General features: G+C 36.8%; 3 protein-coding genes, 2 long non-coding RNA genes and 1 pseudogene across 11 annotated transcripts; 3 read left to right on the top strand and 3 right to left on the bottom strand.

The window, feature by feature from the left end:
• The first annotated feature begins 6085 nt into the window (after positions 1-6085).
• LOC148769124 (uncharacterized) lies at positions 6086-8197 on the top strand. 4 transcript variants are annotated; one of them, XR_016032017.1, is made up of 4 exons: positions 6086-6221; positions 6333-6425; positions 6821-6939; positions 7713-8197. It is a non-coding gene; the product is annotated as an uncharacterized LOC148769124 (long non-coding RNA). The 4 variants fall into 4 exon arrangements; XR_016032018.1 differs by having other exon boundaries at positions 6330-6425; XR_016032015.1 differs by lacking the exon at positions 6086-6221 and having other exon boundaries at positions 6232-6425.
• A 25743-nt stretch (positions 8198-33940) lies between these two features.
• LOC105970235 (uncharacterized) lies at positions 33941-36606 on the bottom strand. Of its 3 annotated transcripts, none has more exons than XR_016032198.1 (5): positions 35879-36606; positions 35197-35265; positions 34988-35120; positions 34203-34287; positions 33941-34054 (listed from the first exon to the last, which is right to left on the bottom strand). It is a non-coding gene; the product is annotated as an uncharacterized LOC105970235 (long non-coding RNA). The 3 variants fall into 3 exon arrangements; XR_016032199.1 differs by having other exon boundaries at positions 35883-36606; XR_016032200.1 differs by lacking the exon at positions 34203-34287.
• A 10296-nt stretch (positions 36607-46902) lies between these two features.
• LOC148769122 (uncharacterized) lies at positions 46903-57520 on the top strand. The gene is made up of 3 exons (XM_088820871.1): positions 46903-47005; positions 56894-56967; positions 57149-57520. Exons 1-3 carry the CDS (start codon positions 46908-46910, stop codon positions 57397-57399), a joined length of 423 nt encoding a protein of 140 aa, XP_088676997.1. The 5' UTR covers positions 46903-46907; the 3' UTR covers positions 57400-57520.
• LOC148769123 (secreted RxLR effector protein 161 pseudogene) lies at positions 53017-53828 on the top strand (annotated as a pseudogene).
• Positions 57521-60660: 3140 nt separating the features above from the next.
• On the bottom strand, positions 60661-62115 carry LOC148769121 (uncharacterized). Of its 2 annotated transcripts, XM_088820405.1 has the most exons (3): positions 62002-62115; positions 61544-61892; positions 60661-61175 (listed from the first exon to the last, which is right to left on the bottom strand). In XM_088820405.1, exons 2-3 carry the CDS (start codon positions 61889-61891, stop codon positions 60786-60788), a joined length of 738 nt encoding a protein of 245 aa, XP_088676531.1. In that variant the 5' UTR covers position 61892; positions 62002-62115; the 3' UTR covers positions 60661-60785. The 2 variants fall into 2 exon arrangements, with proteins under 2 accessions (XP_088676531.1, XP_088676532.1); XM_088820406.1 differs by lacking the exon at positions 62002-62115 and having other exon boundaries at positions 61544-61978.
• A 2168-nt stretch (positions 62116-64283) lies between these two features.
• Positions 64284-66756, bottom strand: LOC105972687 (uncharacterized). The gene is made up of 5 exons (XM_088820242.1): positions 66396-66756; positions 66078-66303; positions 65529-65967; positions 64970-65297; positions 64284-64865 (listed from the first exon to the last, which is right to left on the bottom strand). The coding sequence occupies exons 1-5, from the start codon at positions 66681-66683 to the stop codon at positions 64284-64286; spliced, it is 1863 nt and encodes a 620-aa protein (XP_088676368.1). The 5' UTR covers positions 66684-66756.
• Between the last annotated feature and the right edge of the window lie 5333 nt (positions 66757-72089).

Here is a 72089-nt window from a genome sequence, read left to right as displayed (position 1 = left end):
AACGCCGGAGTCCGGACGAAAAAAAAATTTGAAAAAAAAAATTTGGAAAATGAAGGATTGGTAGGAAAATGATGTTAATTTCACCAAATCCTATTTCCACCTCCATATTTGGTAGGAAAAATAGGATTTTGTGGAAAAAAAATAGGAAAATTGAGGATTGGTGGGAGATGAAAATTCCTTCACCATAAAATTTGGTGGAAAAACAGAATTTGAGTATATGGTGATATGGTAGTTGGCCACAGTGGAAGGTTAAAATCAAATCTCCATAATTTTGGGTGGAAGGCTAAAAACGCCAAAATTAGGTGAAAAAATACCGATAGATTGACCGGTGGGAGATGCCCTTAGAATTTGAATGTTTATAATTTACATATTTTTAAGGAGATTATAAAAGCGACGCCCACATGTTTTTTGTTTCTCTCTTAGTTCTCCAATTTCATAAAAGATTAAGACATCTCTTGTTTAATTTGGGAACTGTAGTTTTTGACTTAAGATTAGAATCCTCTTAAATAATAGCCACTATATTGAGAAGATAATTTGTCCGGGGTATACGGTAGAATATCGTAAGGTGAATTTCGGCGAACACCGTTTACTTGTTTCTAGATCCAACAATCTAGCATCATTCCAGTTGGTGGATAAGTATCTGAATCGTTACTGTAAGTTGTAGATTCAATCGCAATTATCAAGAATTTAAACGCTTTTAAATCTTGTTTGAATTCATAATTGGCTCTTGGAACTCACCTCCTAACACCCTAGCCCTCTCACAAACATATAATCTAATTAGACTGCATATGAATCCATGTCAAGCAAAGAACTGTACCAATGGCCGGAAGCATACCACCAAACGATGAACCAGCTTGAGTGGAAGTTATATGCTCAAAACTATGTACAAACGTGTCTGGAGAAAATCATTGATGTAGTATATGCTCAAAGCTATCTACACCATGTAACGAATGTTTTTGACTCTAAAAGCTTTATCGATGATATTTATCGTCTCATAAAGTGTCTTTTTTTTTTTGCAATTTTCCCAGCACAAGTACATTTACATGAGCAAATTTTTGAGCATTTTAGCGATAATTATTGTGCTCAAATTCAAACTTATTTTAGACATATCATGAATTAGTAAACGAGGCCACTTCTTTTAGTCATTCAAAAAACATATCTCAAATATCCCGAATTATAGTATTTACCAATTATGTGATCTTGAAATTATATATGATACTTTCATAATCCTAAATATTTCAATTTAGAAATATGAAGTATTAAATTTTATTATATGTAATAGCTTAATATCTTTCAGACCCCAACTTTATAAAAATAACATTAAAAACATGTAAACTCTTTCATGGCCTCGTTTGCTTAGTGCTATTAAGCTCTATTAACTAAATAGTAGCGGTTAGTAAAATGTTTGGTTGATGAGATTCGTATTTAGTCAAGCCCGCTACTACACTCAAAACCCGCAATTAAATGTTATTATTTGGTTAAATTAGTAGCACCCACCCCCGTGCGATTAATTTTGTAGGGGGTGAATAAAAGAGGAAAATATAATTTTATCCTTAAATAATATCTTAATTTTGTTAATTAAAATACTTTTTAGACAATTCAGATTAAATACCAGAATTTAACAAATTTAATATAAAGATTTAATTTAACGAATCAAACATCTTACTGACTAAATAATTATTACTCAGTGGGATATTAATCCAATCTCACCTAATCCAATATAATCCGATATAGGTAACCAAACGAGGCCTTACTTTTTTAAACATGAATAAATTAAAACTAACCTATTATCATAGACAAGGGAGTTAATTGTATCTAGTCCTAATAACCATTAAACTTCAAATGTCATATAGAGTGAGGCCATTTAATATAAAAGTCTTTCACTGACAGAAAATGTAAAAGATTAAATTGAATAAATATATAAAATATTCGAAATTGATCTAACGTGACACTCAATCATTGTAACACACAACCATATGCAACTTCCTCTTAATTATTTTAAGAAAATGCTCTTTACGGTTTAACTATTGCTATTTACCGTTCAAAGCAAAAAACAGTTTATCTCTCTAAAACCCCTAAAATTCGAAAATTTCTCCAAAACCACCCATTCCAAAATTTTCAGATTTTTTTTTTTTCGAAAAACATCGAATTCAACCAATTTCAGGGCTTGGGCTTCGATTTTTTCAGGTAATTTCAACACCTACATGTGTTATATGCAATGGGTAACTCGATTTTGCAACCAATTTCATGTTTAAAAGCCCTACAAATCGATTTGTAGGGCTTTTAAAATTTTCGAACATAATGCACGAACGCCCAAGTCGGGCGCCGGCTGCCTGACTTGGGCTCAGGGCTTATCCCTGGGCTTATCCCTACTCACTAAATACCTCAGCCCTCCCCCACCCCACCCCCTACCCCAACACACAGGAGATGCCCTAAATAGCAATTTTCAAACGGTAAAAAGCAAATCCCTTATTTTAATCTTGTCAAAATTAAGTAATCAATCGAGGGACAATTGTTACTTCACTATTAGTCAAACTTCACAAACATCGAGGTGTTAACAATTAACAATTACTGACAATTTGGTTTATTTAATTATATTTTATCATTTTACTTTTGTTTGAAGAATAGTTTTGACGGAAATAATGATAGAAGTCTCCTCCAATTAAAAGCCTCCAATGAAAGCCTCGAATAAGGAATCATGCACCAATAAGAAGATCATTGGACTATTGATGGTTTAATTTAATTTTAAGATATGATGCCTTTTTAGTTTTGAAAGACAGTATTGTCAGATTCTTGTTGTAAAATTTTGGCTTAGTGCTGGACTGGTATGACTAATAAAAGTGAGTGAATTGCAAACACTACGGGACGTTTGTTTCTATTTCCAAAACTCATTTCCAATTTTATACTATTCATAAAACTGAGATCATGTTTGTTTGATAATTTTATCCGGAAAATCTCATTTTTCTTCTCAAATTTCTATTGAAAATACACTATTCATACTTTTTTCAATTTCCAAACCTACTAAAACCTACTAACTAACCTATATATTTTATTCCACCAATTCATTTCTCTCTTCTTATATTCATCACTCCTCATTAATATTTACACTCTTTTTCCTCTCATTTCTCTCTCCTCATTAATATCTACACTCTCTCTCCTCCCAATTTCTCTTTCTAATAATAATAATAATAATAATAATAATAATAATAATAATAATAATAATAATAATAATAATAATAATAATAATCACTATCATCATCCTCAATCATTATATTCTACTTTTGCACGTTCTTTCGTAGAGAAAATTCACCACAGCCAAACATATTCTCATTTCTACACCTACATAAAACTAAAAATACCTCTTCATCCAAACATATTCCCATTTTCTACACAAAAACCAATAAACTACTTTTTCCATCAGAAATTTTGAAAACTAGAAATTCTCATTGGAAACATAACCAAACATCCCCTACCCCTCTGAAACACCTACTAATAACTGCATTCAGGGCGGAACTAGAACATATTAATAGATGTCGACAAATTATTTTTCGGAATGATACACTGGAGGCATCGCCCTTGATTTTCTATAGAGAAATTTACTATAGGGTTAATAGCATTTTGCTACATGTACGTTACCTTTTTTGCGCTTTGCCACTTTAATTAAAAAAATTGCACAGGCACACCCAAACCTGCTCTTTTGACGTACATAACCACCTAAGGGGAATATTCTTGTTAACCTTCTCATTTCTCAGCGCACGCGCGATGCACATGAGTTTTTTTGTCTTTGCATGTCAAAATTAACTCGTGGGCCCTATTTTTACCTTCATTTATTCTAAACACACGAGGTAGTGGATTTTCTTCGTCTTCTTCAATTCTCTGTTCTCTCTCGTTTTCTCCTGCAATTTTCTTTTTGTGTGTTTCCGAGAAAATCATTGAAAAGATCAATCTTGATGAACACAAAATCATGGAATTAATCGTTGCAAAAAATTGCCATATCCATTTTGAAGCCATCGATCGGAGATGGGTCACCATTATAGTCGCCCCTATTCTTCTTATGTTCACGATTCATTCACAGTTACACTGTAAGCATGGCCGTCCTACAATTAGCCATGGATCCCACGCCGCTGCATCTAATTTGATTTTTTTCGCCCAATATCCCTTTTCAAATAAACGTTGAATTACCATCTCAAACAAAAGCTTAAGCTATTAGTGAAATGTATAATTAAATATTAATATCTCCAATACGCCCCTTCAAGGGCATGTGAATTATATTTGAAGTCTTGCACTTAAAATATTTGAAATAGGTGGCGGTGGGATTCGAACTCATGACCTTTCATTTGGCCTGACTTTGATATCATGTTGAATAACCATCTCAACCAAAATTTTAAGCTATTAGTGAAATGTATCATTAAATATTAATATCTCCAACAATAAGAACCCTAAAAACAAAACAATTTTATTTTAATTGTTCGCCATGTTCTCCAAATCGCCGTATTTTTCTTTCTTGAGATGGCGTCCATTGGGATTCTTTCTTGAGATGGCGTGCAACCAATTTTTATTGATTTTCAAAAACACCAACATTCCAAAACGGCTTCTTTCTTCATCCATCAATTCATCAAATTCAGTCGATCTTTCACCTCATCCAGACGAATCTGCAATGGCCGCCAATTCACAAAGCCTCAAACCCAAAGTTTCTTCGAAAAATATTAATTCTTGAGAGAAGCACAAAAAAGAAGAGAAGAATAAGATGATCATGTGGAAAAGTTTATGTGTATGCGTGTGCGAGAGAGACAAGGCAAGAAAGAGAAAAAAATTGGGCTCGCCATTTTTTGAGTTGAAAAGACCAAAAAACCCTTATATTAAGCATGTGCATCGCGTGTGCGCTGAAAAATGAGAAGACTCGCCAGAATATTGCACTTAGGTGGGTATGTGCGTAAAAAAAGCGGGTTTGGGTGTGCCCGTGCAACTTTTTTAATTAAGGTGGCAAAGTGAAAAAACATGCAAAGTACATGTGGCAAAATGCTATTAACCCTATTATATAATGTAATGATAAATATATAAATCAAAGGTGCCAAAATTCATATGCAGCGAACCTTGGGGTAGGGGGCAAAATTCAATATCTACCAAATTTTAATATTAAATTATCTAAAATTTTGTATTTTCTTTTCTTCTTTTTTATTTTTCCATTTTTTTTATCTTTATCTCTTAGGGTGACCACATCCAGCCCCTGCATCTATTACCATCCGCCAATATATTCTTAGTCCCCTCAAACTCAAAATTAATGATAGAGCAATTTAAGGTTGTTAACTAAGTTATAATGATGTTTCTTCGGAAAGGCGCGTAATATGTGAGTGTCACGGCGCTTGAAGGCGTGCTGAATTTCTAAGAACTCCGATGATCGTTTGGTTTTCATGGATTTCATAGATCGGCTAACGACAATTTTGATGATATCTTGATCAGAATGTGATTAAAAAGTCGTACACGACGGCGAATGTAGTATAACAGTGATTAATGGTATTTCTTTTGAGAGATCTAAGCTATAAAGTCGAAGAAACACAAAAAATGAGACTGGTGGAAGAAAAAATACATTCACCGATGAACAATAGTGATTTATGGTGTTTTGCTTCTCAATGGAACCGATCGAAAGATGAAAAATAAAATAAATCATTAAACTGCAAAGAAAAATAAGAGCAATAATTGATGATGTTTTTCTTTGCAAAGAAGCGCAAGAATTCAGAATAATCATAATAAACAAGATTGCAAAGAAAATTAAGAGCAATAATAAATGGTGTTTTTCTTTTTAGTGGAAGCGCGATAAATAAAAAGAAAAACCACAAACAAGATTGCAACGAACAAATCCAAAAGAGCACAGTATGACTATGATACCATTTTAGAATACTTGAAAAAATATCATGATCATAGATTTACTAATTTATAAGAAGGAACATATGGCTAATCATTACTTAACTAGAAATCATAATCTGAACATAAGTCTTTAGGCCCATTTTGGTTGGGCTGATCCGGGTGGATAGTTCCTCTAATCCACTCGGATCTCAGCTTTGGTTCAGCCCAAGCGAGTTCTGGATTGCACGATGGCATTTTTTCGGATAATCGACTGATCTAGGTTGTCTAATACGCCCCTTTCTTCATTTTTAGGCCCCCCTAACCGGAGTAATCACTAATTTCTTCAAACGCATCCAAGTCAAATTGAAGAATTTTAGGTTCATATGTGTTTCAGTTTTTTTATTGTTCTAATCATCCGTTCTTCATCTCGTAATTAAATTAATTTGTTTCCGTTTTGCTTGTGATTTTCGATTTTGGTTTCGAAGTAGTTCGTAGTTTGGCCTGGTCCAACGATTCCGGTGTTGCAGCTGGTTGACGGTTGTTGTCGATTATCTCGCGGTTCTGCTACACGACGATTTAAGGTGAGTTCTCCAATGGGTTTAAGCTCTTTTATATTGCAGATTAAGGATTGAGAAAGGTAGCATTTATTTGGAATATTTTTTTCGGAAAAAGTAGTACATTACCTCATTCTTGGTTGGAAATTAACCATTATTTGGAAAAAATAACCAAATTTTTTTTTTTTTTGGGAAAAGTAGTGCAGTTCTGTATATATTGTTTTTCCATAGTGATATATATTGTTCTTACTGAATCTTGTTATATATTATAGATGTAATAAGAGAGGAATTTTAGGGATTTAAACAAGAATAATGTAATAAGTAAACGTGGATTAGGGTTTTAATTTATTTTTTTTCGTTGGTCAATTTCTTGGAATACCATTTTTGACAAGATCTTATATTTGAATTATTTAATATTTAAGTCAAATATTAAATAAGTCGTGCGGCGGAGTTTTACCGGAGTTATTTACCGGCTGTTCTCGGAAGCGTCGCCCACCCGTAGTCAGAGCACCCCCTTTCCGTCTTCTTTCTTTGGCTTGAGGTAAGTTGTTTATTGGGATATACCAACGGTTATTTACTTTTGGTTTCTTCTACAGTCTGGACTGTAAATGTTATGAATCAAAGTAGTATATTTATTTTTAGATTGACATGAAATCTTATTGCTTTTAAATTGTACATGATTTCATTTTTTAGAATTATGTTTTTAGATTATATTTTTGAATTGTATATGAGTTCACATGAATTGTATCTGTTTTTGGTTTTGCATCCGGTCGTCCTATCCAATACCCTGGTTTGTACAAGTTCAGTGGGTGAATGTTTAGAGAATTAGTGAACATTGATATTGTGTTTTGGCAACTTGCCTTGGGTGCTTGCAGCTTTCTTGTCATTCTTAGTTTTGTATATGATCATTTATTTTTTGTTTGGGCCGAGTTCTTTGTTATTGTTGTAGCTAGTCGGTTCAGGCATCCTTTAATTATGCGTCTTTTGTTCGTTTATAAATGCTTGGTTGTTCTCCAATACATTTTACTATTCATTACAAAACTTAATGGCAAACAACACCGAACAACAAATTGTAGTCTTAGTGGTGTATGAAGTGCTAGAGCAAATGAAATTATTGTTAGCTATGGTTACACAGCTCGTACACCTAATTATACGTCATCATGACATGTATACTAGAGCAAATGAAGTTACTATTAACCATGTTTACAAAGGTCAAATTTACTGCTTTATTTCAATTCATAAATGACGAGATTTGGACACTCAATTTTTTTGTAACAACACCATGACTTTGTTTTATTGCAATTGTAGAGAAAGGTTGAAAACTTGTTGCATAAGTTTTTACGGCCAACCGTTTCCCTTTCCACCATAGTTGTGGGATGGTGTTAGACGAGAATCAAGCGGCGGCAATTTCCTTCAACAGCTCACAAGGGTTCGACGTCAATGATCAAAGTACGGTTGAAAATGTGAATGTGGTGGAACAGGAGGAAGACGATGCAAGCAGATCATAATGCGATGGAAAGATTTCACTTTTTTGACTGAAATAATGACAATGGGATTGAACCGATGTCTCTTGCAATGGAATACCCATCAGATGGTGATAATGCGGAGGAGACGAAAGGTGTATTGGATGTCACTACCTCGTGTGTTCATGTGTTTGTTTATTTTTATGTTATTTATGTTTTTCATGGATGCGTTGTTGTGATTTACTTTTAATTGTCGGTTGGGGTTGATTCTATGTACTTTTGGCATTGCCAAACATGTTTATTTGGATGAATAATAACCAAAAAAACATAAACATTAATCAATGATGCAAATGTGGTAAAAGAAACATAGAAATGTTGCAAACAAACATAACAATCTTAGTGAAATTGAAAACTAAACGAAAAAATAAATTGGTACGAAATTAAACATACAACACTTATTAGCTTATTATCCAAACATTGAAAATTCGCTCGAACTGTTGCTGCTCATTGCAGAGAAAATAAGTTCTGAAGTGGAGGTGAACAAATTATAATCCCAAGTTCAAATCCTATTCCTTAAAATGTTTAAAGGGTATTATCGTTTATTACTACATCAGAACAGGCAATCCAACGAAGCTACGACGAGATTGATACAATCGGATTCAATGCGCAGACACCCAATCCGGTGAACCAAAGATGAGACCCAGGGACCTTTTGGTTCGGTAGTTTGGATAGATATTTGTTGACGGGATATGTAATACTGGGATTAAATTGTTGATTCACAGTGATTAATACTTCTTTTGGTTGGAGTTATACACATGAGACTAATAATCCCAGAACAAAAAAAATCATGTTTTATTTGGTGGATATTACGGATTAATGTGTGTTAATTAGCAAAATTACTGCATTGCCTCTAAAATATAATATTTTATATCATCTTCTTCATCTTCTTTACCAAACAATCTCCCATTTTTAAATACGTTGTGCACCGATAAATATCTCTCCAAACCCTATTTTGTCACTTTTTTTTTCTCCCTCAAAGCTTGTTCATTGTTTGTCGTTGTATTACAATTTCTCCTCATGAGCTATGGGAGTAGTACTTCGCGACGGAGTTCGAGCATCCGTGGAAACAGGGGTCTCGATTGAATTGGGCAGCAACGAGAGCTATGTCAGTGCGGAAACCAACTTCGCATTCACACTTCTCGGACCTCTACCAACCCATGGCGCCGATTCTTGTCTTGCGCAGACCGGGTATGACTGAAAGACCCATGTAATTTGAGTTTTATCACTGTTCGTGGCCTATTCGCACGTTTAACCCTTTTTTGATTTTGTCTGGATTTATGTTTCTCAGTCGCGAGTGCGTATTTACCCATTGATGTGTCGGACCAAGGTTGTTAATTTTGATTGATTTTTTTCCATTTTCATAGTTCTGTGTAATTTTTCGATAGTTCCTCCTGCAGACCAAACTTGAAAAATACCTATTCTTGGTGAAATTTAAATGCAATTCAAAACAATGTAATTGGGTCAATTGTTTTCCACCTATGTGTTGATGCAATCTGTACTTGATCAACTGCTTTGGGTAGTCAAAATTATACAGTGTTCTACAACATGTAAGAACTTTATGTGGGCATTGAAATTCTGAATTTCACTATTTAGGTAAATGGTTGCCAAGCTTTCTATTGGTATGATCTGGCAATGTGCGAGCGATCGAAAAGTATCATTCCTGGGCTGATCAAAAAAATTAATTCCCTCGAGGCGCAAATACCACTGGAGATTCCTGTGTTGGTACAGAGAATAGCAGATTTGGAGAATCAATTGGGTTCAAGTACAGGTGAGGCAAGGCAATTCACACATTCTTACGTGTGTTGTGGATTTTGTTAGAGTAGGTGACCGGCAAGCCAACTTGTGGCTGTGGTCTTTCTCTTTTCTTTGTAATAAAACAATCGTTTTTCGTTCGTAATAATAAAATATCTTATTTGGCATTCTATATCTGTTATCCCATGCAAGCAGCATAGATATAGTCCTAACGAGTTACTCTATTACTGTGAGTTGATCTAGTAGAATCGTGAGATAACTCAGCAATGTAATGTAACAGTTAAACCTTGTTCCTAGTCGATGGGTTACGCCAATAATGAGGATACCGGCCTTTCCCTTTTGAGACTAGCACTTAGTGTATGTGTACTGCGTCTCATCAGTCTTCGGTGTTGTGACATCGGCATACTTGAGTGGGTGCTCATACTGGATGAGTTCACTGAACTCCCTCGCCCTAGAAATCTATAAGTGGTTCTCATTCATCGAGTAATAGGTTTCTAAGATATAGTTGTACACCATTAGTCCTTAAGACCCAGACATCACCGTGACTTCACTAGAGGACCGATTGTATCGTGACCTGTCCCTGAGTCCCACCGCGGACCGCTCCAAGGGCCAACGTTCGTGCAATCCGAAATCTAGTGTGAAGTCTGTGCATTGTAGTAGGGGATTCGAGCGCTTGAGTAGTCATGGATGTCCTGTGTGTTCTGACGGTTTATAATCCATGGAATCTCTGGCCAGAGTTGATAGTGGGGTGATTAGGGAAATGTGTTTCGCTAAGTCGCACACGAACGGATTTATAATACCTAGAACGTGCGCACAGTTATTGAACTTTATAAGAGGTCTCGGTGAACCAATGCCTCTAGTTCGATCGGGACATGTGCTACGAAGGGATCGTACTGTACGCTAACTATATCATAAGGTTCTTGCAGGCACTTCATTTGTATCTAGGGAATCATGATGCGTAGTTGCTAGACGCCAATCTTGATTCGTTGGGCACCGATTTGATCGGGATTAGGTAAAATGAGTTTTACTCTAATCGGGACTCTTGGGAGGAGTTCGTATAAGAACAATGTGTTGTTCGAATCACAAAGAGTTGTGAGCCCACGGCTAGCATACACCTGAACCATTGAGGGTCACACTTCTCGTGTAATATAGATCCTTGATAACAACAAGCATAGATTAATGTGTTAATCTTTGAACGATTGGATGTCAATATGATTGAATCCAAGATTCGTAATTGTGAATTGCGAATTGGAATAAACGTAGAGAAAGAGAGACATGCGGAATTTAGTGAACTTTCTAAATTGGGAAGTTTCCCGATTTAGCAAGTCCACTGAAGTGGAAGTTTCCAATTTTGGAAATTGGAAATTTCGAAGAGGCACTCGTATCGACGAGGACTTTGAGCTCGTCACAAATATAATTTTGTTATAATTTTGTGGACGATCGTTTATTAGAAACGAGGCCGACGAGGGAATGGGCTTAATGCATCAGTGGTCAAGCCCAATGACTTAAGCCCACTAGGGTTGAAAACCCTAGGTATAAATAGACCTCAAAAGGAGTTTTGAGATCAGATTTTTCAGCACAAAAACCCTAGCCGCTCAACACCTCTCGGCCGTTGCATCTCCGCCGCGCCACCGCCGACCACTGCCGGAAACACCGCCGGTTTTCTCCTCTTTCTCCTTCGTTTTATTCGTGTTGTTATCTAACTCGTTTATATCTAGTGCTATAGTTCGAGTGGGTCGAAAATACGAGGTGAAACCTAATTGGAGAGGAGCTGCTGCCCCGACGAATCCGTGCACCACCGCACGCGCCGCACCGCCGCTCACGCGCCGCCGCTGCCGCTGCCACGCGCCGCCGCTGCTGCTGCCGTTCGTCGCCGCTCGTTGCTTGCTGGATCAGCTCGGTCCAGCCGTGAGGTGCAGCCCCGTGGATTGGTAATTTGCAGCTTGTACGTGACTCGTTCTAGGATTTCGATTCGTCGAAATCACACGCTACAAGAGGTAATTAAATCGGAACTTTCGTAATTCGATTCGAACATGTTTGTAAGATTATTAATTTGCAAGCATGAGTAATACGTGATTACATGTTTTGATCTTATTGAATGATGAATAAGCATGTTTCGTGATTTTTCGGTTTTATGTATTTTTCAATTAAATCGAAAATTACCATATGTATGGCGGAAGCGTTAAGGTACGTTGACTATGTGATTAGTATTGCATGTAATCGAAACTAGTTCGATATAAAATTTTTAAATTCCGCTGCGTATACATGCACGATCCCCAACAGTGGTATCAGAGCCACGGGTTAATCGTTTATTTGTCAACGTGTTTATCGTTTTCGAAAGCATGCTTCGATTTGTTGAATTGTTGAATTTTTGGTGTTATCAAATTGGGTGGTTTAATATTAATTAATATTTTGAATATTTCAGAAAATATAAAATTTTTAAAATTCGTTTTTCTGCTGTTTTTCCAGCTGACCGAACCGGTCCGGTCGGACCGGTCCGACCGGTCCGGTCAGCGCAAACAAAAAAAAAAAAAAAAATAAAAAAATTTTTATTTGATTTTCTGAAAATTAATATTAAAATTAATTAATTTTTAATTTTTGAAATTATTTATCAATTAAACCCAATTAGATAATTGATCCATTAATTTAATTTGAATTCAAAGAATAGTGTTGGATTAATTATTTAATTTAATCGTTAAATTAGTTTAATTAATGGAACACAAATTAGATGGCAAACAATTAATGGACTTCATTCTTATTTGAATGATTTATGAATGAAAGAAGTCCGTTAATTATATTTGCAATTAATCGTATTTATTAATTAATTCATGAGATGAATAATTGTGATTAAGTACGATGATGATCGTATGTCTCTCTTAGGATCAATATGCGTTTCCACATACCTAGAGAACATAGTTGTAGGAATCACAAACGATCATAACCTAAAACTTCCGATGAGCTAATAAGATTTAAAAATAAAATCCCTCATTCTTAATCAAGAATAATTATCAAGCTATAAAGGAAAACCAAATTGTTGAATTTTTCTTTCCTTCTACCAACAATTAAATTATGTGTAGCCTCTCATAATAGTGCAGTAAGCCGTGTTAGCGGGGAGTGCTATTGTGGGATAAGCTGTAATTTAATTGACATTAGATGGAGATACGGTCATAGATAAAATTATGTTGGATTAATGTGGTCGGCTAGATTAACTAGGGATTGCATTAGTTTGATATAGTTGGATCCATGACATCTCATATTGGTAGGCTAGACTTGACACACGAAGATTTTGATATTCGCTAGATTAACTTAGGTCATTATCAAGTGTGAGGTAAATCGATCTTTAGGGTCACATAGTGATGTGATTGATAGTACTCTACCTTTAGGCTTATGTAATCGGGATAGATTAACTACGGGTTACATTAGCGCTATTGGACCTAAAGCCCATTAAAGAAAAATAAGTTTTCTCGATTGTCTGCTAGAGGGTGGTGGAATTCGATAAAATTAGTGGGAGAACAATTAAAACATAAAAGTCCAAAATTTTAATTGTAACGATTATTACGAACTAAACTCTAATTATTGTCTTCTTAAAATTTTCTCAGCAACAATGTCCAAACATCCCCTTTCCTCAATCCTCGACCAAAACAAACTCACCGGTCCAAACTATTTGGATTGGCTTCGCAATCTGAAACTTGTGCTCCAAGTCGAGGAGCGTCTCTATGTGCTCAATGAACGTCCCCCCGCTGCTCTTCCTGCGACTGCTACTGCTGACGAGACTGCCACTTTCGAGGCATGGAAGAAGGACGACCTCCATGCGAGGTGCTACATGCTAGCATCCATGGTGCCAGAGCTCGCGAGGAAGTATGAGTCTCACGTGCATGCTTATGATATCAAGCATCATCTTGAAAGCATGTACAGTGAGAATACTAGGGCATCGAGGTACTCAGCTACCAAGGAGTTGATCACCATGAGGCTGCGTGAAGGGGCTTCGGTCCACGAGCACGGTCTCAAGATGATCACTCTCCTTGAGAAGCTGGTGAACCTTGATGTCACCCTCCCGGCCGAGCTCTCGGTGGATTTGATCCTACTGTCCCTTCCTAGTTCTTATGAATCGTTCATAGTGAACTTCAACATGAACAAGCTCGATCCACCATTGGATGAGTTGTTGAACATGTTGGTCAGCTATGAGTCCACAATCAAGAAGGAGAAATCTGTTCTCCTAGTTGCTCCTTCTGTGAAGAAAGGTTCTTTCCAGAAGAAAAGGAAAGAAAGGAGTTTCGGCCCGAGCAAGAAACTTGAGAAGGGCGAGTCGAGCGGAGTGAAGAATGACAAGGTCACCAAGCAAGTTGATGACGCTTGCCATCATTGTGGAAAGAAGGGCCATTGGCGACGCAACTGCAAGGCTTACCTCGATCAGAAACGTTCTGAAAAGGGTACGTATTTAGTTGAAGTTAACTTGTCCGTTAAATCTTCTGCTTGGGTATTGGATACTGGTTGTGGCTCACATCTTTGTAATGATTTGCAGCTCATGACAAGAAGTAGGAAGCTTAATGTGGGTGAGACCTACCTAAGAATGGGCAACGGAGCAAGGGTTGCTGCTGAAGCCATTGGGACAATTTATCTTTCTGTTTTGGATTCTAGTTTTTCCATTGTTTTGAACAATTGTTTATTTGTTCCGTCACTTATTCGAAACCTTATTTCAATTCCTGTTTTGGATAATGAAGGTTTTACTTTTGTTTTTGGAAATTCGATTTGCATTATACAAAAGGAACAAAATATGATTTGTAAGGGACAACTTATAAACAACTTATATGAACTGAATCCAAGTGAAATACCTATTAACATTATATCAGCAAAACGAAAAGATATAAGTCTTAACCCCGCACAACTTTGGCACGCTCGACTAGGTCACATTTCCTTGAGAAGGATGAACAAGTTTGTTAGTGAAGGAATGTTCTCTTTGGAGGACGTTAAATCACTTCAAACTTGTGTATCCTGCCTTAAAGGAAAAATGACCAAGACTCCCTTCAAAGGGAAGATGGAGCGGGCCGAGGGTCTTTTGGATTTGATTCATTCAGACGTGTGTGGTCCACTAAGCGTTAGTGCTAGGGGTGGTTTTAACTACTTCGTTACCTTTACCGATGATTATTCTAGGTATGGTTTCGTGTACTTAATGAAGTATAAGTCTGAAACTTTTGAAAAGTTCAAAGATTTTAGACACCAAGTAGAAAACCAACTCGGTAGACGTATTAAGAAACTACGATCCGATCGTGGTGGCGAATACTTGAGTACTGAGTTTATAGACTATCTTAAAGAGAATGGGATTCTGTCTCAATGGACTCCTCCTGGAACTCCTCAACTTAATGGAGTTTCCGAACGTCGGAATCGAACACTGTTAGACATGGTTCGATCTATGATGGGGTTCACCGAGCTACCGGCATACCTGTGGGGTCATGCACTCCTAACTGCCGTGTATTTGCTGAATAGGGTTAATACCAAAGCAGTTAACTCCACACCTTATGAACTTTGGCACTCCAAGAAACCCACGTTTAAACATATTAGGATATGGGGTTGTCCCGCTTACGTGAAGCGGCTAGTGGGAGATAAGTTGGATACAAAATCCGACCTATGCTATTTTGTGGGGTATCCCGAGGATTCCATGGGATACGAATTCTACTATGTTTCCGAGGCAAAGGTGTTCGTCTCGAGAAATGCCGTGTTCCTTGAGAAGGAATTTCTATCAGATAGAAAGGGCAGTGTAGTTGATCTCGAAGAAGTTCGAGAACCACAATCTGAAGTTCAAGCACAACAATCAGATAATGAACCAATTCAACAAACCACTAACATACCTCCTGAACCGTCGCTGCGTAGATCCGAAAGAGTTCGGAGAGCGCCCGATAGGTTATTCCTCGTTGATGAAGTTGACCAAGGATGTGATCCTAGAACTTTCAACGAAGCTGTATCGGATACAGACAAGGGACATTGGCTAAATGCCATGAAATCCGAAATGGACTCTATGTACTCCAACAAGGTATGGACCTTGGTAGATCCACCCGAGGGAATCGTTCCCATAGGCTGCAAGTGGATCTATAAGAAGAAAATTGGAGTAGATGGAAAGGTATCGACCTACAAGGCTAGATTGGTAGCGAAGGGTTATACTCAAAAGCAAGGAGTTGACTATGAGGAAACCTTCTCTCCAGTTGCTATGCTTAAGTCCATTAGGATTTTGCTGGCCATCTCTGCGTGGTATGACTACGAGATATGGCAAATGGATGTGAAGACCGCTTTCCTTAATGGGGACATTGAGGAAGAAATTTACATGGCGCAGCCGGAAGGCTTCATATCTTCTGGAGATGAGCAAAAGGTTTGCAAACTCCAGCGATCCATTTATGGATTGAAACAAGCATCCCGTAGTTGGAACAAAAGGTTCGACACAACTATCAAAGAGTTTGAATTTGTGAAAAACCCGGAGGAACCTTGTGTCTACAAGAAGGTTAGTGGGAGTGCAGTGACTTTTCTTGTACTTTATGTTGATGACATACTACTCATTGGGAATGATGTAGGGATGTTGCAGTCGACTAAAGTATGGTTATCCACACGTTTCTCGATGAAGGATTTGGGAGAAGCATCCTACGTATTGGGAATACGGATCTATAGAGATAGATCGAGGAGATTGCTTGGCTTGTCCCAATCCATGTACATAGACACCGTTCTTAAACGGTTTAGCATGGAAGAATCCAAGAAGGGATTCTTGCCAATGTCCCATGGGGTTCGTCTCTCGAAATCCATGCGTCCTCAAACGCAAATGGAAATCGAGGAGATGAAAAGGACACCTTATGCATCCGCTATAGGAAGCATAATGTATGGCATGCTGTGTACACGACCTGATATTGCGTATGCTGTGAGCGTCACAAGCAGATATCAGTCTGACCCCGGCCCAGCCCATTGGAAGGCTGTGAAGGACATTCTCAAGTACTTGCGAAGAACTCGAGATTTGTTTTTGGTCTATGGGGATACCGAGTTGAAATTAGAAGGCTTCACGGATTCTAGTTTTCAATCGGACGTGGATGACTCGAAGTCAAACTCGGGGTATATATTCAAAGTCAACGGAGGTGCCGTGTGTTGGAAGAGTTCCAAACAAGGCACGACGGCTGATTCCACCACCGAGGCTGAATATATTGCAGCATCAGATGCTTCAAAGGAAGGGTCATGGATTAGGAAATTCATCCAAGAGTTGGGTGTATTTCCGAACGCTAGCGATCCAGTACGGCTGTACTGCGATAACAACGGAGCCGTAGCGCAAGCTAAGGAACCAAGAGCTCATCAGAAGTCGAAGCACGTGTTAAGAAAATACCATGTGATCCGAGAGATCATAGAGAGAGGTGAAGTCAAGCTAGACAGAGTCACCTCGGAGGACAATATTGCAGATCCCTTCACCAAGCCATTGTCAGGATCAGTCCACGAGAAACATCGAGAGTCGATGGGACTTAGATTTATGAGTAGTTGGCTTTAGGTCAAGTGGGAGATTGTTAGAGTAGGTGACCGGCAAGCCAACTTGTGGCTGTGGTCTTTCTCTTTTCTTTGTAATAAAACAATCGTTTTTCGTTCGTAATAATAAAATATCTTATTTGGCATTCTATATCTGTTATCCCATGCAAGCAGCATAGATATAGTCCTAACGAGTTACTCTATTACTGTGAGTTGATCTAGTAGAATCGTGAGATAACTCAGCAATGTAATGTAACTGTTAAACCTTGTTCCTAGTCGATGGGTTACGCCAATAATAAGGATACCGGCCTTTCCCTTTTGAGACTAGCACTTAGTGTATGTGTACTGCGTCTCATCAGTCCTCGGTGTTGTGACATCGGCATACTTGAGTGGGTGCTCATACTGGATGAGTTCACTGAACTCCCTCGCCCTAGAAATCTATAAGTGGTTCTCATTCATCGAGTAATAGGTTTCTAAGATATAGTTGTACACCATTAGTCCTTAAGACCCAGACATCACCGTGACTTCACTAGAGGACCGATTGTATCGTGACCTGTCCCTGAGTCCCACCGCGGACCGCTCCAAGGGCCAACGTTCGTGCAATCCGAAATCTAGTGTGAAGTCTGTGCATTGTAGTAGGGGATTCGAGCGCTTGAGTAGTCATGGATGTCCTGTGTGTTCTGACGGTTTATAATCCATGGAATCTCTGGCCAGAGTTGATAGTGGGGTGATTAGGGAAATGTGTTTCCCTAAGTCGCACACGAACGGATTTATAATACCTAGAACGTGCGCACAGTTATTGAACTTTATAAGAGGTCTCGGTGAACCAATGCCTCTAGTTCGATCGGGACATGTGCTACGAAGGGATCGTACTGTACGCTAACTATATCATAAGGTTCTTGCAGGCACTTCATTTGTATCTAGGGAATCATGATGCGTAGTTGCTAGACGCCAATCTTGATTCGTTGGGCACCGATTTGATCGGGATTAGGTAAAATGAGTTTTACTCTAATCGGGACTCTTGGGAGGAGTTCGTATAAGAACAATGTGTTGTTCGAATCACAAAGAGTTGTGAGCCCACGGCTAGCATACACCTGAACCATTGAGGGTCACACTTCTCGTGTAATATAGATCCTTGATAACAACAAGCATAGATTAATGTGTTAATCTTTGAACGATTGGATGTCAATATGATTGAATCCAAGATTCGTAATTGTGAATTGCGAATTGGAATAAACGTAGAGAAAGAGAGACATGCGGAATTTAGTGAACTTTCTAAATTGGGAAGTTTCCCGATTTAGCAAGTCCACTGAAGTGGAAGTTTCCAATTTTGGAAATTGGAAATTTCGAAGAGGCACTCGTATCGACGAGGACTTTGAGCTCGTCACAAATATAATTTTGTTATAATTTTGTGGACGATCGTTTATTAGAAACGAGGCCGACGAGGGAATGGGCTTAATGCATCAGTGGTCAAGCCCAATGACTTAAGCCCACTAGGGTTGAAAACCCTAGGTATAAATAGACCTCAAAAGGAGTTTTGAGATCAGATTTTTCAGCACAAAAACCCTAGCCGCTCAACACCTCTCGGCCGTTGCATCTCCGCCGCGCCACCGCCGACCACTGCCGGAAACACCGCCGGTTTTCTCCTCTTTCTCCTTCGTTTTATTCGTGTTGTTATCTAACTCGTTTATATCTAGTGCTATAGTTCGAGTGGGTCGAAAATACGAGGTGAAACCTAATTGGAGAGGAGCTGCTGCCCCGACGAATCCGTGCACCACCGCACGCGCCGCACCGCCGCTCACGCGCCGCCGCTGCCGCTGCCACGCGCCGCCGCTGCTGCTGCCGTTCGTCGCCGCTCGTTGCTTGCTGGATCAGCTCGGTCCAGCCGTGAGGTGCAGCCCCGTGGATTGGTAATTTGCAGCTTGTACGTGACTCGTTCTAGGATTTCGATTCGTCGAAATCACACGCTACAAGAGGTAATTAAATCGGAACTTTCGTAATTCGATTCGAACATGTTTGTAAGATTATTAATTTGCAAGCATGAGTAATACGTGATTACATGTTTTGATCTTATTGAATGATGAATAAGCATGTTTCGTGATTTTTCGGTTTTATGTATTTTTCAATTAAATCGAAAATTACCATATGTATGGCGGAAGCGTTAAGGTACGTTGACTATGTGATTAGTATTGCATGTAATCGAAACTAGTTCGATATAAAATTTTTAAATTCCGCTGCGTATACATGCACGATCCCCAACAGATTTAGTGTTGATTCAATAACTTTTGTTGATGTTGTGTTGTTTCTGTTGTTGTAGACAATGCTGTAATATAAACTACTTTTGTAATGTGTAACGTAAACCAAAGATTGGATCTTTGTGAATCGTAAGGTCGTTGGTCGTTTCTCGATTTTTATTAACGTTGTTTTGGGTTGTAGATATTGTATCTTGCATTATTTACTCGGTTCATTATTTAAATAAACGTTGGTAGTTGATGGATTTAAGGTTCAAATATTTGGACTCATGTAATGTAGTGAAACTTGTGCTTATTACATGTTTATGAGATACACATTTATTGAAACATAAATGTCAAAGTTCAATCAAGTGTAGGATTTTTTTAGTAACACTAAAGTTTCCAAAACTGATAATACAAAGTCACACATAAGCATACGTATAAACATAAATAAACCAAATTGGGAACTTAGATCTTTACAACCCGTCTAACAAATTGTAAATTTAAGAAAATCGGGAAGATCGTCCCTTACAGGTGACAAGCATCTGCAATGGAATAGAAAATTAGGGAACATTGTCCCTTACATTTGTTTGAAACAACACTTCAACATACCAACCAATACGATGTCAAACTAGGTAACAAAACACCACATAATAAAACTTCAAACAACAAAACATTCAACACACGAGTCTTTAAACAATAACACACCGACAAAAGATTCAAACACCATCGGAGTCAACACTTTCTTCAATGTCGTTACTGAAACTGACGACTGGTTCGTCCGCCTCATTCCCCCCGCCTTCATTCCCGTTGTTGTTGTTTGCAACGTTGCCACCACCTTCATCTCGGATTCGATCATAGAGATCGTCCAAGTAGATCGCATAGTGGGGATCCACAACTTGGGGTGGATTTGGCTGAGGAGCAACAACCTTATTAGCGTATATATTATTATTATTATTATTATTATGTATTATAGTTACCTTGTGTAATAGGTTACCTTGTGTAATAGGTTATGATTTCCTACATGTAACTATATATATGATTAATATACGTGAGAGACATAATTCTCTCTTTTCTCCAACTATATTTCTTCTATATGGTATTAGAGCCAGGCCAAATGAAAAGGTCCTGAGTTCGAATCCCACAGCCACCCATTTCAAAATATTTCAAGTCCAAGGCTTCAAATGTAATTCGCCTGCACTTGAGGGGGCGTATTGGAGATATTAATATTAAATGATACATTTCACTAACAGCTTAAGCTTTTGGTTGAGATGGTCATTCAACAAGCCACACAATTCTTCCTACCACTCCTTTCCGCCTCACAAATGTCTATGTCACACTCAATATCATCAAACACCTTATCTCTGTTCGAAAGTTCACCCGCGATAACTCATATTCGGTTGAATTTGACCCTTTTGGTTTTTGTGTGAGGGATCTTCGGAGTCGAGTCGAGTTTTTCAGGTGCAATAGCTCCGGTGACCTATATCCATTTGGTGTCCCTCCTCACACCCCACCTCCCGCTGCGTTCCTCACTGTCTCAACACCTTCGTCTCAAACTCTTTGGCATCGGCGTCTAGGCCATCCCGGCAAACACCTCATGTCCCGTTTATTTTCTAGCACTTTTCTTTCTCATAATAAAGACCCTAGGGAGTCTCTTTGTAATGCCTGTCAATTCGGCAAACATTTTCGTCTACCATTTTATTCTGAAAAATCTACTACTGTTGCTCCATTTCAAGTTATTCATGCTGATTTATGGACTTCTCCTGTCTCTAGTCTTACGGGTTTCAAATACTATCTTGTGTTAGTTGATGATTTTACCCATTATTTATGGACTTTTCCTCTTCGCAATAAATCTGACGTTTTTACAACCTTTGTCAATTTTCATACACTTCTAAAAACTCAATTCCAACATCCCCTCAAAGCCTTACAAAGTGATAATGGCCGTGAATTAAAAAATGCGGATTTTCAAAACTACTTCACTAAACACGGCATCCTAAATCGTTTTTCGTGTCCCCACAGCTCCCCTCAAAACGGACACACAAAACGAATGATCCGCACTATAACCAATATGATTCGATCCCTCATCTTTCAAGCTCATATTCCTCCTACTTATTGGGTCGAAGCCCTTCATATGGCTACGCACCTAGACCTGATCAACGGTGCGGTTAGAACCGGAACCAGAACCGGAACCTAACCGGGGTCAACAGTTTTAGAACCGAACCGGAACCGGTTTGACCGGAACCGAAAAAACCGGTTCGGTTCCGGTTCCTCATTTTTGGAACCGGGAACCGACGGTTAGAACCGGTTACTCTCTCTCTCTCTCTCTATATATATATATATATATATATATATATATATTTAAGTATTAAGAAAAAAAATTACGTATTTAAAAAAAATTAAGTTTTTTAAATATACTATCCACTTAAAAAAAACTATTTTTAAAAGTGTTTTTTAAGGTTTTTAAAGAATATATATATATATATATAAAATAAAAAATAAAAATTTATTATTAAGAACCGGCGGTTCTACCGGTTCTAACCCGGAACCGGTTAGGAAACGAACCGCAATGAACCGGATTTTTTCAGTTTGGTTCCGGTTCCTCCAAAATCGGAACCAGAACCGGCGGTTCGGAACCGGAACCGGAACCGAACCGAACCGTGGTCAGGTCTACACCCACCTACTCAATATCTTACCTACCAAAACTACACAAATTGGACCCTTTACGAAGCTTTTTAACTCACCAAACCTACATACTCTCATCTTCGAGTATTCGGCTGTCTCTGTTATCCCAACCTCACCGCCACCACACCATATAAACTCGCCCCCGTTCTACTCCTTGTGTCTATCTCGGTCACCCTTCCTCTCACACCGGCTATCGTTGTTTTGATAGATGCACTGGCCGAATCATAATTTCTCGTCATGTTACTTTCAACGAAACTCACTTTCCTTTTGCTGGGTCAACTCCCCCCACAAACACACTCCCTACCTCTGCTTTGGACGACAAAACACCCTCCCTGTTCCTCTTCCCTCAGACTTCGTCTAACTGTTGCAACAGTTCATTCAACTCTTTCAACAGTGGACCACCATGTTCCAACAGTTCGTCCAACAATCCTACAATACAGCCGACACCTGTTTCACATGCGACATCACCTCTCGACCACGACCAGCTCACAACCCCTTCTCCTATTCCCACATCTCCTTCTACTCTCACACCTCCCTCACCTCCCTTGCTCATCCTATGGTGACTCGCAGTAAAGCGGGCATCCACAAACCCAAAGTCCCTTTCTCTCTAGTTGCTTCCTCTACCTCTTCCATTCCCACCAACTATTGCCAAGCTCTTCTTGACCGAAATTGGCGAAACGCCATGATTGAGGAATATACTGCTTTAATTAAAAACAATACTTGGAATGTTGTGCCCCGCCCCCCGTTCACTAATGTTATTTCTGGTAAGTGGATATACAAACATAAACTCAAGTTTTATGGCTCCCTTGAGCAATACAAAGCACGGTGGGTTGTTCGCGATTTTCACCAGCAGGTTGGCTTCGACTTTGACGAGACATTTAGCCCAGTTGTTAAACCAGCCACTGTTTGAACATTTCTCAGTATTGCTCTCTCACGATCATGGCCAATCCATCAACTTGATGTGAAAAATGCCTTCTTACATGGCAATCTCTGAAACTGTCTACTGCGAGCAATCTCCCGGATTCGTCGATCCATCTCGCCCCACTCACGTGTGTCATCTCAACAAAGCACTCTATGGTCTCAAGTAGGAACCCCGTGCTTGGTATAAGCATTTGCCTCTCACATTACTACCATGGGGTTCAGAGAATGCAAGTCCGACACTTCACTCTTTGTGTACTGTCGCAACAGTTCACGCGACTCCCGCAACAGTTCACGCGACTGTCGCAACAGTTCATGCACCTACCTTCTACTGTATGCCGATGACATTGTACTTATAGCCTCCACACCTGAATTGCTCAGCTCTATCATCGCTTCCCTTAATCAAGAGTTCGCAATGAAGGATCTTGGCGATCTTCACTACTTTCTCGGTATCTCAGTAACTCGCTCGTCGAATGGGCGATTTCTCTCTCAACGCAAGTACGCCAACGAGATACTATCGCGTGCACACATGGATTCCTGCAACCCTTGTCTTACGCCGGCTGACACAAAGAGCAAGTTGTCTTTGACCACTGGACCCCCCGTTGCTGACCCTACTCACTATCGCAGCCTTATCGGTGCACTGCAATACCTCACATTTACTCGTCCCGACATTTGCTATGCTGTGCAACAAATATGTTTATTCATGCATGATCCGAGGGAACCTCATATGGCTGCTCTCAAGCGTATCCTTCGCTACATTCGTGGCACTCTCGACCACGGCCTTCACCTCTCCCCCAATCCGGACCTCTCTCTTATCGCTTATTCCGACGCCGATTGGGGTGGCTGTCCTGACACTCGTCGTTCGACATCGGGCTATTGCGTTTTCCTCAGCAACAACCTCATTTCTTGGTCCTCCAAACAACAGGTCACTACTTCTCGATCTAGTGCGGAGGCTGAATATCGAGCTGTCGCAAACGCCGTCGCCGAAATGACTTGGTTACACAACCTACTTTCTGAGTTGCTCTGCCCACTTTAGAAAGGCACCATTTTCTACTGTGACAACGTCAGTGCCGTCTACCTATCCAACAATCCTATTCAACACTCTCGTACGAAACATGTGGAGATTGATATCCACTTTGTCCGAGACAAAGTTGCTTTGCGACACGTTCGAGTTCATCACGTCCCATCCGCCTACCAGTTTGCCGATATCTTCACGAAAGGATTCCCTACCCAAGTGTTTCAACAGTTTGTCTCCAGTCTCCACGTCCTCTCCTTTCCCGTTTCAACTGCGGGGATGTATTAGCGTATATATTTTTATTATTATTATTTATTATAGTTACCTTACGTAATAGGTTAGAATTTTCTACATGTAACTATATATATGATTAATATACGTGAGAGACATAATTCTCTCTTTCTCCAACTTTATTTCTCCTATAAACCTGAGGAGCAACAACTTGTTCGTCAGCGCCGTCATTGCCGATGACGACCGGGTTTCTGGACCATAGCCCACAAGTCCGCGAAAGTTGACTGCCGGGGCCTGTTTCACATCAAACACAAAGTGGCAGTCTTCGTACAATGGAAACCGGTTGATTCTAAAGGTTCTCTCTTCCCCCGTCTCCTACACATCAATACCATTAAATAATGATCGAGTATTAATGAAAATCACAAAATCAGATATTCGTAAAGTCAAGAAAACTACAACCTATATGTAATTAAAGACAGCATTCCAGGTGCAGAATTTGAAGAGACAAGATCAGTCCACATAGACTTTGAGGGGCCAAAAACGGCAATTGCAATTTTCAGGCCAATACTTCAAAAACTTAAAAAGGGTATACTACGTAGTTGTGAAATCATCCATATCAAATAAATGTACTACATAAGAGTCGTGGGTTGTCATAATGTGCAAGTTTTATTTGTCCGCAGTTATTTTGTAAATAGTAGTTGCATGCGTTCAATCATAAGAAAAAACCACAAACAATTGTAGTTCAGTAAACAATGAATAAAGTTGCGTATTACCTTTCGATTTAGTGGCCAAATGCTCCTGTCCACCGTCAACTCCCTCGTACGAGCATCGTAAATGACTCCGTCCTGTGCAATGTACTCCTTAAAGGCAAAATATCGGTTCCTAAGCCAATTCATCCTGCTCTTTGTTTCACCCTCGTCGAAGTTACGTGAGAATTGGAAGCACAATATAATGTAGACTTCGAACAGGCATTCTTCATACACCTTGGAGTCTTCCAATGTTTCAGCGTCATGTGCAAAGGTTGCAGTCGCGTCGATCATACACTCGTCGTACTCGTACGGCCATCGGGCATTGTTGATTCTTTCCAAGCTACGCTAATTCCTTGTTCGGGGCCTCGTCACGGTACCTACAACAAGAGCATAAAAAGCACAACGTGAAAAAAAAAAAGAATATATATTTATAAGATTTAAAATGCAGAGTTTTCAAATGAAAATAACCAAAAAAGGAGTTCAACCTAACAGTTGCTTCTGAAACGAAGATTTTTTTTTTTTGTTTGATCTTCCTTGTATGAGCTACAGAATACGAACAAACTAGGGCACACACATATAAATATTCACCAACAAAATTCAAATTTATTTGCTCATTTAATGCTGCTGGAAATGGTCAACTTACCCACCAACTTCTATACATTAATTGACTTTAATGCAGCCATTAACACTTGGACGGCCATTTGTATCAAATGTAGACAATTAATGCCATTTCATCATTACTTCTTCAACCATATAAATGGAGGTAGAGGTGAACAACCATCATTACTTTTGTAAGAATGATTGATGTATGCTTCTACGCATTAATGAAGGTTGTCATGGGTTATTACATATGCAGCAGCTTTGTTATGTTTAGTATATCATGTTCGAACACCCTCTCGTGAATGCAATATCAGTACAATGGAACCAAAAATATCTCATAATATTATAATCAGTAATATAGGTAGTTGACATTTTTTTTTGTTTTGTCAGATTGAGTCTACTATTTTCCTTTCAACATTCTTGTCATCTATTAATTGAACAAGAAATATAACCGATACCTACAATCATTAATTAGGGTTTATTTATTTTCATTAGTTAGGGTTTCTTTATGGTAGCAGCCAATATGAAGTGTGGCTACAACAAATAACATCAGTCCCATAATACAGTAGCATACCATGCCCCAAAGAAGAAGCCAATTTTTAGGCGCGACGATTTTTTGTACGAGTTGGACTGGAGTGAGAAGATCGATGATTATTTCGTCGATCTGTTGTGCATGGAATCGTGTCGGGGCAGTTTCAAACGTGAAGGATAAAATACACTTGCCCAATTCATTTGTCAAGAAGCTATTCAAAATAAATTCAACTTGTTCTTCTCTTACAAGCACTTGACGAAAAAATGACGTTGCTGCGCAAAAGGTTCACCACCTTTCACTGGATTCTTGCTCAAGAATGTGTTTGCTACAATTCTACAACCAACATCGTTTCAACATCCTCCGACATGTGGGATCACATTTTGAAGGTTTTAATAATCGTAACTAAAAATATTCCTACATTTTATTTTTTCTTTAATCTTTACATATTAGTTAATTTAATCCCTATCCCTATGTCATATCACACATTATATCATTTTTTCTGTTTCACGGATATGCAGACTAGTAAGTTTGCGTTTTTTACCGCCACTCTGGGGAGCCTAAGTACAATGCATTAAAGTGTATTTTCGGACTAGAGCCTGTGCAAAACCCCAATGAGGCTGAAGAATCAATTGTGGTACTATCCGATGACGATGAAGCACACCCTGAAGTAGGCGAAGGATCTGATTTTCCGAACCATGCTATTAACGCGGATCGTCTAGGAGTTAACGCTCAGGCTTTTGAGGTGGTTGCAGAGCAAGAATTTGTTGTTGTAAACAATAACGACCCACATACTATCATAAATATTTTATCGGGTTCTCCCGAAAACATTGATTTCGATATGGTTAACTATCTCAACTATGTCTCTGACTCAGAGGGATCAAGAGACACCGAGGTTAGCACGGCAAACTCACACTACTTGGACAATTTCGACGATCTTCAGGGAAGCTCTATTTTACGGTCTAAAACGGGAAGCATGAGGAAATTCAAACCATTTGGAACTCCGAAGAGCTCAATGGCTTCAAACAAGCTTATTGAGTTCTTAACCCCAACAAACAAATAATTTGTTCTAGGTCTGCCCCGGTGGTAAGGTAGGGAACGTTTTGTGCATGAAAAACGACTGTATGATTCATGCATTCTTCAGGTTATAATTAATATCTACTGTGTGTTATATATGGTGTGTACTCGGTGAGTGTAATGTACTTATTATATTTTTTGTATGTAAAATAGAGAAGTGTCAACGAAAACGAACGGATGTAAGATTGTGTGGTCTAAGTAATTTGTAATGTGGTTAAAATATAATGTTTTTTTAGTGATGTATTCACTATTGTAATTTGTAATATAGTAATGTTGTTCAATGTAGAAGGTTATGGAACTTCTCCTTACATAGGACTGATGTTGGAGTAACTAAGATATTACTATTAAAAATTAATCTGTTTTTCAGTACCTACAACTAACTACAATTTCTAAAAGAGTTAGTCCTAAATGCAATTGGTAAGTAAGTTATGGCACGACAACATATTTATAGTTAAACAAAATTAGTAGCAACCTAATATAAATTTGTTCTCGTCATAACCACGTTTAATAAAGCACACTATAATATGGAAATTTGACAACCTCATTCATAGGTTATAATTAAACACATAATAATGTGTACAGCTAAACGGACTACACTTCTTGAATGTTGTTACTAGTAACGTCCTTCAAATATCAACTGCACCATATTTGCCTTGTGCTCATCACTCAAGCAAAACAATATATCAAGATCTTTGGAGGTATCGCAAACGCGATAAGTTGCTTTAAGCCTCTGTTCGAAGGTAAGGTGTTGCATGTTGGCTAGTGTGTCAAAAACTTGTTTCCTAGCTGCCGACACATCTTTCTCGAACCCCATGCGACTCACTAATTCAGCCATTTGGACCTCCATTTTCTCGAAGAATTTTGAAGCCATCTCGGCGTAACCACCGTCGTTGGTGTCACTACGTGATCGCTTCTTAGTCTTTGATTTACTCTTCGTGGAAGTTGCTTCATCAACACGACTAAAAGACATATACTGAGATTAATTGTCTGCATTTGACGGATCCAGTTGTGGAACTTCGTCATCATCGTTGGACATGTGTTCTTTCCCTTTGTTAGAGTTCGACACCAGATCATTAATGGCCTCAGTGAATGCTTCAGCATGCTCCTCGGTGGCACGATCCTTACCAAATATTTGAGCCCAATCCTTGTAAAACGGCCACGATTTGTACCGCATGGAACGGGCATTAACATCGGTCTACGTGCAAACACGGAGCAGCAAGTTTAGCATTAAGAAGTATAAACAATTATAAATGTGGCCCAATTCCAATAATTTATTTCTATTTTTTTAGAAAAGGAATACCTTAATGTAATCTTGCCACACTTGGTCGTCAATGACGTCAATGGTATTGTTCGAGTCATTCCAACCAAATCCGAACCTTGACAACATGGTGCTTAATGCTCCATAATGTTTTTTCGACACGTGTATCTTGGAATGGATATGAGGGGAGGCCTTAAGATCGCTTCCTGGAAACTTTTGAACCATATATTGTTCAAGGGTTCCTAAATAACCGATTTTAAAGCCATTTTCACACTTCCAACCTCTTGACACAATATCTTTCAAACCTAAAATTAACGTTTGCTCTTCAAGGACTGTCCAACAATGCCTGTTGTTGGAGACACAATTTTTGCTTGTACTGCATTTTTTCGGAGCACCAGTACTTTCCATATTACCTGAATTTAATGTAAATTAAACCAGCCATTGTAACAATATAAATAATGTTCAGATTACAGCAGATACAAATGGAATAATAAATCATTACAAATTTAAAACACATTAGTATCCATGTTGCAGTCATACAAAGAAACAATGAAATACATTTAAAGTACGGAATTTGTAGTTTTTTTTTGAACTATCTAGACGATAACCACTGATTGTACATGTTAGTCGCAATTGTATCCCGCCAGATCGTCCACTCTTCCGAAGACTCAACAGTATTAATGTAATCCTCACCACTAATAATGCCTGGATTTTTCCGAAAAAAATCGTCTAAAGTTTCCTCTTCCGGATCGAAGAGGAGACAACACGCCATTACGATCCCATTTTGAACTTTGATGGGGTAATATGCCGGACTACGTAATATGGCCCATCTTGACTTTAAAAGCCCAAAAGCCCGCTCGATGATGTTTCTTGCCTTTGCATGTTTCATATTAAAAAAATTCTCTAAATTTCTAGGTGCGGTTGGACCGTTCGCATATGCATCGATGTGGTATCTACAACCTCAGTACGGTGCGAAAAAACCTTCCCCGTTCGTATAACCGTTATCAACCAAGTAGTAGTTACCTGTAAAGGTGAAGGATTTACTACAGTTGAAATTAACTACGTTTGATCCTAGATAGTGACACTATGTTAACTAATTGACATTATTTGGTACTCTACGAACTAATACTTACCCGTGGGGACTCGAAGACCATTGTCTCGGGTAACTGCATCACGAAGTATTCTACTATCGGCTGCAGGCCCTTCCCAACCAGTAAGTAGGTATATAAATTTCATGTTATCATCGCAAACAGTTAGAACATTGATCGACACATTACCCTTGCGATTCCTGTATCTTGGTTTATCAAGATAAGGAACCCGGCACCCTATGTACGTCCCATCTAGTGCACCAAGACATTCCTAATAAATAATCACCGTAATAACGTCGTTATTTAAACAAATAATAGCTGTGTAAGACAACATTGACATTACATTTTGTATGTTGGTACCTTGAAATGTGAAAAGCGCTCATATTTACAATTTTCGTCGACGGGTTTTGGTGTTAACAATAGCATTTCGTGTAACTTAAGCAAGGCCAGTAGAACGCGGTTAAAGTGCTTGCTTACCGTGTATCCATATCTGTTAAAATGACTCTGAACAACAACGTTTTTTGTGTGATGGGCTAAAATTTGAAGAAACGTTGCGACTTGCTCTGGTATAGACACATTTCTATTTGCTTTAAGACCACCAACAGTTCCTAAAATGTAACACAACTGGTAAAAGGACTGTATGTTCATTCTAATATTATGACGACATGTTACATCGTTCAAACCAACTAGTGAACGCAAATAGTCAAGGTGTGAAGGTGTTCGTCCTACTAAATTGTAAGTTTGGGTGTTATTGTGAGAGCGAGACAATGGACGACGATTTTTTTGACTAAAAATGTGAATAGACATCAAGAAAATTAGCCTGAGATTAAACATGAGTTGATGCAAAACAACAACGTCTTCTTCCTTAACAGCAATTTCCACAATTTCCTACATTAACAACAATACCTCATATCATTATTGTATACAGTAGATACTTATTAACTGCACCATCTCCGATTATTTAGCATCTTATGGATTAAGAACATAACTGAATAGTTGTTGACTAGTAACCTATGTTTAGTAGGTGTATAATTTGGATTATACGTTTATAGAAATCTCAAATAACTTACATTAAACAGTTAAAAGTTGAACAAGTAAAAAAAAACTGTTTAATCTATGAACACAGACATTTCGCAAAGCGATTTTGTATTTACTTAGTTCCGAAATTAGAAAATCTTAGTAAATCGTAACCGTAGAAGCAAATGTAGAAAGTAAGAGTAAATATTATACTTTGTTCAACTGTACACAACAGTTGCAGTTCTTGGCATCAACATAATAATACAAATAATAACCGAGTCAATAACGGACATAAAACAGTAATGGGTGGCATATATTTTGAAGTATGGAATCAACCATGGTTGCAGTATTAATAGCAAAGCAAATACCTGTAGATAATGGCGCAGTAAACTTAAGCTGCTGAATGCCAAATAAGAAACCTTACTGTATTATTGAAAACAAAGGAGTTAAGAAATATATAGCTTAAAAAACAACAAAGAAGAAATGGGTACTGTACTTCAATGTTGCTGAGGAGTTGTTGCAAAACACGAAGCCCTAAATTTTTCATTTCAAGTTGGACGGAATTAAACATAGATTTATATTAAAATCAGAGACAAAGATGAACCTGCGACAATCACGGTCACCGAAAAATTTCAAAACAGATCCTTCCAACGAAAGTTTGGTGCCGACCCGTCTTCGTCTTTGATTCGATATGCCAAAGTACAAGAAATTTTAGGGCATTTTATGAATGTATTGAACGGATTAAACCCTAAAAGAAACAAAAATGTAAAAACTGGAAAGACGATGAAAGATCTGATTTCTTACATGGGGAGGCTAGGGCTGCATCTGCTAAGGGGGAAACAACTGATGTATTCCGTATTTATATCGATTATTTTCGTAATTTAAATATTATTGAGGGACATTTTCGTGAATTCAAGTGGGTCAAATAGTGGGATTACATGTGGGATATACTATTTAGTCAAAATTGGGTGGATAATTAATAATTCAATTGGTTGATTAAAATGGTGAGGCTATTTGTCAAGGATGGAAAATCAACCGAACCAAACATTATACCCAGGAATACAATTCATCCCGTCCCTGCTAATAATACAAACCAAAATGTGAATGATCGAAGCGTTCGACGTCAATGACCGAAGTACGGTTGAAAATGTGAATGTGGTGGAACAGAAGGACGACGATCCGGAAGCAGAGCATAATACGATGGAAAGATTTCACTTTTTTGACAGAAATGATGACAATGTGATTGAACCGATGTCTCTTGCAATGGAATACCCATCGGATGGTGATAATGCGGAGGAGACGAAGGGTGTATTGGATGTCACTACCTCGTGTGTTCATGTGTTTGTTTATTTTTATGTTATTTATGTTTTGCATGGATGACACTAAAAATGTACGTTGTTATGATTTACTTTTAATTATCTGTTGGGGTTGATTCTATATACATTTGGCATTGCCAAACATGTTTATTTGGATGAATAATAACCAAAAAAACATAAACATTAATCAATGATGCAAATGTGGTAAATGAAACATAAACAAACATAACAATCTTAGTGGGATTTTGAATAGCATACTTAATACTGTACATAAATACTTTACACAACACAATGAAATTGAAACTAAACGAACAAATAAATTGATACGAAATTAAACATACAACACTTATTAGCGTATTATCCCAACATTGAAAATTCGCTCGAACTGCTGCTGCTCATTGCAGAGAAAATAAGTTCTGAAGTGGAGGTGAACGAATTATAATCCCAAGTTCAAATCCTATTCATTAAAATGTTTAAAGGGTATCATCGTCAATTACTACATCTGAATAGGGAATCCAACGAACCTACGACGAGATTGATACAATCGGATTCAATGCGCAGACACCCAATCCGGTGAACCAAAGATGAGACCAAATGTATTTTGTGTCAATCCAAATAGTGTATTTCCAAAATGAATTTTGAATCTCATCCCAACCCATCAACCCACCAAAATAGCCCTTAATAGATTATTAATCATATGTTAATAGTTTTATTATAAATAATCTAAAGTGGTAGGACCAAATTGTAGTTTAAGAAATTCTTGAAAAACCTTAATTACCAAACAAATTCCAATTCTTCCTACACCTCTTCCCTTAGCCTGCTCTATCCTCATGCTCCTCCAAATCATCATCATCATCGTCGATGCTTTTGTCATTGCCGGAGAGATCTTCATCAACGAAAGTTTCCGCCGTCGTCAACATCGTCGCCTTTTGTGGCACCCTCGCCATCCAGTTCTTCGTCGGTTTTGACAAGAAGAACATGGAGTTTGAGTTGGTTTTTTTTTTTCTTCTTTTTCTTTTTTGCATTCTCTTTATTTAAAACCGAAACACTGTTAAAAAATATTAAACTAAAAATATTTAATAGAAAATACACAATATTTGTAAACCAACTATACTATAAAATTGCCAAAAAAAACCCTATGGTATTTTTGTCATTTTACCTTGGGTAAGCACCATAAATTAAATGAAAAATTAGTTGGAGATTACTCATAAATATTCTGTATAGCTATAAGGATAAGCGCATTTTGCCATTTTGCTAAAAGTCCTTGGGCCTCCCCCTCTAATGGAACCGCTTAGGAAAACTATTAGTAACGGCAACGCGGTGATTTACATAGCGTAGTTGCACAACTTAGTGATATTAACACTACAAGAAATTTTGGTTTTAGTGACGATTTTGTATGGTCGCTAAAAGTTAGAAAATGGTAGCTAAAACTTATAGCGACCAAATTAAGCTTGGTCACCGGTGGTCACAACAGGGTAGTTACTAAAAGTACTCAGTGACAAGAAAATTAATTGGACGCTAAAAGATGAGATTTAGTGGCGAACTAATAGTGGTCACTAAAAATATAATTATTAATGACCAGTTATTGACTCGCTAATGTAAATTTTATGGTGGTAATTATATTAACATGGTTGCTATAGCAACATATATAGTGGCCATATAATTTTGTTCGCTAAATGATATATACGTATAGTGACCATATTTTATTGTTGCTATAGAATATATATTTGGCCACCACATTTTTTGGTTGCTACATAATATACATATAGTGACGGTATATATTGGTTGATAAATAATATATCTGTTGGTTGCTAAAATATATACATATAGTGACCATATTATTGGTTGCAATAGTTTTTACACAATTGCAGCAATTATTAAATTTACTGACCAATTCAGACCAATAATTAATTGGTTGCATTAATCATTAATGTTTATTTGCAACGGTGGCTGTAAAAAAAAAAATTTTAAATAAAACTAAAGCTTGCAAATTTACACATTATCAATCAAATGTGAATATTATAATTTCAATCTATCATACTACATACAATAATAAATCAATCATTTAAAATAATAAGAAAGATTACTATAATTATTTCATAATAAATTCCACTTCATAAATTGTTAAGCGACAACAAATATGACTTCCACGATAACGTTCTTTCACTTCATCAAACAGTCCAACCTGAAAAAGGGAAAAAAATCAATTAGAAAATAAGAAATCATATGATAGAATCAATTCCAATCATTTGTCACTTAGTAGCACTCAAAATTCAATAATGTATCTGCGCTCAAAATTTAATAAATAATAGTGAAGAAATAGAGATTCTCACCTGAAGTCCAATGCAAGTGCTATAAAAACACCTTACTTTGGAGTCATGCTCAAGTCTTTAATGAGAGCATAAATATACTCAACACCTATCAAATATTAGAATTAAACAAGTTATCGAATGTTAACATAATCGTTTACTATTCGGTTCTATTTCATATAAACATATCCTAACTTAAATCTTATGCCATAACTGACAATCGAACATAATACACAATTTCTATGGCGTTCTATTTACCAAATACAACACACTCCAGGCATCAATTCACATGGTACGGAGTTGACTCGTGTTTGTTTGACGAGTTCTCGAAACAAAGGTTTAAAACAATTGTTTCCACAATTTCTTTGAAAAATCATAACAATTGGTACGATTATCCAAATTGGGAACGTAATATGCCAAATGAAAGCTAACAACTGCATCTACATGTTCACTGAAGACTCTGATCACAAATTATGATCCCAGCATATGCAAAACAGGCCCAAAAGATGATTACAGAAAACTACCAGAATTTCGGATAAATTCTCTTTTCTGGTACAGTTTATTGTAAAATTCATAAGTATTTGCAAAGTTATCCAAATTGGCCAAACAATATACCAAATCAAAGCTGACAACTTCATCTAAAAGTTTACTTAAGAAATATATCCGAAATTATTATCCTAAGATGGTAATAAAACCCAACGAAGATGATTCATCAAAACTGCCCTGTTTTTGGCAGACTCACTACCGTCAAATTCTCATCTCTAAAAGGCTATAAAACTTGCTCGAATTAGAAGCAATTTAACACTTACATGTAATTATCACGGTCCTCGACGACTTTTGTGAAGAGACTGATTCGAAAATCTCACTCCAAACCCTTCGATTTCGGCTCCGAAAACAGGTGCGGCAGAATGTTTACTATTTCTCAGAATTTCGCCAACATAGCTGTCGGGTTAAATTTGGTTATATAAATTGAAGAAATAACTAACAAAGTCTTTCTCAAATAACAAAGTCTTCTCACCTCGAGTTAGCACCAAAAGCAACATCATAGACCAAAATTTTCTTAGGTACACAACCACGAATGACACACCTGAAATAAGAATCCATTAGTTTCTTAAGCTTCACCTTCGATCACATTACTTTAAAATTGTTGCTCAATGTGCATAAGAAAAATTTCAAATAACTAATGACTCAAAGAACTAATGACACATATAGATGCTAACTATGGACATTAAACTAGAAACCAACATTATTTGTTGTCACATTTTCTTCCAAAAATCGTAGCAGGCCGTACGCTTATCCAAATTGGGAAAACAATATACCAAATAAAAGTTCACAACTTTATCTACAATTGTGATGAAATTACTAAGATAACACACCAATAAAAGCCCGAAAAGTTGAATACAGAAAACTGCCAGAATTGTTTTGGACAAACTTGTTTGCTGTCACAGTTTATTTGAAAAATCATAACAATTTGTAGAGTTATCCAAATCGACCAAATAATATACCAAATAAAACCTCACAACTCAATATACAAATCATCAGAAGACACATAACATAAATTATTACTCCAACATAACAAAAACAGCTCCGTATGATGATTAGGCAAAACTGCCCTGTTTTTTGACAGATTCGCTGTCGTCTGATTCCGACCCCTAAAAGGCTATAAAACGTGCTTGAATTGGAAATAATTAAACACTTACTCACAGTTTTCGAGGTCCTCTACGATTTTCGAGAAGGAATGATTCCCAAATTCACACTCCAAACCCTTTGATTTTGGCTCCGAAAACAGATGCGTAGCAGATTTTATTTCCCTTTCCGGCGAGCAGGCTGAAATTCACACCAAATTTCGGCGACCACCGCCGAATAAAACTGCCTAGCACCACCATTAATGGGAAGCTAACTTCTCGAGGTTTGTAACAATACCTTCTATCATCAATACTCCACCGTTAACACCTCCGTTCATTTAATTCTTTGAAGAGCCAAAAGCTGAAGTCCAGATAACGGCCACCATCGGCGACCTCTGCTGGAAATCACCAACACCGGTGTACATCTGAACTCACAATTATTCCAAAGGTGGGTCCTGATCGACGAGATTCATTCTCGAAGGTCTCCAAACTATTATTTTTCCTTAAAACCCTAATGTGAAATTATCTTTTCAAATCCCCAATTATTTTCCTGTAATCAAATCTTCCGAATCTCCTTTATTGAATTCAAAAATTCTCGAACAGGGGTAGGAACTAGGGCTTTGAGAAATTGGGTGAAATAGGCGAATACTTTTGGGGAAAACAAAAGAGGTAAGATAAGAGGGATTTTGGTGCAAACATAATGAAGAAATTAAGAGATAATTTTTTCTTGATTTTCTGTAATATTATGCGAGAATTGGTAGAGAGAAAGAGAACGTAAGGAGAGAGTGAACATAGTAATGTTTTGTGATGAAACGACAGAATGATAAATGGCTGTAATTTTTTTATTATTTGCATTTTCGCCCCCCATCTTCCTTTTATTTTCTTTTCTTTTCTTGATTTGTTTAAAAATTAAACTAGTGACCAAATCGATTTGATTTCCGTAAGTAGTTTCATAGTAACCAAATTCAAGTGGTTGCTAGTAGGGGTGGAAATCGGAACGAAATTTCCGATTTCCGCCGGTTCCGATCCGAATATTTCCGATTTTGGAACCATTTTTTATGATCCGATTTCCGAAATTCCGATTTCCGATTTTTCCGAAAAAAATCGGATCGGAATCGGAATTGTATATAAAATATTCGGAATTTCCGAATTCCGATCCAAAAATAATTCCGAATTTTCCGAAAGTATTTCCGAATAATTCCGAAATTTCCGAAAGTATTTCCGAATAATTCCGAAATTTCCGAAAGTATTTCCGAATAATTCCGAAAATTATTACTATTTATTAATTATTATAAAGTTACATTTTTATTATAAAAGAAATATACCACATCTTCTTAGGCCCACTTTAGCAAAAGCCCAAACCCAATATTTTCCAAGTAACGTGAATCTAAACCCTAATTCTAAGTCATTTCTCTTTCTCTCGTCTTGCATCAGCCGCTCTATCCATGGAATCTATCATTTCTTCCACCAACATCCATTCTTATCTCTGTGAAATCTCCTTTTTCTTCCACCAGGGCCGCCCATTGTTCTTATCGTCGAGCACCGACCACCACATGAGCCGCCCCTCTTTCTCTTCGCGTAGCACGGCCAGCGCTGCCCCTCGTTTTCTCCGCGCAGCATAGCCAGCGCCGCCCCTCGTTCTCTCCACCGAGCACCACCTACACCGCCGCTCATTCGCTCCGGCGGACCGGCACCTCAAACCACTGTTATTGCACCTTATCAAAGTACCTTAAACCAACCCTCACTAGAACAGTTGATACCTAGTCTCCACTATTAGAGTAGAGGTCTAGGCTTCCAATCATGCTGCCTCCCCTATTTCCAATTTGCAACACGATTTGAATTTCTCAAAAAAAAAAAAAAAAAAAAAAAAAGACGACTTTAAGGATTAAATAGGTTGGAAAGACTGCATAATGCCCGTTGAAGGGAGCATTATAAAAGTACAGAGTAAGTAACCCTCTAGACTATAAGCTCCGACCCAAAATGCTCCATCAACTACAAACTGGGACAGTTTGTACCCCTCCGTAACTCAGTCACCGTTAATAACTGCCAAAAACATTAACGGCGTTAGGTTTTCCGTTCAAACCATAAACCTGGATAAAAAAAAATAAAGCTTATATTCCACCAAACGCCTCCCTCCACCAGTACGATTCCGTCACTATTTACATTTTTCTATTCTATCATCTAATTAAAACGTTTTCATTGTTATTCATACCTAAGATTTTACTATTATTGTAGCTGGTTGATACAACTCCTAAGTGGGAGAAATCAGCTCCACAATCTCCACCGAATCTGACTGATTCTCTTAAGCCGCTACAAAAGTCAAAGCAGAATCCGGCGGCGTTGCCATCACCTCCGGCCGTGGCAGTGGCTGAATTGCTGATTAAACCACCTCTTCCTCTCCTGATATTCGAATTGAAATCAGGCACTAAGTCGTCCTGGAAGTTCAGCAAGAAAGCTCCAAAGTTTTTGCTCGACAGCAGGGCTACAACCGACGTAAAAGGAGGCCTCCACCCCAAACAGATTCGAACAACCACCTATGCCGCGGTGGCGTCAAACAGAGAGAATAATATTGCAAGTGGCGCCATAGATGGAGATCAACAACACCGATTTCCAAGTGTTATCGCCAGGCTCATGGGCCTCGACCCATACCCAAATTCATCCAATTTCGAACCGGAAAAGAAGCCGGTGCTCCAGTGATCTGCATCGGAATCGAGAGTCTCGAAGGATCTGTTCCAATCTAGATTCATCCCAGACGACGACAACTTTAATTCCAAGAAGCAAACTCAATCGCATTTCTTACATACTCAGCCAACAGAAGCACATTTTGCAGATCCAAACAATCATTCATAACATAAAGCAAATGTCAAAACTCCACCTCAACGTTTGCAGACGGCATATTAACTTAGGGGTACAAACTGTCTCAGGTTGTAGTTGATGGTCCATTTTGGGTCGGAGCCTATAGTCCAGGGGGTTAACTGTATTTACCCCTAAAAGTAATTACAATATCAAAAGTAATTTGAAGTTTTAAAACTTCTCAAATTTCAAACAAACTTCGACAAGTTTTAAAACTTCTCAAACTTCCTAAATTTCCAACAAGCTCCACTTTTATTAGGTAAACAAACTAATTTTAATAAAGTTTATTTATTTTGGTCATATATGAGAATATGCATATTTGTGTTTCAAATGCTTTTAATAAGATTATTGATTATTGTCAATTAATTAAATGCATTAGTTTATTATTTTTGGACCATAAAAGGCAAAATTCCTCGCTCCTAGGGCCCCATCCCTTGGCCCGACAAGTATTTGATAGAGAAATATAAATTATGGTGACTCAACGGCCCGTTAATGTAGCGGACCCAAACCTGGTGCCCACAAGGAACCAACCCTCATTGGAGTTGAAATCCCCACACTGTGGCTGCCAGGATTCAATCCTAGAACCCTGGACCAACTTACCACCTCCGGAACCAGTTGAGCCATACCCATGCGGGATAAGTTTATTATTCTAATAGTATTCACAATGGTGTGCTACGACACACATCAAATCATTTCGAAAGTTTGCTAAGAATATAAAGATAAACTTTCACAATCTATATGGAATTGGACTAACCATTGATAAAAGACTATAGTGTATTTAAGCGTTTGGTTTTGATCACAATAAACGGAGAATAAATTTTGTAATTATAGTTTTAACTTATTGCACTAACACACCCGACATGTGTTGAACTGGACAAAGTGAACTAATTGTTTCATTACTGTTTAAATATGAAACTGCACCACTTCTAGTTTTCAACATATTACTTACATTTTCATCTCATTTTAGTTCTTTCACCGAAACGAATTTGTGTTTGTTAAAGTTTCCAATTTTCTTTTTCAAAACCACTTTTAAAATTTCTCTCTCCTTCAGACATGATGTGGCTGCTAGACTAAAAAGACTTGACTGTTACATTAAAAATTGTCTTCACTAAAAAAAACATAGACATTTATTTTTTAAAGTCTTCGTTTTCCTAATACATTTAAACATGATTTGACCGCTACAATGTATTTTTTTTTTTGTCTTATTTCAACTTATAAACAAAGATTATTTTCATTCTCCTATTATTCTCTCAAAACATATTTCCCTAAAATAATAGGGGTAATATGCATGACACCCCTCAAACCAAACCTAATTAGATCTAGGGGACAAGCTCAATTAGATTTTTTTTATTAAATCCTTAATTCTGAACAAAAATTGTTACACATCCTTTTAATTTTTTTAAACCCAAAACTATCCTTAATATAATAAATAATAAAATACATTACTCTCATTCTATTATTTTTTCTCTTTCTCTTCCTCTCTATTATTCCGCCGCCCACCTCCTCTTCTTCTCTCTCTTTTTCTCTCTTTCTCTATTTCCACGCCCCACGCCCCAATTTGCCCAACTCCTCATCTTCTCCTCTCTCTCTCTCTTTCTCTATTTCCGCACCCTCTGTCTCATTCACTTTTTTTTTTCTTTTGCTTTCTTTTTCTTTCTTTTTAATTATTAAATCTGAGGTTTTAATAGATCTGCAACGGGACGATGGTGGCCAATTCAGATGCCCTTGTGCGGCGGGTCGATGTCCCTGACTCGCCTTGGCCGGGGAAGTGGCGATTGCATCACGGAAGGGTTGGCGAGATGTGTGCCTGCATATGTATTTTCGTTGTTTTTATAGCAGTGGCTAGGGCTGGTTATGATGAATTCATGGTATGTGTGCGTTTAGTTGCGTATACGGCGAGACGGCCGACGGCGGCTGGTATACGATTGCTAGCGATGCTGGGGTTCCAAATTGCAAAAGTAGGGTTTTGAAAATGACTCTAGTTGTCTACAAGTGTCTAACGACGTTATGAATCGAAGAATCGACTGTTATTGAAAGCTTTTTTTAATGTTAAAAAGAACATTTTTGTGGCTAATTTGACCGCTAGAGTTTGGCGGCAGCTGCGTTTGGCTGCGAGTGTTGATGACGGCTGGGGGTTATTGGCGACTAGGGTTTGATAGTACTTCATAGTAAAACATAGTATACATAGTATACAATAGTACTATACTATAATATATTGTGATATACTATACTCTACTACATAAAAATATGTATATTATACTATACTCTACTACATAAAAATATGTATATTCGATTAAAAAATGAAAAAAAAAGCATGCTTTTGTTTTTGTAATAATAATATAATATTATGTAGAAAAGAAAAAGGAAAAAAATAATTTTAATTTATAATATTGTATAAATGCTAAAATGAAGAAAGAAAAGAAAACGACAAAAATATTTTCTGTAAACAAAATTAAAAAAATATTAGACGTAAAAATGAAACTATTAAATGTAGAACAAATAAAATATTAAATTTGTGAGTGGAAGGGCATTTTTGTAATAAATTTTATAAAGGATGTGAAGCAAATGTTTAGCTGGACTTGTCATTTAGTTCTAATAAGTTTTGTCACCACGGACCTATATCTTAAGGCCCCTAAATTATTATTATTATTATTATTATTATTATTATTATTATTATTATTATTATTATTATTATTATTATTATTATTATTATTATTATTATTATTATTATTATTATTATTATTATTATTATTATTATTATTATTATTATTATTATTATTATTATTATTATTATTATTATTATTATTATTATTATTATTATTATTATTATTATTATTATTATTATTATTATTATTATTATTATTATTATTATTATTATTATTATTATTATTATTATTATTATTATTATTATTATTATTATTATTATTATTATTATTATTATTATTATTATTATTATTATTATTATTATTATTATTATTATTATTATTATTATTATTATTATTATTATTATTATTATTATTATTATTATTATTATTATTATTATTATTATTATTATTATTATTATTATTATTATTATTATTATTATTATTATTATTATTATTATTATTATTATTATTATTATTATTATTATTATTATTATTATTATTATTATTATTATTATTATTATTATTATTATTATTATTATTATTATTATTATTATTATTATTATTATTATTATTATTATTATTAATATTATTATTATTATTATTATTATTAATATTATTATTATTATTATTAATATTATTATTATTATTATTATTATTATTATTATTATTATTATTATTATTATTATTATTATTATTATTATTATTATTATTATTATTATTATTATTATTATTATTATTATTATTATTATTATTATTATTATTATTATTATTATTATTATTATTATTATTATTATTATTATTATTATTATTATTATTATACTATTCTTATTATTATTATTATTATATTATTATTATTATTCTTATTATTATTATTATTATACTATTCTTATTATTATTATTATTATTATTATTATTATTATTATTATTATTATTATTATTATTAGTATTCTTATTATTACTATTATTATTATTACTATTCTTATTATTAGTATTATTATTATTCCTATTCTTATTATTACTATTCTTATTATTACTATTCTTATTATTAGTTTTATTATTATTATTATTATTATTATTATTACTATTATTATTATTACTATTATGATTATAGTATTATTATTATTATTATTATTATTATTACTATTATTATTATTATTATTATTATTATTATTATTATTATTATTATTATTATTATTATTATTATTATTATTATTATTATTATTATTATTATTATTATTATTATTATTATTATTATTATTATTATTATTATTATTATTATTATTATTATTATTATTATTATTACTATTATTATTATTATTATTATTATTATTATTATTATTATTATTATTATTATTATTACTATTATTATTATTATTATTATTATTATTATTATTATTATTATTATTATTATTATTATTATTATTATTATTATTATTATTATTATTATTATTATTATTATTATTATTATTATTATTATTATTATTATTATTATTATTATTATTATTACTATTATTATTACTATTATTATTACTATTATTATTATTATTATTATTATTATTATTATTATTATTATTATTATTATTATTATTATTATTATTATTATTATTATTATTATTATTATTATTATTTTTATTATTATTATTATTATTATTATTATTTTATCTCCTATTTTCCAGCTTGTTTTCTCTTTAAAAAAAATTGGTTCATTTATTTAATTATCGATTCATATTATGATTAGCTGACTATGCATTAGTTGGGTTCGCATTAGCTGACATCCGACCATATTTTTTTATTTGAACTCTTTTTTCTTTTTTTTTCGGCCGTAGATATTTAAGACTCTGATTACTGAGACCCGACTGTTTTAATGTTGAAGTCAGCTAATCGTAGCTCCGATGATCCGCCATCGAAGGAAAAAAAGGTCAAACGTCAATTAATGTTGACGTTAACTAATGTTGAGTGAGATAATTAACGAAATCCGACGACCTGCTGTCGGGAAAAGAAATGTCAACTAATGTTAAAGTTAATTAATGTTGAGTCAGTTAACCGGAGCTCCAAAAAAAATTAAGAGAAAAAAAATGGGATGACGAATGTCAACTAATGTTGAAGTTAACTAATGTTGAGTCAGCTAATCGGAGCTCCAACGACCCACTACTAGAAAAAGAAATTAAAAGAAAAAGAAAAAAATGGAATGTCAAATGTCAACTAATATTGAAGTTTACTAATGTTGATTGAGCTAACCAGAGCTCCGACGATCCAACACCGAAAAAAAAATAAAAGAAAAAAAAATGAAATGACAAATGTGAATTAATATTGAAATTAATTAACGTTGAATCAGCTAACTGAAGCTCCTACAACTCAGGCCACCGCCACAAAAAAAAAAAAGAAAAAAAAAAAAAAAAAAAAAAAAAAAAAAAAAAAAAAAATTATGGTTGAGTCGGGTCAGGTTGGACCAGGTGTGGTGGGCGGGTGTGATGGGATGAGGATGAGGTTTGGCTTATCTCAAATAAAATTATGTAGGTCTATTTTGGAAATTCATATTTTTATGAATTTATTTGAAATAAAAGTTGAAGAATGAGTTGATTTGTAGTAAAGTTTCATTCCATGGATCTACCTCAAATTCATCCTTAGAAAATAGCCGTAATCTTATTTAAAAACATTTCTAATTCGTTGATTGTTTTTAAATACAAATTTAATTTTTTTTTTGTTTCTTTTGTCAATAATTTGATTTTTAGGTTGTTTCAATCTAAAAAAACTAGATCGTCATATTATTTATGTTAGGGCTAGGCATTGGTCGGTTTTATCGGCCAACCGATTCACTTTCAACCCGCTTCTTTCGATCGATAATTTTTTTTCGGCCGATAATTTTTTTGTTGGGTCGGTAATTTTAACCGACCTATATATAAATGGGTCGGTCGGTGGTTTTCAGTTTACTCAAAAGTCAGTTGGCCAATATTATCGGTCGACCGACTTTTTAAATAATTTTTTTATTATAAATATTTAATTTTTTTTTTTATTTTTTTTAATTTTAAAATAATATAAAAAAGACGTTAAAACTCAAAACACAAATTTATAAACCTCTCAGTACTATTTATATTTTATAATTCTTATTTGATATTCTTCATTATATATTTACTTATGGTAGAATTTTAAAGTTAGGACTTTAACAACATAAGTTTTCCCAAAATTTTGAATATATTTTGATTTCTTGTTTAAAACATCTTATTATTGTAAAAAAGTTAAAAAAATATAAAAATTACAAAAAAAATAATAAATAATAAATAAATAAATAGATGATCAATAATACCGACCAACCACCCATTGTTTACCTGACAAAGTCTCTTGCCAACCATTATCCGACCCATAATGGTCAGGCCGATAATAGTTTTCAACTTTCAGCAAAGCGGTTGGTCGGGTCGGGTAGGTAATTGGCTGATAATTACCCGACCCGACCATGCCCAGCTTTATGTTACCAGCTGAATATAAAAATTAATTTTAATTTTTTTGTTCGATTATCCGGTTCATATTTTTTATTAATCAATTATTGAGATAATTTTTCAAATTATTTTATCCAATATAAGAGGGAAAACTTCAATTGTGTTATTGTCTTTTAAACTTTTAAACTCGAATCAAATGATACCTTGAGGTATTATTGTGTTTTAAAATTTAAAATACAAATTAAATGTGTGTGATGATATGTCTAGTTAGGTCAACTCAATGGACCTATAATTTTTTTATTTACTGGGTCACGAACCCAATATTAAATATCACTACCATCGAGACTCAATCACCTTCAAATAAAGTTTGGGCCCGACAATTACAATCAAATAATTCCAGCCCCACCAATTCAGTATACATAAAGGTTACAATTCATTTGTTAAGGTACGTTTGATTATTCACGCAATTCAACTACTCGTATACTCTCAAATATTGCTACTATCCGCACGTCTGACTTAAACGTCGAAGGGGTTTCCGCCGGATCAACCCCGACTTAGTTTACATGTATTCTGTTCGCAGGAGTCTCAATACCATCAAGCACGTGAGCCAGTTGATGGGACCATATTGGCCACATACAATGATATTGGGCTTTATTATAATATATGGAACAGCAGGGTCATGTTTTGAATCTTTGATGGGCTGAAATTATCATACCTTGTATTTTAAGAAAGCAACCTTAAAATGGACCTTAGTCAACAAAAATATAATAAACCAATGTATAGAAAATGAAACAATATTCCTCAAACAACGTTCTATTTCTCGAGGAGCAAGTAAAAATTAACATGTTGGTTTCTATCTAAAAAATGGAGAGTGTTTAACCTAAAAAATGACCTTGTATAAATACTACTATCAACATGGGCCTTATTTGGGCCATACATTACATTTTACAGGCCCAAGCCGTCACCCTACTACTATCTACTTTGCCACGTGGCCAGCTACCATTGGTTCTTTTTACTGTTCATCTGCAAGTGCAAGTCTGCCACATGTCCTTTTTTCCTCAGAGTAGTCCTCCTACGGTCTCTGCAGAGCCGAGGAAGTACATTGCCACCGAGGTATAGCGTTACCTCGCTCAGTTACCTCGCCTGACCCAATCTTATATCGTCTGCAGCTTTTTTCGCTTACCTCGCCTGCCTTGGCCTAATATGCTATTGGACTTTCCTATCTTGGGCTCTTGGGCTTTCTCACTTTTAAGACTTGGGCTTTTACTTCAACTTGGCTTATTACTCCTTTATCTCTTGGGGCAAAACAGTTTGGATCACCAGTGATCCATTTTGCTCTCCCGACTCATCTTACTCCAATTATCTTAAGTGATCTAATAATATTATCATCACATGAGTATGTAAGTGTTACAAATAATACTTCTTAAAGAGTAAGTGTTATATAGCCTATATTTAAAGGGCAGAAAATATATTTAACCCTAGAATCGTTGATTATCCGTGATTCGCGAGTGACTGTTATTACACACATGTGACTAACAAACTATCCGACACGACACACGTATATATGTGCATCATGCATGACGTATGTGGATTAATTATTCAAAGGCCCATTGACTCATTTTGTCTCATTATTATCACACTATCCGGACCCATTAATTAATACAGTAAGGGCTCGTTCGGTTACCGCTATAAGGTTCTACTGACTAAATAATAGGGGCTAATAGCATATCCGGTTGGTAAGATTCACACTTTTTCAAACCCGCTACTAAAATCAAAGTCCGCTATTAAATGCTACTATTTCTTTAAATTAGTAGCACCCCTCCCCCTGAGATTAATTTAATAGGGGTGACTAAAAAGGAAAATGACAATTTTATCCTTAAATTCATATTTTATTATTGTAAACTAAGTGGTTTTATAGACAATTCATATATAATAACCGATTTTAACAAATTTAATAGAAAATCTAATCTAAGAAACCGAACATGCTACTAACTAAATAATTAATTAGTCAGTAGGAAGTTAATCCAAACTCATGTAATCCAATCTAATCCAATATAGGTAACCGAACGAGCCCTAAGTAGAACAAGACAAATTGCATGGGGATTTTTATACCAAAAACAAAATAATCGCCGAGTCACAAAAATCTCATCCCTTCAATTTTTTGCCCTATAAATGCACATGAAAAACTCGCTCAAATCTTCATCCACAACTTCACAAATAATCACAAAAGTAGTACGCGAAAAAATGGCTTCTTCGAAAAATTTGTTCCTGTTAGAGTAGGTGACCAACAAGCCAACATGTGGTTGTGGTCTTTCGTATTTATTATTGTAATGAACGAACCTTTATTCGTATTAATGATAAAATACCTTGGCATTCTATATCTTTGTCCCTTTGTCACAAGCATATATATAGTCCTTACATTTATTACAAGTACGAGTAAATGATCGTTAGGATCGTGAGATATTTACTTTAGTATTATAACTGTTAAACGTGTTCCTAGTCGAAGGGTTACGCCACCAATGAGGATATCGGCCTTTCCCATTAAGAGACTAGCACTTAGTGTATGTGTACTGCATCTCATCAGTAAACGGTATTGTGATATCGGCATGCATAAGTGGGTGCTCGTAAGTTGACGAGTTCACTGAACTCCCTCACCCTAGAAATCTCTAAGTGGTTCCCAATAATCGAGTAGAGATATCTATTGTATAGTTGTACACCATTAGTCCTTATGACCTAGACATCACCGTGACTTCACTAGAGGACCAGCTGTATCGTGACCTGTCCCTAAGTTCCACCGAGGGCCATCCCAAGGGCCAGTGTTCGTGCAGTTCGAAATCTAGTGGGAGGTCTGTGCATTGTAGTCGGGGATTCGACCGCTAGAATAGTCTTGGATGTCCTGTGTGTTCTGAAAGTTTGTAATCATTCTAAGTCTCTGGCCAGAGCTGACTAAGTGATGATTAGAGAATTCGATTCTCTAAGTCATGCACGTAACGATTACAACACTTAAGAACGATCGCACCGTCATTGAACATATAAAGAGGTCTCGACGAACCAATGCCTCTAGTTCAATCGGGACATATGTATCGAAGGGACCGTACTGTACGTTAACTACATCTGAAGGTTCTTGCAGGCACTTCATTTGTATCTAGGGAATCATGACGCGTAGTTGCTAGACGCCAATCTTGATTCGTTGGGTGATTAAGGTGAAACGAGTTTCATCTTAATCGTAACTCTAAGGGACGAGTTTTGACCACAAAGGGTTGTGGGCCCACGGCTAGCTTACACCTGAACCATCGAGGGTCACACTGCTCGTGCACATGAGATCTTTGAATAAACGGTCAAAGGTAAAATATGTTTATATTTGCATGATTGGAAGTCAATATGATTGGGTCCAACATTCGTAATTTGGAATTATGAATGAGAATAAGAAAAGGAAAAGAATAGGAGAACGTATTAGTGAACCTTCTAAATCGGGAAGTTTCCAAATTTAGAAAGTGCACTGAATTAGGGTTTCCACTTTTGGAAAGTTGGAAATCGAAAGTTGGCACTCGTAATGACGAGGACATTATAATGATTCCGAAATTGTAATCGTTACATTTTTTCGATCATTGAATTGAGAGAGACGAGCAAGTAAAGGAACTAACGAACTTAAGCTGTTGGGCCCGGTCCAACTTAAGCCCGTTAGGGTTTTATGCAAGACACTATAAATACTTGATTTATAGGTCTTGCACACACACAACTAAGAGAACACACGTTCATAACCCTAGCCGCTGCCTCTCTCGATCAGCCACCCTCTCCCACGGCCACCACCACAGCGCCGTCGCCGGAAATCCGCCGGAATCGGCCACCCGTTGGCCGATCTCTTTCGGTATTCCTTTCCTTCTTTCTTTTCTTCTGTTATTCTAACTATTACGTGTCTAGTGCCACGTGTTTAGTAGATCGAAGTATACGAGGTGAAATCCAAGAGGAGGAAGATTGAAGAATCGAAGATGCGAGAAGGCCATTCCGAAAAACTGCTCTCGGATTTTCTGCGCTGTCCAGCGAGAAAACTCGCCATAAATCAATCGGTGATCGGATAGACGTGAAATTTTTGCAGGAGCTTCACGACTCATAAATCTACATTTTTCCAGAAGGAATTGTCCATCCAGTTAATAAACATGGAGATATTGAAGTCGGAGCAAGGCTGTAATTTCAGATCAGCAAACAGGTTGGATCAATAGGAGTGGGAAGAGCAGCTGGCCATCTTCTCGAGTCTTCGTTCGATTGATGCTTCAAGGACAGCACGTGAATCACACGCGCCACCGTAGCTCGGATCATCGCCGTTGCTGCCCCGGATTGCACGGATTGGTTTCCGTGGCAATCTAGCTTTGCTTAGTGCGCCTACCTCACGCTTCAAGAGGTAATGTTTCGAATCTATTGTCATTCGATTCGGTTACGTTTAAATTAATATATGCATGTTCGTTTTAATAAGAAACTTGTATGATTTTATGTGTCTACATGAAATTGGTTTTATTATTGCGAGCATGATTATTTGATTTAAACGCGAGCATGCTAATTGATTTAATTTCGATTAAGTAATTAAGCATGTATGTTGTTTTAATTTCGCTGGAAGCGCAAAGGTACGCAATTAATTGATTTAAATTATCGGGCATGTGTTTATGTGCTTTAAAGTTGTTTAAATCGCATAAAACTTTTGTTTTCCGCTGCGTACACGTGCCCGAAACCCAACAGTGGTATCAGAGCTCGTTGCGCAATTAATTGCGTCGTTTAATATGCTATGATTTTATGCATGTTCGATTTATTAAAGTAGCGATTGTTGTATTATGTAATTGGGAGTTTTCGTAAGTTTAAAATATTTTTGAAATATTGTTTAGAATTTTTCCAGCTTTAAAATTGTTTAAAATTGGAAAATCGGATCTGAAATTATTTTTAAAACGTCGGTTTTTAATTGTTCGGATCGAACCAGTCGGACCGGCCGGTTCGATAGTTATGCACGATCCAATTGACCGAATCCACGTGGATTCGGGTCGGTCAGACCGGTTCTCGGTCCGACTGACCCGGCCCACTGATTTGGGTCAACTGGACCGGGCAGAACCGGACCGCTTCGGTCCGAACCGGTCAGACCGGTTGGGCCGAACCGGTTCACTGAAAATAAAAAAAAAAAAAATAATAAAATAAAATAAAAAAAAAAAAAAAAATATTTCAGATTTTCTAAAATTAAACTTAAAACAAATTGATTTTGATTTTTGGAAAATTATTTTCAATTAATCCCAATTAGATAATTGAGTCAACAATCATCTATTTTAGTAAATAGGTGTTAGATTAATCAAATTGATTTAAATTGTTAAATTGATTTCAATTAATAGAACACAAATATAATATTGATTACAAGTTCAACTTAATTAGTAGTACCTCAACATTATATGAATGATTTATGCTAGTTGAGGTTCTATAATTATTTTGAAAATACGATAATTAATTAATGTAATTAATTATGTAGTTAGGTCGTATGTTCCTCTTAGGACAATATGCGTTTCCATATACCTTTAGAGAACATAGATGTAGGAATCACATAGACCAATCCGAACCTTCTGATGAGATAAAACCTTTTAATAAAAATCCCTCATTCTTAATTTAATTAAGAATCATTTCAAGCTATAAAGAAAAACCCAATCTGTTGAGTTATTTCTTTCCTTCTGCCAACGGTTGGATTATGTGTAGCCCTTTACTGTAGTGCAGTAAGCCGTGTTAGCGGGGAGTGCTATGGTAGAGTAAGCTGTAATTCAATTGACATAGCGATGAAGGTAGCCATAGAAAAGGGTTATGTTGGATTAACGTGGTCGGCTAGATTAACTAGGGACTGCATTAGTTTGGCATAATCAAGTTCTATGAGCATCTTTGATTGGTAGGTTAGACTTGACACACGACGATTTTGATATTCGCGAGATTAACTTAGGTCATTATCAAGTGTGAGGAAAATTAATTTAGGGTCATATTGTGGATATGATTGATTGTGATCTACCTTTGGGAAAATATAATCGGGCTAGATTAACTACGGGTTATATTTGTCTATTGGACCTAAAGCCCATTAAGAAAAATCAGTTTTCTCGTTTGTCTACTAGAGGGAAGTGGAATTCGATAAAATTAGTGGGAGAACAATTAAATAACATAAGTCCAAACATTTAATTGTAACAATCATTTAACGCGAATCTCTAATAATCCTCTTCCCTATAACTCTCAGATAATCATGTCTAAGAATCCCATAATGTCAATCCTCGACAATAAACTCAATGGCCCTAATTACCTAGATTGGTTGCGTAGTCTTAAGCTTGTGCTAACCGTTAAAGGGCGTCTCTATGTTTTGAACGAGAGACTTCCCGCCATTATACCTTCCACAGCGACTGATGCTGAAATGGAAACTTATGAAGCATGGAAGAAGGATGACACACATGCTAGGTGCTATATGATAGCCGCCATGGAGTCCGCGCTTGCGAGGAAATATGAGTCTCACATGCATGCTTTCGATATAAAGGCTCATCTCGATAGCATGTATAGTGAGAATATTAGGGCATCGAGGTACGCTGCTACAAATGAGTTGATCACGGCGAGACTGCGCGAAGGGACTTCGGTCCACGAGCACTGTCTCAAAATGATCACTCTCCTTGAAAAGCTAGTGCATCTCGATGTCACCCTCCCGGCCGAGCTCTCGTTGGATTTGATCCTGTTGTCTCTTCCTAGTTCCTATGAATTGTTCATAGTGAACATAAACATGAACAAACTAGATCCTCCCTTGGATTAGTTAATGAACATGTTGGTCAGTTTCGAGTCCACCATTAAGAAAGAGAAGTCTGTTCTCATTGCTGTTACTTCTGGAAAGAATAGTTCTCCCCAGAAGAAGAGAAAGGAAAGAGTTCCCTTTCCAAACAGTAAGTTCGAAGTAGGTGAAGGTAGTGGGGGCCCCTAAGGCGAAATTCAGCAAAACGTAGTGAGATATTAATGATAAAGAACTTTGGCATTCCCGGAAACCCAACTACAAACATATTAGGATATGGGGTTTTCCCGCTTATGTGAAGCTATTAGTGGGAGATAAGTTGGATAATAAATCCGACTTGTGCTATTTTGTGGGGTATCCCGAAGATTCAATGGGATACGAATTCTATTATATCAAGGAAGCAAAGACGTTTGTTTCAAGAAATGCCACCTTTTTGGAAAGGGAGTTTCTATCCGATAGAAAAGGCAGCATGATAGAACTTGAAGTAGTTCAAGAACCACACAGTGAAGTTCAAGCGCAAGAACAAGTAATCGAACCAATACAACAATCCACTAATATACCTCCTGAACCTACGGTACGTAGATCCGAAAGAGTTCGAAAAATGCCGGATAGGTTATTCCTCATCGAGAATGATGAAGATCATGTTGATCTTGGACAAGATCCAAAACATACAATGAGGTCGTATCGGATGCGGACATGGGACATTGGCTAACTGCCATGAAATCCAAAATGGACTCCATGTACTCCAACAAGGTGTGGACCTTGATAGATCCACCTAAGGGAATTGTTCCTATTGGCTGCAAGTGGATCTATAAGAAGAAAATTGGAGTGGATGGAAAGGTATCGACCTATAAAGCTAGATTGGTAGCGAAAGGATACACTCAAAGGCAAGGCGTTGACTATGAGGAAACCTTTTCGCCAGTCGCAATGCTGAAATCCATTAGGATTTTGCTGGCCATAGTTGCGTGGTACGACTATGAGATATGGCAAATGGATGTGAAGACCGCCTTCCTTAATGGAGATATTGAGGAAGAAATTTACATGGCGCAACCGGAAGGCTTCATATCTTCTGGAAGTGAGCAAAAGGTTTGCAAGCTCCAGCGATCCATTTATGGATTGAAACAAGCATCCCGAAGTTGGAACATTAGGTTCGACTCAACTATCAAAGAGTTTGAGTTTGAGAAGAATCCGGAGGAACCTTGTGTATACAAGAAGGTTAGTGGGAGGGCATTGATATTTTTAGTGCTTTACGTTGATGACATTCTACTCATTGGGAATGACGTAGCAATGTTGCAGCAAACGAAAGCATGGTTGTCCACACGTTTCTCAATGAAGGATTTGGGAGTAGCATCTTATGTATTAGGAATACGCATCTATAGAGATAGAGCGAGAAAGATGCTTGGCTTATCTCAAAGCCTGTACATAGACACCGTTATGAAACGGTTTAGCATGGAAGAATCGAAGAAAGGATTCTTGCCAATGTCCCATGGGGTTCGTCTCTCGAAATCTATGTGTCCGCAAACACCTAGTGAAACTGAGGAGATGAAAAGGACGCCTTATGCTTCTGCCATAGGAAGCATAATGTATGGCATGCTATGTACGAGACCTGATATTGCGTATGTTGTGAGTGTCACAAGCAGATATCAGTCTAACCCCGGCCCGGCTCATTGAAAAGCCGTGAAAGATATCCTCAAGTACTTACGAAGGACTAAGGATATATTTTTGGTCTATGGGGGTGCCGAGTTGAAATTAGAGGGTTTTACCGACTCTAGTTTTCAATCGGATGTGGACGACTCAAAGTCGAATTCTGGATTTATATTCACGCTTAATGGTGGTGCCGTGTGTTGGAAGAGTTCCAAGCAAAGCACGACGGCTGATTCCACTACTGAAGTGGAATACATTGCAGCATCCGAAGCTGCAAAAGAAGGGAGTTGGATAAGGAAGTTCATCCAAGAGTTGGGTGTCATTCCTGATGCTTGTGATCCAGTGCCGTTGTACTATGATAACACCGGCGCCTTGGCGCAAGCTAAGGAGCCGAGATCTCATCAGAAGGCGAAGCATATTCTGAGAAAGTATCATGTGATCCGAGAGATCATTGATAGAGGTGAAGTTAAAGTAGAACGAGTCACCTCGGAAGAGAACGTTGCAGACCCCTTCACGAAGCCTTTACCGAGATCGGTCCATGAGAAACATCGAGAGTCGATGGGATTACGATTCATGGGTAGTTGGCTTTAGGTCAAGTGGGAGATTGTTAGAGTAGGTGACCAACAAGCCAACATGTGGCTGTGGTCTTTCGTATTTATTATTGTAATGAACGAACCTTTATTCGTATTAATGATAAAAGACCTTGGCATTCTATATCTTTGTCCCTTTGTCACAAGCATAGATATAGTCCTTACAGTTATTACAAGTACGAGTAAATGATCGTTAGGATCGTGAGATATTTACTTTAGTATTATAACTGTTAAACGTGTTCCTAGTCGAAGGGTTACGCCACCAATGAGGATATCGGCCTTTCCCATTAAGAGACTAGCACTTAGTGTATGTGTACTGCATCTCATCAGTAAACGGTATTGTGATATCGGCATGCATAAGTGGGTGCTCGTAAGTTGACGAGTTCACTGAACTCCCTCACCCTAGAAATCTCTAAGTGGTTCCCAATAATCGAGTAGAGATATCTCATGCACGTAACGATTACAACACTTAAGAACGATCGCACCGTCATTGAACATATAAAGAGGTCTCGACGAACCAATGCCTCTAGTTCAATCGGGACATATGTATCGAAGGGACCGTACTGTACGTTAACTATATCTGAAGGTTCTTGCAGGCACTTCATTTGTATCTAGGGAATCATGACGCGTAGTTGCTAGACGCCAATCTTGATTCGTTGGGTGATTAAGGTGAAACAAGTTTCATCTTAATCGTAACTCTAAGGGACGAGTTTTGACCACAAAGGGTTGTGGGCCCACGGCTAGCTTACACCTGAACCATCGAGGGTCACACTGCTCGTGCACATGAGATCTTTGAATAAACGGTCAAAGGTAAAATATGTTTATCTTTGCATGATTGGAAGTCAATATGATTGGGTCCAACATTCGTAATTTGGAATTATGAATGAGAATAAGAAAAGGAAAAGAATAGGCGAACGTATTAGTGAACCTTCTAAATCGGGAAGTTTCCAAATTTAGAAAGTGCACTGAATTAGGGTTTCCACTTTTGGAAAGTTGGAAATCGAAAGTTGGCACTCGTAATGACGAGGACATTATAATGATTCCGAAATTGTAATCGTTACATTTTTTCGATCATTGAATTGAGAGAGACGAGCAAGTAAAGGAACTAACGAACTTAAGCTGTTGGGCCCGGTCCAACTTAAGCCCGTTAGGGTTTTATGCAAGAAACTATAAATACTTGATTTATAGGTCTTGCACACACACAACTAAGAGAACACACGTTCATAACCCTAGCCGCTGCCTCTCTCGATCAGCCACCCTCTCCCACGGCCACCACCACCGCGCCGTCGCCGGAAATCCGCCGGAATCGGCCACCCGTTGGCCGATCTCTTTCGGTATTCCTTTCCTTCTTTCTTTTCTTCCGTTATTCTGACTATTACGTGTCTAGTGCCACGTGTTTAGTAGATCGAAGTATACGAGGTGAAATCCAAGAGGAGGAAGATTGAAGAATCGGAGATGCGAGAAGGCCATTCCGAAAAACTGCTCTCGGATTTTCTGCGCTGTCCAGCGAGAAAACTCGCCATAAATCAACCAGTGATCGGATGGACGTGAAATTTTTGCAGGAGCTTCACGACTCATAAATCTACATTTGTCCTGAAGGAATTGTCCATCCAGTAAATAAGCATGGAGATATTGAAGTCGGAGCAAGGCTGTAATTTCAGATCAGCAAACAGGTTGGATCAATAGGAGTGGGAAGAGCAGCTGGCCATTATCTCGAGTCTTCGTTCGATTGATGCTTCAAGGACAGCACGTGAATCACACTCGCCGCCGTAGCTCGGATCATCGCCGTTGCTGCCCCGGATTGCACGGATTGGTTTCCGTGGCAATCTAGCTTTGCTTAGTGCGCCTACCTCACGCTTCAAGAGGTAATGTTTCGAATCTATTGTCATTCGATTCGGTTACGTTTAAATTAATATATGCATGTTCGTTTTAATAAGAAACTTGTATGATTTTATGTGTCTACATGAAATTGGTTTTATTATTGCGAGCATGATTATTTGATTTAAACGCGAGTGTAGATAAATAAATTTTATCCAAAAGAAAGGGACCATTGTGCAATTACGAAACAAGGAATTCTATTTAAATTCTATGGCCCATGGCAATTCCGTAATTAAATATTTAAATTCAAATCAAATCAAGATTATATGCCGTATATTGGTATCTATATTTAAATATCAATTACATATTTTCTATTTTAAATCTAGGGATTTAATTAAATTAATTCCTAAATTAAATAGATAATTGATTTTAAATATATATTTACCAATAGAATTGTTTCTTCTCTTCCAAGTTACAAGAGATAAATATCAATTTAAATCGGGCCAATCAAATCGCGCCACATCATCAGTAAGGCCCATCAAGGACTCTTATTCTACCACTATAAATAGGGATACTCCCTTCACAATTAAAAACACAACTGAAGAAGCAGAAATCGTAGGAGCAAAATTCTCTCTACAATTCAAGAAGCAAGGAAGAAGAATTCGTAGGAGGTAAGATTCTCTCTCTACATTTAAAGTGTTCTTCGTCAAATTCAAGGTGTTCTTGAGCAAATTCAAGGCGTTCTTCATCAAATCCAACATTCGATCCGAGACAACGGTGCCAAACCTTCGGATTAACGTTAATAAATTCAAGTCAAGATCACTGGAAGATTGAAGGGCCAAATCCATCAAGAATTTCAAGATCTTCAAGTCAAATCAAGTCAAAGTTCAACGTTCGATCCGAGATTCAAGTCGCAAGACCCTTGGAAAACGTTATTCAAATCCAAAATCAAATCCGGAGAAGATCAAGTCAACGACCCGACTCCGAAAATTCAAGTCAACTATATATTGTTCTAGAGAGAAGAATCAGAGGATTAAAATAGAGATTGTAACCCGCAATTTATTTATTTTAATTCTATAAAATCATCTTTGTTCAATTTTTCTTGTTTGTTTATATCGCAGATGAGAATTTGTTGTTACAGCGAGCATGCTAATTGATTTAATTTCGATTAAGTAATTAAGCATGTATGTTGTTTTAATTTCGCTGGAAGCGCAAAGGTACGCAATTAATTGATTTAAATTATCGGGCATGTGTTTATGTGCTTTAAAGTTGTTTAAATCGCATAAATTTTTTGTTTTCCGCTGCGTACGCGTGCCCGAAACCCAACAGTTCCTTCTTTTAGGTGTTCTGCTTGTTCTGGCCTTATTCATTTCATCTCAGGTGGCAGCCTCACAAGATGATCTAACAAGTGAGCTCAAACACACTATATGATGATAAGTACTATATATGAATGTATTTTTATATAAAAACGACAGAAAATTAAATGGAGTTTACTTATTGTCATTGTTATTAATTCGGCACCATTGTACTTGTTGAACTAATTAAGCTACATGATCAAGAAACTAAAATATATTTGATGATACTGACAGGTGAAAGCGCGGTGGTGACAGCTGACGGCAAAGGCGGCCATGGTCATGGTTACGGCTATTCCGGCAAGGGCGGCCACGGTGGTGGTGGTGGAGGAAAAGGAGGTTACCGTGGTGGCGGTGGAGGAAAGGGAAAAGGTGGGTGCAGATATGGATGCTGCCGTGGATACAGATATTCACATGGTTGCAATAGGTGTTGTTCCACTGCTAATCAGGCTCATGATCTTCATTTTGCAGATGATATCCCCAATTAATTATTAATTAATAATTAATTAATGTCCCTATTTATATATAGTTTGAGTTTTTGTTTGTTGGTGTGATATATATGTAATAATTGGGATTAGAAAAAGGGGTTATTGCAGCTTGTATTTGTATTCTCTGGACTATTTCTATGATCAGCACGTCTGACTTGAGCGTCGGAGGGGTTTCCGCCGGATCAACCCCCGGCTTAGTTCATGTGTGCTCATTTTGCAGGGATCTCAGGATCATCAAGTTGTCAAGCTACTGATCTGCTTTGCTCTCCCAACTCGTTTTTTACACTACATCAGGTGATCTAACTAATTAGCATCATCATTTTGGCGCCGTCCGTGGGAAAATGATGATGCTAAAATATAGCTCACCGGAGTAGTATAGGAAACGAGCTGGGAGAGCAAAGCTGATCAGTAGCTAGTCAACTCGATGATCCTGAGGTCCCTACAAAATGAGCACACGTGAACTAAGCCGGGGGTTGATCCGGCGGAAACCCCTCCGACGCTCAAGTCAGATGTACGGATCGTAGAGATAGTAGAGAGAATAAAAGTCGAGGTTGATTGTGAATAATTAGAACGTACCTTTATGAATGAGTAAAATGTCTATTTATATATCGGCGATTGGGTTGGGCTTACGGCTTAATGATATGCCTAATTGGCCCGACCCAATGGGCCTACAAATTATTTACCTACTGGGCCACGAGCCCAATATCGAAGACCACTATCACCGAGGCCCAATCACTTTCAAGCAAGGTTTGGGCCCGACAATCTCAACTAAGCTATAAATACACATTTGAACTCATTCCATAAGGTACGTCCTATTAACTGAGCAATACTATAACATGTATTCTCTGGACTATTTCTATGATCAGCACGTCTGACTTGAGCGTCGGAGGGGTTTCCGCCGGATCAACCCCCGGCTTAGTTCATGTGTGCTCATTTTGCAGGGATCTCAGGATCATCAAGTTGTCAAGCTACTGATCTGCTTTGCTCTCCCAGCTCGTTTTTTACACTACATCAGGTGATCTAACTAATTAGCATCATCAATATATATATATATAAAAGGATTTTCTTTATTTGCAAATAAGCTTGAATGAGGTGAAAATATTTACAAGACAAAAAAAATTGGATATCCCTTTTTGAATTAAGTGCCTTTGTCATGGAGCTTTTTGAGATTAACCCAAAACTATATGAAGTAATTAATGTGTTGATCCGACAAGGGTATGAATCAACTATAATTCAAGTACGGATCCACTATGATCCAATCTAGAATTTTCAAAATTCACTATAGATTGATACGAAACTCACACATATACGAACACACGCGCACACACTCAAAATAACAACAAAAACACAAAATATTTTTATTGAAATTCAAAATACGTGGCCGCGATCTCTTGACCCCATTCGACGGCGGGAACAAATATTGTTGCATATATTGTTGCATATATGCATATATTGGGCCTTTTTGGTTGGAAGGTTTGGATAGATAGCTATGGATGGGATATGGTACATTGGGACTAAATTGTTGATTCACAGTGAGTAATCCATAATTTGGTTGGAGTTATGGGGGAGAAAGTAATAATACCTGCAATAATAATATCATGTTTTGTTTGGGTGATAACACAGTTTTCTATGAATTTGTTAGGTAAAATATTGGTTTGCCCCTTTTCATACATTTATTAATTATAATACATTCTCTCTCCATCCAATCATCTCCTTCTTCTTCATTCATTTGGGTTCAATCTTCTACGGAAGAAACCCTAACATCTGCTGAAATTTGCTCCTTTTATTTCTTTAATTTTTTTTTCACAGATTCACAATTATTGACGGCTGATGTATGTTCATATATCGTAATGAGCTACAACAACGTCAATTCTCGGAAGAATTCGCGTAACAAAGGCGGCGAGGATTTCAGTTCATACGGGGTGCAACACGATGTCTGTGATTGCGGCAACGAGCTCCGCTTACAAACTTCTTGGACTTCTGCCAATCCAGGTCGTCGTTTCCTTTCTTGCGCAGAGCGGGTATGCATCCAGACCCCCTTTTATTTTTATCTTGTTTTTTTTCGCTATTAGTTTTTGTTCATATTTTTTCGATTTCGGTCTTGATTTTAAATTAACCAAGACACTAATCAGGCTAGCCATTGATTTGCTGAGTTATTGTCACATTGTTTCGACTTTGCGATCCTTTCATTTTCCCCTGTGGTAATAGAATTTATGGATTGGATAAGTTGTAAAATGTTTGAGCCAGTGGTTACTAGTTACAAATTGGTGTTCGAGGTGTTTTGTTATGATTAATTGCCCTAGTAAATTTTCGTGTACATTTGTTGAGCTGCTCAAAGTACTTGTAAAATTAGTTTGACCCCATTTTTAATTGCTCGTACTACTATTTGGGCATTCAGCATAGTTTTTGAAAGGTTATATTACATTTTTTTTTTTGCTTTTTAATGTACATCTTAATGATTTAGGTCAATGGTTGTCAAGTCTTTTACTGGTATGATCCGGCAATGTGTGAACGATCCATACGTATCATTCCGGGTTTGATCAAGAAAATAAATGCAATAGAAGCCCATATACCATTGCAAATTCCTGTACTGCAAGAGAGAATAGCAGATTTGGAAACTCAATTGGAGCTAAGTAATGGTAAGACAAAGCGATTCCATTTTTCTATGGCACGTTTTGGATCCGTTGTAGTCTCTCTTACTGTTTTTGCCATTGTATTATATACAAGGTTGTGATTTGTGTAATTTGTAATGTACATCAGTTATTAGAACTGTTTCTATTGTATTGATGTTGGTCATTGTTCAAGTTTTGTAAATGATATTTTGTTGTTGTAACTTTTGAATCTTATATACTAGTCATTGCTTGCTACTGATGCATAAAATTGAGAGGTTACCTTGAATGGAGCCTTACAATGTGGCAAAACAAGAGATGGTGGATACAAGTCTGTTACAACTAGTCATTAAGATTGATTTTCTATTACTTGAATTTCATAGTAATATGTATGAGACAGATCCTCCGTTTTTTTACTTTGGTATATATAATGCTTATCATATTTCATATTTGACCCTAATTTATACACACATAAGCATATATAGAACAATAATCAGTTTAAAAAGGGATTTGAGAATTTAATCCCTCACAAACAAATAACCATGTGCAATTTTTTTGAAAATTTGGAACCTAAGTTTGTGAAAAACTGAACAACAACTGTAATTAGAAATAAATTAGCACAAAGTAATGAAAACCATAGTACATAATTCGAAATCCAAAAAAACATAGCAAATAATACGAAGTCTTAATACATAGACAAACATCCCACAATGAACAACAAAAACACAAAATAATGTATCACGAAAGCTGCATTTAAGGCCATTAATTCTGAAGTGCTCAAAGACTTTCGGAGTTGTCGGATGTTTCCATATTGTCACTGAAACTAACGGCTGGTTCAGCGGCTTCATTCCCACCGTCCTCGTTTCCATTGTTGTTGTTTGCACCGTTGTTACCACGTTCATTTCGAATGTGATTGTAGAGGCCATCCAGGTACATTGCATAGTGCGGGTCGACAACTATGGGCGCATTTGGAGGTGGATTAGGTTGAACGGCAGCAGCGGCCTGTTCGTCATCCTCGTCATTGTGGATGACAACCGGGTAGTCTGGATCATAGCCCTCAACTCCTCGAAAGTCGACGGCTGGTGGGTGTTTCACATCAAACACGAAATGACAGTCTTCAAACAACGGAAACCCGTTGATCCTAAATGTCCTTTCCTCCACCGTCTCCTACACATCCCACAATTACGAAAAAACTTAAATAAATAACATGTAATTAATAGACATATAATTACTTCCATTTAAAATATCATAATAATAACAAATAAGTATTATGAGCACAATCAGTCCTGTAAACTACAAGGTTTATAAATCTTAATACAAAACGAAAACTACATAACAAAACGAACTATGCATCGATATGACTAAGAATGAACAACTGACATTTTTATAAAGGACGATAGTATGGCTGAGATTAATGTGATTACAGTGTTTCATCCCACAGTTATGAAATCATTCATGCAGAATATTATCACATAAAATAACCCCCACAAATAATTTAATTTAATTCAAATGTCTACAAAAACAGTACAAATTACCTTTTGAGTGACTGGCCAAAAACTCCTGTCAACTGTCACCTTTCTTGTTTGCACATTAAACATCACACCTGGCTTTGCAATGTACTCCTTAAATCGAAAGTAACGATTCCTAAGCCAATCCATCCTACGGTTAGTTTGAACGTCGTCGAAGTTGTTCGAGAACTGAAAGGCCAAGCTGATGTAGCATACAAACAGGCATTCGTCATACACTTCAAAATCATTCAAAGTTTCAACATCAAGTGCATACGAAGCCGCGGCATCCATAAGACATTCGTCGTATTCTAACGGCCACGATTGAGGGTTAATTTCGTCCAAGCTTCGTTGATTCCTCGTACGGGGCCTCGGCATGCTATCAACACAAAACACAAAGAACGAAACCAATAAAATTAATTTGAACGTATTATACAAATGCTTACATATTCAGATCTATTTGCTTTACAAATTACACCAACTACAACCTTTTTTTCCTTGTGAATTCTTTGGAGATGTTGTATTGTACTTTTTTTTTTTAATTCTTTTTCATTAGTTTCGAAATTATGAAGCAAATAGGTCCTATATATTTAATTCACAACCACTACCATCGAAGTAATGGCTTTTCGGCATTCATTAGGGCTGGAATATGAAAAGTATCAGCATCATTAACTCCACCAAACCAAATTAAGTCACAATTAATGCCTTGAACGGCTATAGCACTCAACCTATTAAATTTGTACTGAAAAGTCTTATTTTCTACCCATACCAATTGAAGCATTGGTCATCTTATGCCCTCACTTGTATTAATGTTGATTGATTGAGGTGTGGATTTTTTCATTAAATGAAGCGTCAACAACTAGATATATTTCGTTTGCCTATATGAACAGATATGATTCAAACACTGTATCCGATATTGCTTTGTTCAGATTTGTAGAAATTTAATTAAAAGAAGTTGACATTCTTTTTGAGTTGTCAGATTGAATGTACCCGTAGTCAACTTCAACATTCTTTTCAGTAATTACTTGTACGTGAAGTATAACCAACACCAACTTTCATTAATTACGGTTTCAATGCTTTCATCGGTTAGGGTTTCTGAAAATGTATGTTAAATACCAACCAATCAAGTGTGGTGGATTAAAAAAAAAATCCCAGTGGTTGCAAAATACACCCGCATTTCATGGCACCAAAGAAGAAACCAATCTTTAGGCGCGAAGATTTCATGTACGAGCTGGAATGGAGTGAGAAGGTCGATGATTATTTCATCGATCTTCTAGCTGTGGAATCATATCGGGGGTGCTTTGAACGTGAAGGGAAAAATACGCTTGCCTTGTTTAGATGCCAAGAGGCTCTTCAAAGTAAGTTCAACAAATTCTTCTCGTACAAGCATCTAACTAAGAAAGTGAGTATGCTTCGAAAAAGGTTTTATACCTTCCATTGGATCCTGGCTCAAGACGGTGTTCGTTACAATCAAACGACTAATATCATTTCAACAACTGAAGAAGCGTGGGATCGTATTTTGAAGGTTAACATTACCGTTATAAACATTTAATTTTCAATTTTATGAATATTTAATTACAAAAAAATTTAGAGTCCGAAGTTTGTACTTTAACCAGTTTCTAACATCTACATGGTTCTTTTCCCAAAATATTCAGATGAGTAACTTCGCATATTTTTACCGCGGTTCCGGAGAGCTTAAGTATAATGAATTGAAGTGTATATTCGGGCCCAACCCCGTGCAAGACCCCAACGCGGCAGAAGAAGTGGTTGTATTGCTATCTGATGACAACTTAGCCGACCCTGAAGGTGGCGATTGCTCCGGTTTTCCGGGTCGTGACGATGAAGTTGACCGGTTAGGAATTGACGCAAATGCTTTCGAGGCAGTCGCCGAGCTAGAGTTTGCTAACATGCACCCTAACGAACAGCATTATGTCATAAACATTTCGTCGGACTCTTCGGATAACGTTGAGTTCGATATGCTCGGTTACCTCAACTACGTTTCCGACTCAGATGGCTCAAGAGACACTGAGTTGAGCACATCAAACTCACGCCACGTTGACAATATTGCCGATATTCATGGAACCTCAATACTTCGGTCAAAATCAGGGAACATAAGGAAATTCAACCTGTTCGGAACTCCCAAGAGCTCAACAGCCTCTAACAAGCCGTCTCCGGTAAAGTTCTTAACCCCAGCAAACAAATAAGGTGATTACAGGTTTGGCCGGTCAAAAAAAATTATATATATTTTGCGCACAGACAAAGTCCATTATGTCTTGTGTATTTGTATGTGTTTTATTTTTATGTTTAATTGTGTTTTGTTGTACGTAAGTTAGGGACTGTCTTTAAGTAATATGGTTCGGGGTTTGGATTAGTCCTTGTGAAGGGCTATAAATTACGTGTTTGTTGTTGGTTTTTTTTTATCTTTTTTTGTTTACTCAGTTTCCAATTAGAAACTTGGCTTTTGTTAATGACATACCCCTGTATTGTTTTTGTTGCTACATTTGGATATTTGAAGATTGAAACTGTGATTTTATTACGTTTAAGAAAAGGCAAATTCCAAGGAACGAGTAGTATAGAATTGATACTATTGTTGCAACTGTGGTTAGACAACACAATTATATTATATAAAATATAGTAAACATCGTTGTCAAATTAGTTTTCGATCTATCTATATTAGATCACAAAATAACAAATAAAGATAATTCAACAATCTCAGACATAAGGGTGCGGGATGATTTAACATATATATATTAAAATTTGGGCACGTTTACTAGTACCGTCCATCTAGAATCAAATGCACCATGTTGGATTTGTGCTCATCACTAAGGCAGAAGAATATATCTAAATCTTTGGCATTATCGCATATTCGGGAAGTTGCTTTGAGCCTCTCCTCGAAAGTACGATTCGGCATGTTTTCTAGGGCATCAAATACTCGTTTCCTTGCTGCTGAGACATCTTTCTCGAACCCCATACGGCTCACCAATTCGGCCATTTGGACCTCCATTTTCTCGAAGAATTTTGAGGCCATCTCGGCGTAGCCAGTATCGATGGGATCACTACGTGACCGTTCTTTAGACTTTGATTTACTCTTCGCTGAAGTCGCCTCGTCAATTCTACTGAAAGACATATATTGAGAGTAATTGTCAGCAGTTGAAGGATCTGTCAGCGGAACTTCCTCGTCATCGTTTGGCACGCTTTCTTTTCCTTTGTTGGAGTTCGACACCAGATCGTTAATTGCTTCAGTGAATGCTTCGGCATGTTCACCGGTTGCACGATCTTTGCCAAATATTTGCGTCCAATCCTTATAAAACGGCCACGATTTGTAACGCATTGAACGGGCGCTCGCATCCGTCTATGTTCATACACGTAATACCAATTGACCATTATGAATTGTATACAATTGTTATTATTAGATAATAGTGAAAACATTTCTCAACTAATGAGGAGAAGGGTTACCTTGATGTAATCCTGCCACACCTGGTCGTCAATGACGTCTATGGTGTTGTTAGAGTCATTCCAACCAAATCCCGACCTTGACAACATGGTGCTTAGTGCTCCGTAGTGTTTTTTCCACACGTGTATCTTGGAATGTATGTGAGGTGTTGCTTTAAGATCGGTCCCCGGAAATTTCTGAACCATAAATTGTTCAAGGGTTCCCAAAAAGCCGGTCTTAAAACCATTTTCACATTTCCAGCCTCTCGACACAATATCTTTGAGCCCCAAAATTAAGGTTTGCTCTTCAAGAACTATCCAACAACGCCTGCTGTTGGACACGTGGTTTTTGCTAGTAGTACATTTTTTCGGGGGAGCACGTGAATTATATGCAAATTAAGAAACCGATTGTAGTGCTAAAAACATTAATTCAGATTACACCAAGTCCATATAAAATGTTAACAGACTATGAATTTGTAAAGACATAAGAACCCATGTTCGGTAGAAATAAACACACAACGAAATAAATTAAGTTTCGTAAAGAAAGAGAATTGTATTGACTATCTATCTAGACAATAACTACTCATTGTACATGCTAATCGCAATAGAATCCCGCCACGCAGTCCACTCGTCCGAACTCTCAACAGTGCTAATGTAATCTTCTCCACTAATAATGCCTGGGTTTTTCCGGAAAAAATCGTCTAAAGTTTCTTCCTCCGGATCGAAGTCGTTGGTGGTTCGTATAAAATTATGCAGCGGACAACAGGCCATTACGATCCGGTTATGTACCTTGATAGGGTAATATGCCGGGCTGCGTAATATGGCCCATCGTGACTTCAAAAGACCAAACGCCCGCTCGATTATGTTTCTTGCCTTCGCGTGTTTCATATTAAAATATTCTCTAAAATTTCTAGGTGCGGTTAGACCGTGCGCATAAGCATCGAGGTAGTATCTACAACCTCTGTACGGTGCCAAAAACTCTTCTCCGTTCGTATAACCATTATCAACCAAGTAGTAATTACCTGTAAAGGTGAAAGATTTACTACAGTTGTAATTGACTTTCACACGTCCTAGGTAATACCGAAGTTAACTTTAAATGACGTAATTTGGTACTCTACAAACTAATACTTACCCGTGGGGACTCGTAGACCATTATCTCGAGTTACCGCATCTCGAAGTATTCTACTATCGGCTGCAGACCCTTCCCACCCGGTAAGTAAGTAAATAAAGTTCATGTTATCATCACAAACAGCTAGCACATTGATCGACACATTACCCTTGCGACTCCTATACCTCGGCTTATCAAGATAAGGAACGCGACACCCTATGTATGTCCCATCTAGTGCACCTAGACAGCCCTAGTAAATAAGATACCATAATAAGGTGATTATTTAAACATTTTACGGTTGCGTATCATAATAATCAGATTATTTGGTTGGTATCAGGTTACCTTGAAGTGTGCAAAACGCTCATTTTCACAGCCGTCGTCGACAGGTTTCGGTGTGATTAACAACATTTCGTGTAACTTAAGCAAAGCTAGAAGGACGCGGTTAAAGTGCTTGCTTACAGTATACCCGGATCTTTTAAAATGACTTCGAACAACAATATTCTTTGTGTGGTGGGCTAAAATTTGAAGAAACATTGCAACTTGTTCGGGTATAGAGACATTTCTATTTGCTTTAAGACCGCCGACATTTTCTAAAATGTAACACAGTCGGTAAAAAGTTTGTATGTTCATTCTAAGGTTGTCACGACATGTTACATCGTTTAAACCAACTATTGAACGCAAATAGTTGAGGTGTGAAGGAGTGCGGGATATCAAACTATAAGTCCTGCTGTTATTGTTACAGCGAGACAAACAACGACGATTTTTTTGACCAAATACATGTATAGACACCAAAAAAATAGCCTCAGATTAAACATGAGTTGGTGTAGAACGACTACATCTTCTTGTTTTGAAAGATCCATCGCAAACCAACCTATCTCCTACATTAGCATCAACACTCAAGTTTCAATTTTCGGTGTACAATAGCCATCATAGAGCCTGGGTGTCTATTAAATTATGCAAGCAACCAATTTAAGAATGTCTAATATTAAATTCTAAACTATGTTCACTGAGATATTAATTATACCACAAAATCAATTTGTTAAGCAAAATGAAACCCATAATCCAACTATAATCCTAAAAACCGTAAAAAAGGACACTCGACATTTGATTTGAGACTATAAGTGAAACCCATAATCCGACTGCAAACAAAACTTTAAATGAATACTTTGCTCATATTTGAAAATAACAGAAAAGTTCATCAATTCATCCTTGTAACAGAAATCATAATTAAGTGAAATGTAAAAGGGAAACCAAGCAACATGCTCATTCCCAGCATACCACTGGCATAACAGTTTTCACCCAAATTTCTAATGCTCGCATAAGCATATACACCAAAAAATATATAAAACGCACGAAAACAAGTTGGGTAAAAAGTGGCATATTTGCAGATTTTAAAAGTGTAGAAGTGGTCGCGAACAGCTTCGAAGCAATTACCTAGAACCAAATGCGATGGTGTTTGTCAACCAAATAGTTTCTTCTATTATCATTGAAACTGAAGGAATCAGTTTAAAAAAAACAGTACAAAGGAGAAGAGTGTGAAGTGGTCATATTTACCTCGGTTTTTTCAGCCTTCTTCAAATCTGGTGCCTCCTGTGTACCCAATACCGAAACCCTACACCAACTGGTAAATCAAATTTATACAGATTGATTCAACCGTATGGAGAGCGAAATATCTAAGAAAATGAGATATGTACCTTCTACCAGTAACAATTAGCAGCACCCGACTGGTCAACCCCGAACCCGTGTAGTTCCAATGCCGACGATAATCTCGAATTTGTGAAAATACGAGGGTTTAGCACCAGAAACAAGATAAAAGATGAAGATTGTGCCAAAATCGAAAGGCATGAGATTTTACCTGGATAAAACTAGGGCACGGTGGAAGAGTGAAGAAGATGAAGATTGTACTATTTATACCTATTAATTTTGTAATTGATGTGTTTTCTAAGGCTATTTTCGACATTTCACACGGCCAATTAAATGGGATACAATACCTGATAATTAGTCAAGCCAATTTTGGCTTGACTAATAATAATTCAAATGGGGGATTAAAACGGTGGGCCCATCAATCAAGGATGGTTTCGTCAAGTGAACCAAACATTATACACAATGGTACAATAAATCCCATCCCTTCTAATACCCCAAACCAAAGAGGCCCATTAGGTATTCGTGCCCTGAAATAAGTGGCTCGTAAATGATGATGTGTTTTCCTTTTTTCCCTAGATGTAATGACAACAATTGACAATCCGTATGGAAAGTTGAAGTTGAAAAGACAACTAGTATTTCATTTTAGTCTCTAACGAACACTCGGTTCAGTTCACTAGCGACTATGGAGAGTAGATGATGGGGAATATGTGACAAATAATAGGCCAAATATTCCCGTGGACCGAGTTAGATCTCCGAAAAAGGGTAAGGCTCAACTTAAAAGCTCACTCTTTGCGAATAAGCCCTAGAGGCTGCAATTGAAGGAGTTCGTCTTTTGACTAGAAAAGATCTCCTATCTTGAATCTTATTATTCAAGGAAAAGATCTCCTTCAAAGGGAAGAAGATAAAGGACTATTGTAGGTGCACTCAAAAAACCCTAACTATTTTAAATTTTTAATTATTTTGTAACGTCCTCTCAATTGGCCATTATGCACTCATTAAAACCATTTTAACCCTTACGGTCTCATCTACCCTACAAATAGAGTGACTAACTCATTTGCTAGAATAATATATAGCATAGCATATAACACTACCTATACACATACAAAAACCATGCATCATATTCTATATTTATCTATACATACTTGGGGCACTTAGATAAGGTTCATTTTATCAGCTTCCTATGATTGTTGCTCATAGACAAAGCACCGACGAGGCTATTGAGTTTTATCTTAGAAATATGATCAGCGATCAATACCTGCACGAAGGGAGACAATCATTCTCTTAGGACAGTGTCATATGGCACGACTCCTATCCAGGCCAGCCATACTATTGCTTTTACTTTAACCTATATTCTAATTGTATAAGATTATATTAGTTTCAATATATTGCATGTTTTGAATTTTTTAATGGGGAAATTGGCTAGACACACTTTATTCTGGACTTATATAGATGGAGATCTTAACTGTTAGATGAATATATGTCTAGGTCATTTGACAAAAAAATAATATAAATAAAATAAAATAATTAGTACATTGACATAAGCACCCTTAATTAAAAAGAAAGTAAATCCCATATACCACTCTCCCTCTCTCTCCAATCTCACTTCTCTTTCTCCCCATATATATAATCTCTCATCTCTCTCTCCCTCTCTATCTCGTGCCTCTCCATCATGTCTCTCTTCCTTACTGTATTTTTTTCGATAAGCATCTTTTCGAAAAAAAATCTGATCAATTTCTTACTCTCTTCTCTTTCTCGGTTCATTTTTTTTTTCTTTCCTTTTGAATCATGCCATACCTAGAGCCTTCAAAGTAACAAACTGTAAACAAATATTTATCGTTTGTTTTTTTGTTGTGGAACATGTTGTTTGTTCTTTATTTGGAGAAACCATTTGCTATTTTGGAGACCTTGTTTGTTGTTTGTATTTAATTTCTACTTCTCCTGTTGTTACGATGGAAGCAATACAGGAGATTCTCGCTCCGATCTTGGGTGGTGGTTCTACGGCAATCGACCCACGAGATTTTGATGCACCTCTTCTACGGCGTTCGGAATCCACCTTCTGCGTCCCCAACAATATCTTCGTCTCGGTCCCTACCATCCGCGCCGAGGGCTTTGACTGGTTTCACATTGGGTTCATTGCGGCGGCGCCAACTCTAGGATTTGTGACGGAGTTAGGACTGGCGGCAAGGGATTTGGGGTGAGTACCTCGGGTTTTTTTTCTTTAGTTGTTTTCATTTTGCATTTTGCAATTTCATGTTACATATTGTATCTCGTTTTGATTTTTCTTTTAGTTTGATGTTTGTATTTAGAGAAGTCATAGGTAATCTTTTTTTTGCAACTCAATAATGCAAATTCTGGAATTTCTTTTTTCAATTTGCTGTTTTCTGGGTGAATCATTGGTATTTTGTTGTTTGCAATCCAATAATACAATTTCTAATGTTCAATTTGCTATTTGCAGTTCACGGAGTCATATGCGTCATTTGCTATTTGCAGTTCACAGAGTCATAGGCGTCAGTTTGCTATTTGCAGTTCACGATAGACAATGGTGCGGAGGCGGTGTTGTTTTTAGAGTATGAGTTTGTAAAATAAATAGTATATTGTTTTTTACTAATTTATTTAATTTTTTTGTTAATATTTGCAAGAGAGATGTTTGAAAATTTGTGTTGATAGAGAAGTTTTTAGGGAATTTGATTTGATTTAACTAAGAATATTTTTGACATCATATATATTATTAATTTATTAAAATATGGAAATTTTGACTTGAATTTATACACATAAATTATACTATACAGGGAACTATAGCAAATCGCCCATATGTAAAATGTGTTTTCCAAAATATCGACAACAATTTCTTACGCAATCAGAGGTGTGTCATGCATCGTGACGTAGATTATTCAAAGGTACACTGACTCCATCTTCTCTCATCACATACTACAGCATTATTACAATATGTGGACCCCCCAATACAGTAAGAACAAAATCACAGCCAAGCCACAAAAATCTCATCCCTTTAATTTTATGCCTATAAATGCAGGTGAAAACTCGATTAAATCTTCATCCACAACGTAACTTACACGAATAAAATCACAATAGTAAAATAATGGCTTCCTCAAAAAAATTGTTCCTTCTTTTAGGTATTGTGCTTGTTTTGGCCTTTCTCACTCATATGATCCAATAAGTGAGCTCAAACACTATACTTCAACTTCTATTCATATATATATATATATATATATATATATATATATATATATATATATATATATATATATATATATATATATATATATATATATATATATATATATATATAAATATATATATATAAGAACAGTATCAATTATCATTACCCCTCCTATTTTCTTTTTCGTTTGTTTTGCCCCCCACGCGTGTAAAACGGCGTCGTTTTAATGTATTTATCCACTTCTGTTGTTGAAATATTTTTCGTTTACCCTTTTCTTTGCGCTCTTTACGACCGCGGTCCGTCCGTTCGTGGGGCCCCGATTTCTGCTTTTCTTTTCAAATTTTATTCTCCGCCGCTATTTTCCCTTCCCAATTTCTCCCATATAACGATGCTCGATTATGGCGCCTCCCAATAAACCGCTCCACTTTGTCAATCCCAATACCTAGTCGGCAACTGTTCATCGACGGCGAAACAAGAATCCGTTAACAGAAAACGGATTCCGATGATCAACCCCGCAACCGAAGAATCCATCGGTTCGTCTCTTTTTGCTTCCTCTGTTACATTTCTAATCATAGGAGTTCAATTTTTGGTTCTTAATTTGTCATGTATTTGATGATTTTTTTTTTCTCGGAGGGTTTTATGATTTGGTGGATCAATTCGTTGAAGTAAACGGAACTCAAAAATCTCAGATCAGTAGTGTGGACATGGTAAAATGTTTGATAAATTAGGGAAAATCTAATCTAAATTGCGAGATCACGAATAATTGATAGGGAAATAACAGGAGTGCCACTGATTGAAATGTTTAGTTTAGTTTTTTTTTTTTTTTTTTATTAAATTGAATTGTTACTTTTATATTATTTTATTTTGAAATTAATAGAGATAAAGAGTAGGGTTTACGGCTGATGAGTGACCACTGATGTTTTTTTCTTTCCCTGGTATGTGGTACATATGAATATGTCAAGTGATATCTTTTTCGGTTGAAGATATTGATATTGCAGTGGCAGCAGCTCGCAAAGCATTCTTCAGAAATGGTGGCAAAATTGGTCCTCCGCAACTGGGACCCACCGAGCCAAGTATTTACGAGCCATTGCTGCTAAGATTTTCTTCCACACTCTAATTATATTTTGTTGCCAAATATTTCGTGAATTCAAGAACTGAATTCACGAAGCAAGACTCAAGATTTTATACTTTTACATAAAACTACCAAAATAGTT

Source organism: Erythranthe guttata, chromosome 7 (genome assembly GCF_056151865.1).
Source record: "Erythranthe guttata isolate IM_541 chromosome 7, IM_541, whole genome shotgun sequence".
Lineage (NCBI taxonomy): Eukaryota > Viridiplantae > Streptophyta > Magnoliopsida > Lamiales > Phrymaceae > Erythranthe > Erythranthe guttata.
This window is presented reverse-complemented; position numbering and strand designations above follow the sequence as displayed.

Coding starts and splice junctions, on each gene's coding strand:
- LOC148769121 (XM_088820405.1), bottom strand. CDS start 61,891: ATGCCGAGGCCCCGTACGAGGAATCAACGAAGCTTGGACGAAATTAAC. Junction 61,176..61,543: donor TTTGGCCAGTCACTCAAAAG/GTAATTTGTACT, acceptor TGGGATGTGTAG/GAGACGGTGGAGGAAAGGAC.
- LOC148769122 (XM_088820871.1), top strand. CDS start 46,908: ATGCACATGAAAAACTCGCTCAAATCTTCATCCACAACTTCACAAATA. Junction 47,006..56,893: donor TCTTCGAAAAATTTGTTCCT/GTTAGAGTAGGT, acceptor CCAACAGTTCCT/TCTTTTAGGTGTTCTGCTTG. Junction 56,968..57,148: donor CTCACAAGATGATCTAACAA/GTGAGCTCAAAC, acceptor TGATACTGACAG/GTGAAAGCGCGGTGGTGACA.
- LOC105972687 (XM_088820242.1), bottom strand. CDS start 66,683: ATGAACATACAAACTTTTTACCGACTGTGTTACATTTTAGAAAATGTC. Junction 66,304..66,395: donor AGCGTTTTGCACACTTCAAG/GTAACCTGATAC, acceptor CTTATTTACTAG/GGCTGTCTAGGTGCACTAGA. Junction 65,968..66,077: donor TGGTCTACGAGTCCCCACGG/GTAAGTATTAGT, acceptor TCACCTTTACAG/GTAATTACTACTTGGTTGAT.